Source organism: Falco rusticolus, chromosome 4 (assembly GCF_015220075.1).
Source record: "Falco rusticolus isolate bFalRus1 chromosome 4, bFalRus1.pri, whole genome shotgun sequence".
Lineage (NCBI taxonomy): Eukaryota > Metazoa > Chordata > Aves > Falconiformes > Falconidae > Falco > Falco rusticolus.
This window is the reverse complement of record NC_051190.1, coordinates 67421422-67492237: the sequence shown is the minus strand read 5'-3', so window position 1 is coordinate 67492237 and position 70816 is coordinate 67421422. Positions and strand designations below refer to the sequence as shown.

Below are 70816 nucleotides of genomic sequence, written 5' to 3'. Positions count from 1 at the left end.
TAATCTCTTCTTGGCTCCATTAATCACTCCCAGCTGATTGTGAAAACACCTCATTGTCACATTAAACTAGATAGGTTTCTCACAGAAGAAACCTCTCAAAGGTGTCCACACTCTTCTGTGAACTAGCAAAGTGAATAGCTTTCTCCTCCAACAGACATCAACAGATCACTGAAGACTTCCGTGTGTTGCAGGAGCAACAACAACAGCAAGTATAGGTAAATGTCAATGTCTGCATTTAAGCCTTGATCACTGTGGTCTGCAGAGGGAAATAGGCACTGCCAGAGGTGATCTGTCACCCTTCTGAGATGCCCTCCTAAAGCACAGAGGGAATCTAGCCATAGGAGAGAATCCACCCTGAACCATCAAGCATTGGGACCTAAACTGTCCCCAGAATCAGATCACAGAGGTCTTGCAAAAGCAATGTTATTCCAGGCAGTTTCTGCTCCATGAACAGCAATTGTGCATACACCATTCTTTGCAGGTTCATCCCTAGATGACAGCACCAGAGCTCCAGACAGCAATGAGTGGTGAGATCTCCCACCCTGGTTCCCTTCTCTCCCTGCTTCTCAGCCCCTGGTAGAGGCGCAGCAGCCAGCCAAACACAGATCTTGACCTGTCTGAGAAAACACAAGCGTGCCAGAGGGCAATCTCCCCCCTCTTTTGTCTCAGCAGAGAGCAAGACTATTACCTCAGATGAACTTCAATGATGAAAATCTCTCTGTCTCTCCTATTTTAGTGACTTTTAATGTTGGCACCACAGCCCTACCCAGGGATGCAGGTGCTAGGAAGGAGCCACCCAACCAGACAGCCATGTGACTAGGATGGGTATACAGGCACAAAAAGGTAACAAGTAGACCAAAGCCTTGAAAATGAGAACAAGCAGCATTATTTTGCTCTGTAAAGCAAACATGAGATCTGCTAGATCCCATCCAAAACACACACGTAATAGGTTCTATGCCCTGAAACATGGCTCTCACATGCTGTGCTTCTTTAAGTTCATAGACCTTTCCCTGAAGCCCAGATTTCTGTGTGCTGTTATGGATGCACATGGTTCCAGGCAAGGCTGCTACTGGGATGTACGCCCACATAGGCAGGCAAACAAGGACCTTCACAATCAAAGAAAAGCATTCACAGTTTGACCGTCTTTATTTTACTGTTTATAAATACCCAGTTAGGAATCAGGGGAAAACCACCGTGTGGTTTAAGTAGCCAGTCTTCTACCACAAAAGATGAATAGTGAATAGCTGAGATGAATGATTCCCTGAAAACTCATAGTCTGAAAATGGTTTGTCTGTGTTATTCAGCAAACGCTTATGAATAATGAACAAGCAAACAGAAGTCAGAACATGACCAGAGGATTCATTAAACTGATCAGAGCATTTATTCACAATTAAATATTTATAATGCACTAAAAATATATATCTGTATATTGTAGAGAGTATTTACATACCTCACACTCTTGTGCAAGCATAAACAAGCCAGAGCACTGACAGCAGCAGATCGTCTAGCAGATGCTAATGGGAGTGCAGGAAATGGCTGTCTGTGGGTGCCATAGTGCAGCATCCCTACGTCAACTACATTTTACCTTGTCTTTTCATCTATCCCATAAGCTACAAGCGTGTTATGCACATGATCTGTACTCATATTGAAAACTTGACAGCTATGCATCAGCAAGGCACCCGGTTGTGAAAAAAGGGCAAGACCTGGCAAACTTCTTCACAGTGTTCCTTTATGATACTGATGATATAGGGATGATATTGAGCCTGACGTGAGAGCTGAGACAGATAGTCATTTTGTGAGCACTGCCACTGAAATTTCCTAGCCAAGAGACTGTAAGACATGTTACCTACAAGGAATTCTGCTCTCATGTCACAGAAGTTCTCCTCTTGCTACTGTGATTTATCAGCCCTCAAAAGTAATCTGGAAGGGATGGTCACCTGCATAACGATTTCTTCAGAGGTACCACGGGTATGACAAGACCCCTACTTGCAAAACCCTTTGTGACAATCCTGAGAGGAAAGCCATTATAGGGTCAACCACAAATAATCCAAAAATATTTCTTTCACTATTAAGACATGCTTACTAGGTCACCAAACTGTGTTAAACTCTCTAGCAGAACTGGGTGAAAAACAGATTTCTTTTTTCAGCTGCCAACTGGAAAGAAGTATTTGGGGATGATTTGTTTCTTTTCATTTTTAAATATAGCTTGATTTCAAAATGAAAATATCATTTTTAAACAATATGTCAAGATGCTTTCCAGGCCTTCTCCCCACTTTTTGTCAAAATGATTTATCGAACTTGACCCAAATTGATTCAATTGCTCTAAAACTGCTGTGAATTTATATATTAACTAAAAATATTTTCTGCTCAGCTCCATCCAAAACATGTATAACACTTGTAAGAACTGGTGGGGGAAACTGTGACTGGGATACAGAAATATTTAAACATCCAATGCAAATAAAGTGCAAATGTAATGGCCTCACTAGTACAGAAATGTCTTGGCACATTTCCATCTGGAGCCAGCAAGATGATTAACTGGCCACATGCACTAATTATTTGAGGTTGATGTTTACATCAGCACTGTGAAACTGGGTGCTGCTCTGCTCACAAAAAAACCCACTCAACAGAAGCCTGGAAACTGGATCTTCTGTGCCTAGTGAAACTTCAAATAAGGTACAGAAAAATGAGCCTCCGGGATTTCCTAGCAGAGGTTTGGGCAGACCTGAAGAAGCCAATAGCCTGGCCAGAGCAAGCCCTTGCTGTGCTGGCTGCAATAGCCCCCAGGCGGCTTCCCCAGAGCAGAAGCTGCTGGCACAAGGACTTCCACCATTTCTGTCCTGCTGGAAACATCTCTAACAGCCTTCTCCCCTGGGACTTAGACGGGGAAGCATGGACCTCACTGCACATTACCTACAGATATCTTTACATTTAGAGGAGAATCTGCATAGTGGCAATAGATGAGTGCAATGCCAAATCCAGCCAAATTCTCTTTTCTGACTGCGTTCTCTATCGCTCTGCAACTGGGTCTTGCACAAGCAATCTACAATATATGTTTATATACAGTGAGTGGGTGAATTCTCCTCTCAGTTGGCAAGAACTGGAAATAATCCCCCAGAAGTCAACATCAAAGTTGCATGCCAGGAGCTCTGTAAGAATACACATGAAAAAAAGGTAGTTAGTTTCTGTGTAATGATAATAGGCAGCTATAACACAAATGCAAGTGTTTTGCAGGAAAAAACGCTGCACAAAACCAAAAGACAGACTTTTCCCAAACCTCTTTGAATTCCAGAGGCCATATTCTGTCCCAAGTCTGAGTGAATAAGGTACAAGTCTACTAAGGCGAGTAAAGCTTCAGCACCTCCAACACCTGGTGCTGGAACACCTTTGGTTAGAGCTCTGTGCCACAAGGAGTGCTGCTAAGCAAACAAGGACACAGTTCTGTCATATATTTCTTCCCATACATGTCTTCGGACAGCATCTGAATTTCTATCCCTGCTTTGGGTGGGAACAAACAGGTTTGTTCTTCATTTGTGTTTGGAGTAGGCAGAGCAGGATCAGACCTGAGCTTTTGCTGAAAGGTACCTGTCGGCCTGGTTCTCCTACATATACTGACAGCAAAAACTACGTTAAAGCTTAGCTTGAAGGTTGTTTGACTTGAACACAACCTCTAAACCCAGTTTCAGTTAAGAGGAGTGCTCAGGGGCTCTAGGCAGTCTTGCTGTTCACTGCCTCATTTCAAATATTTCTGTCAGTGGTGGCTGAGCCTTATCTGTTGTCTGTTTACTATTTGCATGTTTTGAAACAAGGGAGGGGGAAAAGGCCAAGAAAACCCTGGCACAATTTCTGTGTGTGACAGCCATGCTGTAAATAATACAAAATTAATGTTTTCATTTTTGCCCCCTATATCTGCCTGCAGCCGGCTTGCCCTGTGTATTTCAGGCAGCAAAACTAGATCAGTAGCAGCTTTGTTAAACGTGGTTTTCTCTTACAAGACGTTCCGTTTTTTCCAGAGTCTGTCCAGTCAAGTTCTCACGAAGGGATGAGGATAAACTGGGACCTTCTGGTGCCGTTCAGCAGCCCCGTGCCCGCGGGACGGGCGGGCTGTGTGCTGGCCCCGTGGAGTTAGGAATCCGTGCCCGCGGGACGGGCGGGGACAGGCGCAGAGCCAAGCGAGAGCTTCGGCAGCCGCTGCCGCCGCCGCGCAGCCGGGGGAGCGCGCTCCCCTGCCGCGAGGTGTGGGCCGCGCTGCCCACTAGGTGGTGCTAGAAAACAACGCACCCGCCCGCGGCGGGGTCCGGCCCCCGGCCCCGTGTCCCCCCGCCCGTAGCGGGGCCCGGCCCCCAGCTCCCTGTCCCCCCCGCCCGCACCGGAGCACGGCCCCCAGCCCCCGTGTCCCCCCGCCCGCAGCGGGGCCCGGCCCCCGGCCTCCGGTCCCGCCGCTCGGGGGGGCCGCGTCCGCTGAGGCGGCGGCGCTCGGGTCGCGCCCGGCTCTGCGCTGTGCTGTGCGATTTAAAATCAGGGGACAACGGCACGCTTCCCACCGGCGTGAGCTCCGCCGGTATGCGGGGTGCGCGGTGCGCGCTAGAAGAGCAGGTTTAGCCCGGGCGCAGCCGGTGCCGCGGCTGTTCGCGGGCTGCGCTGCCGGGCGGCGCGCCCCGTGGGGGCCGGCCCGGGGCTGGGGCCGTGCGGGCACCGGCAGCGCAGCAACCGCGCTCGCCGGCCTCAGCAGCCACGGCCGAGGAGACCCGCTGCCGGTCAGCAGCCAGCGAAAGGGAAAATCCCTTCGTTCAACCAGCCACCGCCTGACCGGGCGAGCGCTGCCGGGCCGGGGCGCTGCGCTCAGCCGCCGCAGCCTCTGCCCGGGGGCGCTGGGGCCGACCGCCCCGCTTCGCACGCACGGGCCGGGCACCGTTCTCTCCGCTGTGCGCTCCAAGGGAATTAGTCAGAGGACTCGGGTGTACGAAGAGCATGGTGACATGAGGCTGCCCGGGGCTGCCCGGGGGCCGGGTACCCAGCGCTGAGCCAGGCGGTGGCCGGCAGAGCATCGCATGAGCGAAGAGCAGCCGGTGATGGACCGTGCACCGAAGCCTGGGTGCCCCGGCGCGAGGCAGGGGGCGCCTTCCTCCCAGGCAGGGACACCGCGGGGGTGACGGCGACCAGCGGGGCAAGGGCACCCAGCAAGCTGAGGACATCAAACACCATAATTCTTTCTCTCATAGCTTAATAAAACCATTTCGGTTTCATTTTCACTTTAGCTGTTTGGCCTTTGTGAGGGCATGCGCTTAACACAGCTCTCACGCGGCGTTAACACAGGCCACTGCTTTCTCAGGGGTACACAAGGTGGTACCGCAGGAACTCCCGTTTCTAAATGTTTCTTATTTAATTCCAGCTTGCTTTTGGGTTTTTTTCCTACACTATTTTCAATTAATTGCAGAAATTAATCACTCTTTATAGTGGATATAAGAAGCTGGATCCAGATCTAGGCCGTATCCAGAATTAGTCTTTCTGATGCAAGAGTTTCCCTAATATTACATGTTTGACAGTGAGATCAATTTTTGTCCCTCTTTGCCGGTGTTTTTTACATTGTGCAAAGGGTATTCAAAGCCAGAACACAATGCTCTCCCAGGGCCACAGGGAAATGACAGACGTGGGGTATAACGCAAGTTCTAAGTGAGGAATCTGACCCCTAAAGCTGCGATCTTGTACAGTCTGGAAAAGCTTTCTGGGTAGAAAGCAGGGTCACAGGTCAGACCGATTTCTGCAGCAGTCAGACAAAGGCCAGATGAGGTCAGGTCATGTGCAATAAGCAGATATTTCCATGCCGGAGCCCTGGCTAATGTGGTCCTGGCACATCCCTGTTCCAAACACATGGCAAATATTTGCTATTACAAATCATTTATTAAAGCTTGGCCAATCATAATAGCAAATTTGTACGCATGTGAAGATCTCTATATTTTGCCAAAAGTAGCTCATGTGTGAAAAATATTACATAAACTTTCTGAACATATATCAAAATAAATATTACAAATTACAGGAAATATGCTAAAATGACTCCCATTAAATTTTCGGGATTTGTTTAGGATTACTCTGATGGTTATAAAAGTGTCTCCTCTCATAGCCTTCAGTTGGAGGAACAGCTTCGCCTTGGTCATTTTCTCCCCTTAAAAACATGCCAGATTATTCTCATCTCCAGCAGAACTCCTAAAGGCACAGCACAAAGTCTAGACACCTGCACTTGTCCAGACCAAGTACACTGAGCTGGATCCCCCCCCAGGGTCAGAAAAATCTTCTGTGCCAATTTTCCAGTGCTGATTGATGCTGCCCCTCCACGCTGCGCAGAGCCGAGCCTTCAAGCCACCATCGGCAGCAGTCACCTTGTGCCTCCCAGTCATGCCAGCACTTTAAAGGCAGGTGTCAACACTCTTCTCGGAGCATGATGACAACAGGACTTGAACTTCTACTGCATGTGCCAAAGGAGGATGAAGTCACATATTTGTTTCACTTTATGCCTGTCAACCTGCCCTTGCTACAGTTCTGCCTCTACTCACTTCACAGCACAATAGTGACTTGCAGTACCATGACATGCTCATGGTGCTTATGCTCCTTCTTAAAGCTGCCTCTTGCTCTGCAGCATGCACATGGCAGGGCTTTGCCTCACAAACTAAGACACCTAAATTCAGCTGTGAGCTGAATTGCATCCATAAACCTGACAGAAACTTCTCTGTGTTAGTGGCAGAGCACCCTTTTACTTTAAGGGGTTTGGGAATTTGCCCCAAGACTGATGAAAATACCATTATATTCACAGGTTGAAACCTTGTATAGTACAAATAGTCATAGCTCTCTTAAATTAAAAAGTGTTTGAAAATGTTCAGTAAGTGCTAAGTCTACCCTGACAAGAATAATTTGTTCAGCTCAGGTCCATCTTTCAGAAGAAGTGATGCAGAGATAGTGGGAGCTGAAAGACAGGAAATGAAAATGGTAACAGAGGTAAAAAAAGAGCAATGGGAAGCACTGAAACTTTGTAACTCAATGAGTCTGAAAAGTTACATGTTTAAGGATGACATTAAAATGAATAAAAGGAGTTTTTTTATCACATTATCTCTGACACTCACTGCCTTGTGGTTTTATTGAAGCCAAGCAAGGTTTCCAAGAGGGCTTAGATATGAATAAAAAAGATACATATGAAGACAAATATTGTTAGAATGGGAAAAAGAAAAAAAAAATCCACCTTTTTTTTTTAATGATCAGTTCTCATGAGTCAGTCAAATTACTCGATGGCTGCATGTTACAGGACCTTTTGTACATCCCATAAAGCACCAATTATTTGGCACAGAAATACTTCCATGCTACTCCCGTGGCTGCTTTCTTGGAGAGAAAGAGTGCAGGAGAAGAAAGGACTGAAGAAACCCGCCCCCATGTGATGCAGAACTGATCAAGTAGACTTTGTGGGGGCCATCCCAGTGAGCAACTATAGCCGATAGCCTTGGGGACCCCCAGCTTACCGCATCCCATTACTTTCAGGCTCAAATGGGTGGGAGGCTACTACGGAGAAGTCCACTGTGCCCAGAATAACTCAGCAAGGAACAGCATACAAAGTTTAACTCATTCACCCAAGGACACATATCAAATCAACTGAAAACCTTGGGCTCCAGGAGATCCTGGTCTCCTGGTGAGTTCTTTAGGCAACAGTGCCTGTCTCCTGCCATGCTACTGCAGCTATATAAAACTGAGGGTGGGTCTGTGCGGGGCTCTTTCTCCATAAATGCTATGAGATATGTTAGTTATCTCTCTTGATCCACTTCAGACAGCACATTAAATACTCCTCCATTTGGCCAGCCATGTATTTTTGGTGCCTCTCAACCCTGCCTAGCCCCTGTGCTCACACTTGGAGGAAAACCAGCCGGAGCTGAACCATCCTCATCACCACTGCAGCTCGTTCCTGCGGGAGGGCGAAGGCGGTGGGGCACGGGCAGAGTGTTTCCAGGCAGAGGGTGTGCTGCCGCCCACCACCGGGCTGGGGAGGGGGCTCAGGGGGCACAGCAGGCCCTCCGTGTGCTGAGGCCAGCTGGGCAGAGCTGATGGGCAGCTGCCTCCACAGCTGGTTAGCTGTCACCATGGCTCAGTGCCCTGGTCACTGCAGATGATGGAAAACATCCCCGGAGCAAGGGAACAAAACCCCCCAAGTTCTCTGTAAAACCAGGTTCCTCTTTAACACCACACCTCCCACAACATGAGCAGTCCCCAGGGCTGCTCTGACCACCACAGCACAGCACCGTTGCTGGGGGCTGCATGCTGGCATCTCTCCCAAACTCAACCCGGGGAGACACCCCCCAGCCAAACCTGGGTGTCCGAGGGGAAAGGCTCTTCTGCGCTCCAAAACCATCACCGGGAAAACCGACAGAGAAGGGGAGCGAGATGGTGCTCGGGTGAGAGTGGAGCAATATTCAGAAATCCCCAAGCAGAATGTGAAGGGGATGGCAACCCCGAACATGGGAAAAATATGGTGGCATCCACAAAATGTCAGTGGGAGTGGGGGGGAGCTGGGCATGGAGACACAGGCCTGGCCAGTGCTGAGGTGCTGAAAACCAGGAGCCAGGCGTGCCTCCCTCCAGCACCTGGCACTAGCCTAGGGACTGGAGTCCCTTAATGTAAGTACGGGGATGATGGGGTTATTTTCCAGTCTTGGATAGCTTAAGGCACACAGACTTCACAGCAGCGGACATATCTTGCAGCCATAGCAACTAGACTGTTGTTAATGAAAAGTAAAATTTTCATAAATATTTGCTGACTCTAAGAGTTAGGGAGTGTAAAACCTCAAGCTATTGCAGAATTTGGGGTAATTTGCAAGCTTTAGTGTTGCTACAACATAGAGAAGTACTGTTATTTAAAGAGGAAGGAAAGTTGTATAAAGTGGTTTAGGGAAGGTCTTAAATTTCTTTAAATATAATAACTAATTTCCCTGCCTGAGGACTTTCACTCTATAATAGTTGCACAAGACATACAGTTTTTTGCTGGCATGTATTAGATCAGCAGACACTAGATTTTATTTCTGCTCCAAAATAAATTAATTCAAATAAGAGATTTGTAAGGCTTTTTAATGAAAGCACTAGCAGTATTCAGTTTTGTAAATGCTTGTCTATAGAAGCGAGGCACAAGCATGCTCACAAAACCAGTTTCCAAACCCAGATTGCCCGGATGGTGAGCTCACCTATGCAGATGTCGATACACTGTTTCTGCGAGATCCAGCATGAAAACCCCCGGAGAGCCTTTCATCCTCCCTCTGCCAGCCTATCTTCACCTCAATCTCAAATAAAAATCCTAATGGGAAATGTATGATTTTCACTTGCTCCTAAATAGAAGTAAACCATTCCTGCTCAAATCATAAAAAAAAAACCCTGACCACTTTCCCCCAAGCCCCAGGAAATATCAGTCGGAAAGATTCAGCAAGGTGAAGTTTGTAAAAAGTTACACAGATTTAAGAGCTGCTTCTAGTATCAGTTGCCAATGACAGAGTTCCTTAAGCCAACATAGCTACAAAACATATTAATAGTGAAAGGAAAGCAGAAAAATGCAAGTGACTAAGGACTCCTTCCATTAGAAAGCACTGCAAGCTAAAGCTTTTGCTGAGGTGGTGGTTTGTGTATGACTTCTGTTGGGATACAATTTCCAGGCTCGTCAAAGACAGGACCAGTGGTTTATACTTCCAAGGAAATGACCTTGTATACTGCTGATTATTTTTATAGGTCCTGTTGTTGCTATTGAAACATGAAAGCGCTTATCTTTATGTAGTTTCCTTTATCTCTATCAACTAGTCATAAACTCTATTTGATTTTCCAGATCCTTTTTCAGTCAAATGTTATTTAATAAGGACTGTAGTGTATACAGAGCAGAGCAGCTAAAGGGCGGTTTTTAATCTGCAGGCTGAAGGAAACCGTATTATAGCCAGGCAGGGAGGAACTTCCTGGCCATTTTTTAATAAACTAATGAAGTTTTTTGAGAGATGGCAGCTAATCTTCTCCTTACTGCACAGTTTCTCTTTACCTGGAACAGGAAACCTTTGCCAACAAAAGCAAAGCTAGATGCAGAAAAAAGCTCTGCTCAGTTTTCACAATCCTGCCTGCAGATGAATGGAGGAGATAGCAGGATACGTTGCATATAAATTTAAGTCCTTGCATCATTGTCAAGGAAGTGATATGAGCTTCTGGGAAATCCATAGTTCCTCTTTAATATGTCAATGGGTCAACAGTGTTGTACAGTCTGTATCTGGCTGTGCAAGCAAGGTGATATTGATATGGCTGGATAGTGGTAACGACAGGATGGGATAAGATCTGATTCTTTCTGGGCATATTATCTTTCCATCTGAGCCACAAGCACGGGTATTGATTTAATTTATGCTTGCTGGTAATGTTTCATTACAGAACACCAATTCATTCTGCAAATACCATTTATAGGAGTTTGTACATCTTCATGTCTGCTCAAAACCCACTGTATACTGCTTTTCCTTCATAAAGAATTGTGAATTTGAGAACAAGTGCTCTCTTTAAAACCCTCTCCATACTAAATGTTAGAGAAGTCTTTGAAAACTTGGAAGTTCCAAATGATGCAGCATTTTTCCTCTTGTTCTCTGCCTGCGAAGAACCACTTAACTACAGCAAGGTTTTGGTGGGAGGCCTCCAGGAAGGGTCCTTGGGTGCTGCCCACCCTCCTGGCCCCCACAGGTGGAGCGGGTGGCCCACGCTGCACATCGCAGCTGTGCTGCAGGATGGGTGCAGAGCGGGGACTGTGGTGTGGACCATTAGTGAGAGAGGTCAGACTGACTTATAGTATCTTTTGGCCTTTGCATCCTTTCCAAGGGCATGTGCTCTAAAAAACATTTATAACACATCACAAGAAAGTACTGCAACCCTTTGAGATGCCTGGACAGCTCAGATCTTCTGCAAGCAGGAGGAATAATTGGATTATTTTTTAGTGCTAGGAGGGGAAGAGCCAGGAACAGTCCAGTGGTCTTCTCACCACCAACAACTGAATCAATACTCAAGAAGGACTCAGAAAAATATTTTTTTCTGATCAAAAATTCTCCAGAAGCAGCTAATTGGTAAGGGAAGGGTATTTTTTTCCTATCTTGAGGGGTTTTGACAAATGCTGGAGGAGGGATCCTGAATAATTTTTGGTCTGTAGGGTTTGTTTCTGTGTATTTCAGGATGAATGCACCATGTCCAAGCTTTTGATCTTTTGGGGCAAAACAGCAACAGCCAATATTTGTGTTTTGAGAGATTTCAGAAAGAGATTTCTGTGTTATATGAGTTGTGGGTTTTGGGCGTGAAGCCACCTTCTTACAACTCTGCACTGCTGGCTTGAAATGCACTGGAAATCCCCTGCACCTATTGGGCATTTTTTGGCCATGAACACATTTTCTAAAATACTGCTTTGAAGTGATGACACAAGTTAAGAATAATTCCAAAGACCTTGTTTTAAAATTCTGACCAAGATTAAAACATAAATAAATATAACCAGTTCAGTGAAATATCTTTTTGTAGCTCTCCTTGTTTTCAGAGGTTACTTCCCTCAGCTTATTTGTTTTTCTCCCAGCTTTTAAGTTTTTGTCCCTTGCCTTCTACCATGAGTAACCTCACTGGAAAGTCCAAGAAAGCCTCAACATAAAGTTTGTGAAATCTCCCAAGGCAAGAAAAAAACCCCGTTACTTCCCATTTGGTTAGAAAATGTGGTTCTATAAATGTTCTTTCCAGTGCTGATACTTTTAGGAAAAAGCAACAGCTCCAGCTCTGGCGTAAAGAGCCATTAAAAAGCCGCTGAGCCTCAGCCATTAAACAAAATGTTAATTGCATTTTATATAATCAAATTTTCCCCCATCTGCATTTAACATGCATCACTCATTGCATTGCTTTACCAACTTTATCCCCACTTAGAAAAACATACACTTTTCTTTCAGAAAGTCACTACACAAACCTAGCAAATGTAAAACCTCTTTTCCTCTACACTGGGCTAACAGCTGGCTGGACGCCAGAGCCCAGAAAGCGGTAGGGAATGGAGTTCCATCCAGCTGGCGGCCAGTCACAAGTGGTGTTCCCCAGGGCTCAGCACTGCAGCCAGTCCTGGGTAATATCTTTATTAACAATTTGGATGAGGTGATCAAGCGCATCCTCAGTAACTTTGGAGGTGACACCAAGTTGTGGGGGAGTGTTGATCTGCTGGGGGGCAGGAGGCTCTGCAGAGGGGTCTGGGCAGGCCGGACCGATGGGCTGAGGCCGGTTGTATGAGGTTCAACACGGCTCAGTGCCGGGTCCTGCACTTGGGACACAACAACCCCCGGCAGGGCTACAGGCTGGGGCAGAGCGGCTGGAAAGCTGCCGGGCAGAAAAGGCCCTGGGGGTGCTGGCTGATGGCCGGCTGAACACGAGCCAGCAGTGTGCCCAGGTGGCCAAGGCGGCCAAGAGCATCCTGGCTTGTATGTGAAACAGCGTGGCCAGCAGGACAAGGGCAGCGATCGTCCCCCTGCACTGGGCACTGGTGAGGCCGCACTCCATACTGTGTTCAGTTCTGGGCCCCTCACTGCAGGAGGGACGCAGAGGGGCTGGAGCGTGTCCAGAGACGGGCAGCGGAGCTGGTGAAGGGTCTGGGGCACAAGTCTGATGAGGAGCAGCTGAGGGAACTGGGGTGGTTTAGTCTGGAGAAGAGGATACTCAAGGGGGACCTTATTGCTCTCCACAGCTCCCTGACAGGAGGTTGTAGGCAGGTGGGGTCGGTCTCTTCTCCCAGGTAACAAGCGACAGGACAAGTGGAAATGGCCTTAAGTTGCACCAGGGGTGGTTTAGATCAGATACTAGGAAAAATGTCTTCACTGCAAGGGTGGTCAAGCATTGGAACAGGCTGCCCAGGGAGGTGTTAGAGTCACCATCCCTGGAGTTGTTTAAAAAATGTGTAGTTGTGGTGCTTAGGGACATGGTTTAGGCAGTCCTGGGTTAACAGCTGGATGTGATGATCTCAAAGGTCTTTTCCAACCTAAATGATTCTGTGATTCCTTGGGTGGTTTTACAGACATATAGTGATTAGGTCCATCCCTGTGCACCTCCAGCTAGCGTCACCAGAAACTGTGAGGCAGTCAGGTGTCAGGGAAATAACCTTAGTAAAATCACAAAACCCTTGGGTAATATGAGAAGCCTGCCCAGAGCAAAGTGTATTACAACAAGAGCTGTGGACTGCAGAGAAGAAAGGCAGGCCACCACTGCAGAGGAGAAACTGCTGAAGTCTGGCCATGGTATAAGGTTGGAGGAGGAGGTGGGAACCACCCAAGGTGAGAAGGGCAGGGGAGAGGACAGAGACACAGGGAAACAGGCTGGATGCAGTCTGGAGCACTGGAAAGCGAGCAAAAGCAGGGCAGTCAGCACAGCAGAAAGGCCAGCCTGGACCTCTCCAGACCTATCATCGAGGTGGCCGATGTGAAGCCTGTGCAGTCCTGAGGGACCCCAGGTGCCAGAAACGTGCTGCAGCCAGTCTGATCACAGCCTGCAAGAGCAAATACCTGCTTCCTCCCGTGCTGTGCTTCGCAGAGAAGGAACCAACCGGGACTGAGTCACGCCTGGTGAAATTCTGGGTGGTGTCATTAAAGGGGAAAAGTCATTTGGATGAAAGTGAGACCAAGAACCAAAGGGAGAAGTAGAAATCCTGCCTATCAGCAGAGACAGATAGAAGAAAGTGCTGATGGCATTTCCACAGCAGTATGGTGAATCAATGGCATGGATGTGCCAGTGTGCCTGGAGACCTCTCGGTGCCACCCAGCCACCAGCATGAGCAAGTGCTCACAGTTGCACTTGGGTACCCCATGGGAAAGTAGAAGAAGGAAGAAACTAGAATGAAAGTAAAGTGGAATTAGAAGAAAATGAAATTGTGCTCTAAAATGGAAAGGAAAGGAATGCAAGTCACAGTTGTGAGGGTGTCAGCACGGACTCCAGGGTTGGAGTCAGAGGCTCAGCAGCAGTGCAGCAGAAGGCTCTCCAGTTCTCCATCCCTGCCTGCTCACTCCCAGATTTATTTGATTTATTGTGAGATCGTTTTTAAGTCAGATCTAGTCCCAGGCATGAGTGAGTGGGAGACATATTCTGCATGGGGATGGGAACAAGTCCCGGGGGCAAGGCAAAGGACTCCTTGTTTCAGGTTTGCATCAGGGACATGCTTGCATGGCTCCACCTGTGTGACTGGCACCAGGCAAGGTGGCAACCTGTGCCTGCTGCACAGCTGCGTGGAAGGGCAGAGCCAACGAACAAGCAATGCTGTTGTTTTAACTTTTTTGTGTATATATTTTATTTTTATCTTGTGACTCTGGACCCTCATGCTCCTACTGCACAAATATCTTGGGTCATCTCTTTACAGTTTTCTGTTTAAGAAAATTCAGCTACTGTGGATTAAATTTACATTACCGGTGAGTTGACCGTGCTTGCCATGTTGCTTCTCTGCAACATGTTAATTCCTGTATCTGGTGAGCTTAAAGGTTTGTCCTATATTTTATGGCAGTAAAGCTGGAATGCCCATAAAATGCTTGTAATACCAAATTACCAGGACATTTACATTCCTAGTTTAACCTGTGAAACACAAAAGAGATCACACTCTGCTTGGGGATTTAAACTGAGCATTGCTGCAGTCCTGTCCCTTGACAGGTGAGCACTAGCTGCTGTGACCCTGGGGCAGCTGATGGCTGCCAGCAGACCAAAGAGTGACAAGGTGACAGGCACTGTCTGTGGGGCCCAGGCACTGTACCCACCGGTAGCATAGAACCCCGGTGCCCTCCCAGCCACCTGTGCAGGCTCAGCTGTACTTTGGGCAGATGGAATCCCCGGAGGAAAGCGGGGGACTGGTGCGCTGCAAACCCGACCTGCCAGCCCACCGAGGGGAAAGCGGCTGCAGCAGCCCTGCTTCCAGCTGCTCCTTCTTTTCTCCTCTGTCACCTTCTGGGCTCCAGGGAATGGGACCCGCTGCTCCCAGCCTCGCAGTTCCCGAAGATGTGGCTCCCGCAGGGACATCACTAGATGGCGATAGAAGTTTTCAAACCGAATCGGAGCCTCCTTCGGATTTGCACAAGTAAGGGTTGGGGTTCAAGTTTACCTCCCCAAAACCACTCTCAGCACCCGGAGGAATGAGGCTGACTTCGGTAGCTCTGCTTCTGGAGTCCACTGGATCTGGAAAAACGTCAGACTTTCCAGAGAGAGCAGGAAAGAGTTTAAATATTGTGTTAATACTGCCCTGCACAGTGCCAGAATGACAGTCTAACTTGCCCTGCCTATACATAACCCTAAGGGGCAGAAACTGTAGTTTGGGCTGCGGCTGAGCCTCTTTAGCTCCAACCGTCACTCCATTTCTCTCCTAGAGAGACAATAAAGCACATTATGTTATACTTACCTTTGTTTCAAGGCAAGAATCCAGCATGCTGACCTGGAGATAGCAGAGGCAGTTGGCAGCTGGAGGGCCTCAGCCTGCCAGCAGGGCAATGCAAATAATCACGTCCCATTGCACCCGCTGCAGCTCCTGAGCCTGGCTGAGTAACCTAAGCTTGGTCAACAGACCAGAATAGTAACGCTGAGATGCCCAGAGCAGCATTTGCCACGTCATTCAGGAATAAAAGTGTTTGGGCTCACTCTCAGGCTGCAGCATGCTGCCTTCTCACCCATCAGCCATCCCCACAGCACTGCCCCGGCACATCTCCAGCCTGCGCTCAGGCTTAGGTTTAATTTCATTCTATGCAAAAAAGGGAGGGATAAATTTACAAAAAAGAGTTCAAAAGAGGACAAGACAAGAAAAACTAAATTTAACTTTCTCTTGCCGTTCTGGGTGTTAAGTGACTCCCTGGGGAAGCTGTGGGGATGCATATCTCATTATATGCTGCAAACATGATTAACTTGTTTTTCTGTATAAATGACCCCTATGATTCATTACTGTCAGGCAACCTGCACAGAGTTTCAGTTCCAGCTGAATTTAAAAAAGGAGTTGAGCAAATTGTTGGTGTTTTCTGGCCCATTATGCAAAACTGTAAAGTCACAAAAGGGTTAATTATTAGAACGGCTTTGCAGTATTATTGACATTTCTAAGGCTAAGAATGTCTGTTCCTCAGGTGTTTCTGTTTTCCCTCTGCTCTGCTGCTGCTTGCTGTGCTCTGCTAGGGGAGCAGGGATGGCATCTAAGAAGAGATGGCATCCCTCTGCCTCACAGCAGGGACAGCAGGACCTGCTGCAGCACTGGAACTTGCTCCCTGCTTCTCCAGCCCCCATAGCACATCATCTTCAAGATCATCTTCATGGGCTTGCAGGGACATATTTTGACAGCTTTTGCATGTGTCAATGCCCCAGATTTCCCCAATGACTCAGGGAACAACACACCTTGCTAGGGGCAGGTCATCTCCTCCTGGGAGTCAAGGACAAATGTAGGCATAGGCAGGGTCTGGTGGCATCTCTGCAGCGTGAAAATGAGTCCTCCCAGTGCCGAGGTGAAACCAAGGGCAAAAGGACTTTGCCATGGGCTTCACATTCTTGTATCACTCTCTAAATGCCTTTTCTTTTTTATATACCCTGCAGCCCCATATCACACAGTGAAGGTCTGGATGAAATTGAATCCTGTGAGATGGAGAGAAAGAAGAGACCATGGTCTAGATCACAGTCTTTTGCTTTCGATCTACTACCGCTCAGCCAGAGGGCTGAGGGTCTATCTGCACAGCCTTCCAAGTTTTCATCTGCTTTGTGAGCAGGAAGGTGCAGATGGCCAGTGTCCTGGGAGCTGCAGCAGAGAGGGAGTTGCACCAGGGCTGCACCCTGACCCCAGCTGCTGAACCACCCTTTCAGTCACGGTTGGGTCATTTTCTGGAAAAAGACTCTTTTGGTAGAGCTGAGAGCAGAGAGGATTCATTGCCCCCTGCAAACATGGCTCATCCACTGCAAGGCTCAGCTGTCGGGACACTGCTCTGCAGTACCCTGGGGAAATGCATCAGTGAGCCGTGCATGTGCTGTTATCACCAGGTTGGTATCAGCATGGCTTTGGGTAAGGCTGGTGGTCACAGGTGACAGCCCCAACACTTGCTCTGGTTTTCCCCAGAAGTGGAAACCCAAACCACACAACCCCTCTACCCTCTGCCACTGTTCATAAGCCAGGTGTCTTTCATAAAACACGCTGTCGGATAATTTGAGATAGTTTTATGGGGTTTTCTGTTACCTTTTCTCATTTCTCTTGGCAACCCAAGTGTGTTAGCACCCACCAAGCATCTAATTCCGACATGGTTGAGCTCTGGAAATCCTGGAACATCACAGAAGCACATTTCTGTGTTTCTAAGGTGGTGTTATGGAAAGAGAATGAAACCACATTGTGTCCCTCCCAACACACTGATTAAACTGGTAACAGGAGCCAAAAGGCAGGGCCAGCCCACCAGGGGAGTGGGAAGAGGCACATCTTGGTGGCACAAGGGCTGGGTACGGTACAGAAGCCATCGATGGGGGGAGCATCAAGGAGGGCAAAGATGTGACAGAAAGTCACATCTGGTGTGGCTGCAAGGGCAGAGGGCTACCTCGAAAGGCAGGGGCTGGTGCACCAGAAATTCACCCACTGGCTGGGATGGGCTCCTGCCAGGCCAAGGGTGCTGCTGGGCACTCCCCATGGTTCCAGATGGTTGTCTGAGGGAAAGCCAGGATTGCACCACCTGCTTCTCCTACCAATGGAAACCACTCACAAAGCCCTGCTTACCCTGACAGGGCTTCAGGCTGAGCTAGCAAGCAGTTTTCTGCCAAAACAAGGAGCTTGGGATCAAATGTCCCCCTCTCTGCACTGAGGCAAGGTCCTGATAGGGGGATTTCCCTGGGAATTCCTCCCTGAAGGACATGTGTACCTGGTAAAAAGGGGGAAGGAAATTCTCACAAGCTCCAAAGCTGTGTCTTGGCCATTCATAGTCAGTGTCACAGATTCACATTTAATCCCTGCATCTGGATGGGCAGTCTCCAGCCAGGCTGGAGGCAGTTAACCTGGCCTTTACCCCATGCCCTGCCAGAAATAACTGCAGTTGCACCAGCCTCCTCCCTTCAGGCTCCACTGAAAGCTCAGAGCAATCTGGGAAGTTCTAGCTTTCTTTTTTCTTTTTTTCTTTTCTTTTGGTAGTTCAAAGGAGTAAATGTAATTGTCTTTCTCCTGTCACCACTGTTTTCATGTGTGCTGAAGCTTCTGGTTTCCAGTTACCACCAAAAGCAGAAGTGAAAAACAGTAAGAAAAGCTGTTCTCAGGCTATTTTAGGTTCAAGCAAAGTCAGGAGGTTTTGGAAACAAAACAGGGGCAATATGAGATAATTTGGTTTGTGATTAGCTAAAGGAAAACCAAACTTTGACACTTGCCTATCCCTGTGAATCAGCCACATACTTTCTCCGCCCTGTTAAATACCCACTTGGTATCAGCATCCGCATCTCGGTTCCAGTTTTGCCTAGTAGAAAATCTTTATGAGAAATAGTGTTTTGCTGTTCAGACAGAATTCCTGTCTGAAGGTTTCAAAATAACTACAAAATTTTGATTTTGCCAAAGAGCTGAGGAACAACAGATTCTTTGAACACAAGGCCTTACCTGACTTGCCTAAACTTATGCTGTGTTTCTCGATTAGAGACCAACTATCTTGTTTCCTTAAGTATGTAATATTTCTTCATATTTTCCTTCATCAAGTGGCCGTAGTTTGATATAGGTAGTAACTGTCCCTTTTTTGTAGTCACTCTTTTGTACAGATTTGGTGTTAGTCATCCAGGGAGGCAGTGCAGAGCTGAGAAAGATGCTGGAGTCCCTTAACCTGAGGCACAGCCGTGCTTCTGCCCTTCACACACCTTTCCCAGGTGTCCTCCTGCTATGGACCAAGGATGCATGGGGAGGGCCAGGTCTTGCTACTGCAAGTGCTTCATCCTGGAATAGGTCAGCACAGCTACAGCGGACAATGGAAGATGCTTCAAGTAAAGAAGTTTTAGGTGATGTCTGGTGGAGTTTTCTGGCCACAGAAACAGAGTACAAAGTCTGACTGTACAGTGGAAACAGAGATGTTTCAAGATTCTGTGCTATAAGGACAATCTGGGGGTGTGAGACCTCAGAGACGTTCACAGCATGAAATCTATATAACTGAAAGACTAGCCTTTAGGGGCTGGATCTGGCCCAGCTGATCCTAGCAGATACTTCAAGTTTAAAACAAAAAAAAGAAAAAAGGAAAGAAACCTTTGAAACAGATCTGGGCAGGGCAGTTCCTCTTGCAGCCTATGGTCAGAGCAACTTCCCATTCAGCTCCAAGTTTCAACTGTTAAAAAAGCTTTGTTTGCTGTGCCTAGTCTTACTAGACAGGAAGAGAAAAGTAAGATAGAGTAGAAGATACAAGAAGTCTAGTGGGCAGTAGAATATGCATCAAGGAGAAAGGAAGTAATCATGCTGATAAGGACAGTTAATAAGGAAACATTGCAGTAAATGAGAGAATTTTTCCTGTTTCCGCTAAGAAATATGGTGATGTCAGACAGAAAGACAAAATAAAAAACCTAGGAAATCGAGAGGAACATACATAAATGCCAGCAGCCCAGGCAATTAAATGAAGGGATATCTTAATCTTTCAGTGAAAGGCATGAAATTAGCTTGTACAGAGATAACAGCAGCAGGAATGTCACCCTGTGTTTTAGAGTTGATAGCAAGCAGTAAAGAGAACGGTACTGGGGAGGGGATGGAAAGAGTTCCTCACTTTGGAAATGGGAAAGAAAACAATTCTGATCTGTGTAAAAATCAATCTGTTGAACCAGTCATAAAGAATTGCTAGCAGGGCAGTGTTGGGAACCTGTTATAAGTTCCTTAAGGTCAAATTTGCATTGTGATAGCACTCTCCGGAGAGGAGGGTAACAACGACAGTTCTGGAGACCAGCAGGTTTTTTCCTCGTGGACTTGATGCACGTGGGTGCAGGGCCAGCATGTGGCGTCCCTCCTTGCGGCAGAACCAGACATGTGCCTGCCTCACAGCCATGGCACACTTGCCCACATCTTCCAGGTGTATGGATGGGCAGCTGTCCTGTGCCTAAGAGGTCTCCATTTGGTTGCATGACAGATGCACACAGGTCACATAGGAGACAAAAAACCACAGAGCCCTTGGTAGTCAAAGCAGGAGGAAATGGGCCGTGGGCTGGCAGGGCAATTGCCTGTCCAAGTGTAAGTGTTGACAAGCTTATGGGCTATATGTTATCCAAATCTCCACCAAGCAGAAGATGCAGAAGCTGTTTGGAGAAACACCCTTCAAGAGAAAGAAGAAAGTGTGGAAAGGCTCCATCCCTAATGGGGTGAGCCAGCAGCTGAGTAGGAGTTTCAGGTGTAAGCAGGAGCCTACAGAGGCTGGGAAAAGGGACTGAGCAGCCGAGGTCATGCCTTGAATGTCTCAGAGTGCAAGGGGAAAGCAAAAGCTGTCATGAGGCAAGTTGATTCAGTAAAAGGACATCAAAACAAACAGCAAAGTACGGGTTAAATGAAGTGGAGAAAGAACTCACCGCAGGAACTCTTCCTGTTTTGTGCAAGGTCTGCTGCACCCTGCAGCAGTGCCCGGGGCTGTTACGAAAACCAGCACGATTATATAGACATTTTCCCTGACAGTAGTTTTACTACATCCTCTTAGTTTCTTCTTAGTTCTAGTTTCCCCCCAGTTTCTAGGGAAGTCTAGGCATAAAGAAAAAATAAATAGCGAACCTTTAGACGTGATCAAGGGCTGGCATCAGCTGATCAGGTGCTGGACTTCAGTTCCTATGTCATTTTTAGGACATGGCTCCAGACATCTTCTTCCTTTAAGCTCTCAGGAAATCCCCAAGCCAGAAGGGCTGAAAATAAAACTAGCCTAGGCTTACCAGAGTACAAAAAGGCACCTAAAAATGTAACAGAAAAAGAGCTTTTCTCTGCATTCAGATAAGTCTGAAAGTGTTTTTTAAAGTAAGCTTTTACCAGTGCCAGCTCATTTCTGCACTGTTCTCGTGCATAAGGAAACATCAGGCTGAGACAGACTTTTCCAAGAAAGTTGTCAAGGGAATGCAAATTGGAAGCAGCTCCCCACTGGGGGATCACCTCCCTTTCCTTGCATTCACACGGGCTTGCAGTGCCCAAGGATGGTCAGAGGCTGTGACATGTGGGTCACAGGGAAGGTGGGCAGGGGAATACCAATGCTTCAGTGCCCATGGATGCTCCCAGGGTGACTCACCCAGAAGCAAGTACATGTAGCACCCTCTGCCTTCAGAGAGGGCACCAAAAACCATTGGGCACCAAGTGGCAGTCTGGGCAAGGAAGGGGGCAAAGTCTGGGGCTCGTTGGTCTGTGCAGGAGAAGGATGAGAGCAAAGTAGTCTGGGATCGCAAAGATGTGAAGACACTGGATGAGGCAGTTGAAGGCATAGGCAAGGATGTGGCTCCTAGGGTGGCTACCATCATGCTGGGGGCACAGGATGGACCAGAGCCAGTAGCCAGCTTGTGTCCTTCTGACATAGCACTTCCCACTGCCACCAGCAGAGACAGGAGAGGACCATCTGCTGCAGGTGTCCCAGCCCAGGGGTGCTCACAGTGCTCACGCTGCCCGGCCCTGCTCAGCGGTCCTGCTGCGCTCCTCTGCTCACACCAGAAATCCACGTAGCTCATGTCTGTGAGGCCAGTTTTCACAGCTGGTATCACTCAGCCATGGCATTTGGGTCTTCTCATATTCCTAAAGTACTTCATCTACCACTCTCCACCCCTTCCGCTCCAGGGAGCAAGGCAGGGCAGAGGAGCTGGAGGAGTTTCTGCGAAGAGTCTTTTAGCTGGTGTTATGCAAAAAGTTAGACAAGATTATAATAATCCCTTTCAGTTTTAAGGTTTATGAGCCATTTCCTCTCTCTGTCTCATGTGTCTGCTCTGTTCATCTTGCCCCAAACTAGAGCTTTCTCCTCTGCTCGAGCTGGTCTGCATCAAGGTCTGATCTCCAGGGCATCTCCACCAGCCCTGCTGGGACTCCACAAAACCTCGCTGTGGAAAACACCTCAAAGGCTGGGGAACCACGGCGGAGAAAGGCACAAGACAGAGAGCATGCCATTGTCGAAATGCCCAGCCCAAACTGGGGGAGCTGCATTCCCTCCTGCAGTCCCGGGGGCCATGGCTTTCCTCTGTGTGAGTGAGGCAGGCTGTGAGCTCTGCCTCGCATGGGGCATAGGGACACACTGCTCTCCGGACATAAGCCTTTCCTTCCCACACCCTGTGAAAGGTGAGACAAGCTTCAGGTACAAAGAAATAAACGTTATATCATGCTTGGATCTCAACAGCAAGGAAATACACTGAGGGATCCAGCACACATGGCTGAGAAACCATTTACCAACCAGGACAAATGCAGGAAGATAGTCTGTCCCTGGCAGCGTGCCCGTACAGTCACTGGCGTGACACCGGGAGTCAGCTACGCACCAGGACTGAGTCCGTGGGAGTTGTGGAGGTTGTGAATAACCCTGCATGCACCACCCTGGGATGGAAAGCTATGCGAAGCTCATCACTAGCAGCAACATAGCTCCTTAAATATATGTGACTGCCTGTTGTCCTGGCAGATGCGGGACAGATGTGCTCCATATGGGGTTTCTACAGTGCATGTCTGGGACTACACTACTGGCTGCTTAGGAGGAGGTGGAGATAATTATAAGGACCCTGCCATAAATGAGTATTTCCGAGCTCAAGTGTCTGAGTGACAGGAGGCAACTCAGCTGCTGGGGCAGGAGCAGGCTCACTGTATGCAGGCAACTTTCCTGTTTTGCTGGCTAGATAGCTCCATATAGACTGTGTGAGTCTTGGGCAGACACCAGGCAAGGGGCACGAAAGCATCAGCCTAGCAAAGCTGCAAGTGTCTTAGGGTACCTGAGGGCAGGGTGACACAAATCAGACTGTTCAGAGGAGAGGAGAGATTTAAATTTGGAAACACAGCCTGCTCAGCAAGGTGTGGAGAGAGCACTTTTAGCTAGTGTCCTGCAAAACAGGGAGGCACGTATTAGATAAAAGTCTGGAAAAGACTTATTTCAGAGAACAGAGAAACGTGTGTGCTTGTTATGCATAAATGCACTAGGCAAATTAAATATGGTCAGACTACACCCCATGTCTCTGGTCAGCTTCTGCATCCCCAGTGCCCTTCTGGTGCATGCATCATTCTATGGCCTTGAGTCATGAGCTGGCAGTGGAATGGCTTTGGGTTTACTGTCTCGTGCCCTGAGAGGAGACGAGGTGGAGGCACTGACATCGCTCGGAAAGTAGAAATAATCTTTAAGCTTTCCACTCCGTATTATAGCAATACACTGGTGCTCCCACAGGAGACATGCTGGATGCCATGCTCAGCACCAGCTGGTGGGTGGCACAGGACCCGTTCCCATAGCCGTCAGATTCCCAAAGTAGCTGACATCTAAGCCGGCCCAGGACTGCTAGCATGCTGGCTCAGACACACAGAGTACAGGCCACCTCTGCTCTTCAGCACATTTTGGTGACAGTACAGCTATGCCAAGTATTGTCCTCTGCTGAAGGGTTGAACCCTTCCAGGCTTTCTGCCTGGCTCCTCTCCCAGTAAAACCTTCCCTTGCAGAGGCTGGCAGAAGAGAGGAAAGCAACCCTCATATCACAGTGCTAGTGCTTAGGTGGACTTTTCTGCTCAGAAAGGCCCTGAGGTCCTGGTAGTCCCTCTCCCAGCAACCTTAGAGGAGAGGGGACAGAACTCTGAGAACTAGACTGAGACAGGCAGGGGGAAGCATGAGGGGACAGTGCCCCGCAGCACAATAAAAGTTGTCTGGATGGGTGAAACAAGGCTTCCTTCTGTAGTTTCTCCCAAGCACAAGGAATAACCTGGGAGAGCTGCAGGGACAGGGAGTAAAAGACACTGTGTCATAAGGAGGTGGACATTATAAAAGTTATTCCCAAGAGCTTGCAAGACTGGGAAGGGGAGAGCAGTAAGCAAGCAGGGCAAAAAGAAGGGTGCTATTGCTCTGGGACTTTCTCCTGCTGCTGCTGCCCCTCAAGGTTCAGGTCCACGTAGAGCAGGAGGTGTCTCTAGTCCAACACCTGCTCCACACAGGGCAGACTGCAAAGTCACGCTCGGTTATTTGGGCTGTCCCATTCAAGCTCTGAAACTATGTCTCTCTCTCTCTGTAAAAAATACCAATTTACAAACTTAAGGCAATTGAACTTATAAATTAGACTTGAAATCGTGCATGCAGTCTTACGCACCCAGCTGATTGTTTGTATTCTCAAAACTATGGTCTGAAACTGTTCTATCACTGCAAGTGCGTGACTTCAGCTGAATAATCACAGCTTCACGGGACTTGGAGGAGCACCCAGCAGGGAGTGTTACAAAGATGAGTCATCCTCAACAGGCCGATATTTAATAGCTGGACATGTTTCCCTGGTGTCTAACCTCTGCCTTGTTTCATAATCTTTCAGGGGCAGAGGTGATGTTGCCTGAGACTACATTTGCAAATACAACACTGACAATACCATTTTGGAGAAGGTGATCTGTCTTCATGGCTTCTGGTACTAATTGCTCCTGTAAGAAGCTTGACGCTATCACGATGACTTTTCACATAGTAGCACTATCCAGTTCACTAAAAACACTTCATAGATAAGACCTTTTCTGACTAAAAAGGCACAGTGAAGTACTGTAATCGTCACTATTGCAAAATCTAGAATAGTATCTACCGAAATATGAAGGCTGGGCATGCAAAACATTAAAGTCTAAGAGAAGGCAAATTCCAGCTTACAACAGCTGGAGTTAGCTGAAATTTCCAAGGAGCTGAAGTCTGCAATTTCCTAACACCGCATTTCCTAGCCTAAATCCATAATTTTCCTCTTTTCCTCATTGCTTTCCTACCATGCTGGTTTCATCTCCCATGTGTCCTAACAAGTGGTCTGGAGGCATGCATAAAAAAGTGGCTCTTGCCCAAGACCTGCTTATTCAGGGGTTTGCTGGGTGGTACCTCCTGTCCTCTGGCATGCCAGGACATGAGGTGTGCAGGGATGCTCGCTGACAGACACATGCACTAATTCTGGCTTCGGGTGTCTGAATATGCAACAGTGCCCGAGCATCCACCTGATAAATTAGTGTTGGAAGTCACCCCCCCCTTCATCATGGAAGAAGGAATGCTTCTGGCCCCATTTACAAATTTCATGGGGTGCAGGAGGAAATACCACACCTCTTTTTAATATACGCACGCTCGGAGACACACCTTGAGGCCTCCTTCCAGGTAATTTCTGACTTCTTTATCAAATCTGCACTTGTTCATGTGCACTACAGGGAAGACTAAGAGAAGATGTCACAGTCAATACTGTGGTCTTGCTGCAAGGCTGGAAAATACAACCTTGCTGGGGTAGTAGTTGCATAAAACAGTGCAGAAAGGGAGCCAGACCTTCCAGAACATTTTTAACATTATTTGGGTCATTTCCCTTCCCTGAAATGTTGCCCTTTTGGCAAGATAACTTATTGACATGTTGCAGTCAAAGATGTTTCCCTATTTCTGGGGAAGAGCCAACTTAAATTCAAAGAGTACTCCTTGCTTGCTTGAAAAGATCTTTCCTTACACAGAAAATGGTTCCATTTCCCTTGAAATAACCAAGTGCGTACATGAAAACGGTGTTTGAATAACTCTGCCTGAGACAGCAAAACCTAGTTTTCTGTTCTTCCAAAACCACCTACACACAAACTCACATGGATGAAGCATACATGACCCTCTACAGCAGGTCTGTAGGGTCAGCAGGAAGCCAGTTAGATCAGACATCATTACATGGGGGTTTTGGACCAGTTTTCAAAGACATCCCTGAGTGGGAGCCTTTGCCAGCATCCCTGGTGGCCTGGTGTTGCCATGTCTGTATGCCAGAAAGTGCAGCCATGGTCCTCGCAGTGGCTGGCTCCAGTGTCCCAGCAGGGGCTCACCTGGTGGATGCTCCCAGGGGTCCAGGTTGTCCCTGGGCCAGGAGTACCTGGAGAATGGGATCACAGTGCCTCTGGGCTGCTGCCATCCCCAGGGCATGGCCATGCTCCTGGTCCTGCCCAGGGCAGCAGCTGAAACCCACCACTTCCAGGTGCTGTAGCAGGAGCTCAGCAGGCAAAGGAGTCAGGGGTCCCCAAACAACTCCACCTGTGCCACTAGCGACAGTCAAGTCACCTCTAAGAAGCTGGTGACCCAGCACAGAGGCAGAGACGTGGTGCCAGCCTCCCCCAGCATCCCTCTGTGCCTGTGCCAGAAGGCCACCAGGCTGCTTGCCACCGCAGGATGTGCTGTGCACATGGTGACTCACAGGGACTAGTGGTGGTGTTGCAGAGGGAGGGCAAATGCTGTGGGATGGGAGGGAAGCTGGCACAGGTGATGGGGACACCAAGTTTGTCTTGGAAAATAGTATAATTTCAGTTTGTTGTGCACAAAACCAAGGCACAACAGCTCAGTGGGTGGAAGAGATCATACCACTGGTGGGTAAAGGCTCCTGAAGCAGCATCTGCACTGATGGCGTGATACAGGCATAGGCTCTGCTCCGGTCAGCTCCATCATGAGTTTATATGTACTGGGATCAAAAGCAGCAGCTCCTGCTCATCTTCAGTTTAGGCAGGTGAGAGTGGAGCTGACAAAGTGAAAAGACCTGCACTGGGAATTCACACACCAGTTTTGAAGACTTGCTTTTTGAGCAAATTATGGTTTTAATTTCTTTTGGTGGGGGGCAGGGGTGTGTGCGCAGAGGAAGAAGGATAGTTGACTTTGGCTTACTGTAAGTGAGAGTTACAGGGGAAGGCAACCCTTTGCACTGCCAGCAGCTTCAACAAGCCCCCAGGCTGCTCCCTGCTCCCCGGCACTTTGACTCCAGAGGTTTGATGGACACCTTCCTACCGCCCCCTCCTCTCTGGCTCACATATGCCCTGCCAAGTCCTTCCCTGCCCGTCTCTCATTTCCACCCCTCACCTTTCTCTAGTTGTGTGGTGCTTCAGCATATGACTTGCTATCAGCACGAGTAGGGACTTAAAACTTCTAAAACATTACCATTTAATTTGACTTTTTCACATTGGCAAAGCTATGCCAAGTGTCATAGCCTGCAAGTGGGCATTGTCCCTCTCTGCATGGACACTATAGTAGCATCCTTCCTCTGAAACTGGCTCCTGCTGAAATAAGGTTCACACTTGAGACCAGATTTATGTATGAGCATGATGCTGCTATTGCATATAGCTTTGATGAGAATCTGCTATGCACAGCTCTTTCCTCTCGCACACCTCACTCTGGAGCGTCCCTGGCTCCCCTCCCTCTGACAGCCTCTCTCTGGACAAACCCACCTTCTCCTGGACACACTCAGACTGACCCCATGGCCATGACACCCCACTGCTCAGGTGACATGAGGTGTGCGCGCAGGTGAGCAAAGGCTGTTGTGGCAGCTCACTCCTCCCTGGTGAGTCACTGTGCCCCAGTATCAGTCGCCAGGGCTATTTCTGGTGTCCAGCCTGAAGCAGCACGAGTGCATCCATGGGACTATAATGAGCCACTCCCAAGGTCCAGCTGTATGTTTTTGGGCGTTGCTCAGTTTGGCCAGCACACACCATTTATAAAGGACTTGTTTTCCCTTTGTCCAAATGATTGGCTTTGGATGGTGACAGTTTTAGAAATGGACCTTGCTGGCCCTTTCCTGTAAGGAAAAGAAAAGGATGCTTGGGCTCCAGATAGTGCTTTGGTACTCGTTTACTGGGAATTTGCAAAGTCCTTTCTCCCTGGGCACAGGATGCAAAGCAAAGTGTAGGAATCAAAGTTCTCGCCCATGGTGCCTGAGCCTGCCCTGGAGGCAACTAGTACAGTCCCAAGCCATACAAACCTTCCCAGTTTTGGCCACAGGGCACCCCGCAGCTCCCTATGCCCCAGCCCTTCCCAGCCGAGCCATTTGGTATTCCCAGCTGCTGCGGTGACACCTCCAGTGCCCCTTCCCCAGCTGCTTCTTTGCTTCTGCCATCTAGCCAGAAAAGCACCATACCATTTTCCCCAGGGTCCCAACAAAGGGACTAGTGCTTGGCCAAGGGCCTCTCACCCCATCCCCACCAGCATCACTCACTGGGAGGGCTTGGCAGAAGCTCCGTAATTCTACTGCAACTTCTCTCAAACTTCCATTTGGGTTAACAGGGAAGTTAATTTAACCTGCAGGCAAGAAACCCCTTATTTCTACTTCTTCCAGTTGCTCCTCCCAGTCTCTTCTGTCCACTGACACAGGATTAGAAAAACAAGGGCCTGAATTTAGGACTAGTTAAGAAACCTCCAGAAACCAGGGAGCGAGTGAAACCCTCTTGCTTGCAGAACACATGGGAGACAGGACAGGGGGCAGTGGATGCAAAGAAGCAGCAGCTACAAGAAAATGGGAAAAAAGGGACTTAGACTTCTTTCCTTCCCCCCATGCTGTTTCAAAGGCATGACCTAAACTCAAACCTTGTTCATGAACAGAGTGGGGAGCTCAGCATGTCTTCAAATGATCTCCATAACCACTGTATGCTGCTCATACCAGGAAGCCCTGCAGAGGTGCATGGTAGTGGGCTCAGTCTCAGGGTCACAGACTGATCTGAGGATGAAAAACCTGCTAAGCCCAGGGGTGGAGAAGGCACCTCTGGCTCCTTCATTTCATCAGTTACTGCAAGCGGTGGGTTTCTCCACACACTTGTATTTTCCTCTGCAGTTAGCATGAGTCTCAGTATTTCCCCCAAGAGAGAATGAAACTACGCACCAGAAGTCAACACAGAGGCAAACCATTTGCAAAATCCCACAGCTCAGTGTAGACCAGCCATCTCCTTGAGGCTTGGGCTGGCAGGGTTTTCCCACCACCCCTTTTTGTTCCCTCCCCCTCATATCCACCCTTGATTACTCCGAGACCACAGCTACTCAGGCAACCAGATGAGAGGAACTTTCTTCCCCCTCCCAGGTTATTTCTAATCCAGTTCATTTGCACAACCTTGTCCCCCAGGCAGTGGCACAAACAGGTGAAACTACACGACTCAGGGCTGAACCACTGTGGGATACATTTGAGAGATGTGATATGCTTGGGATATTGTTTATTGCTCCAGAGGGAAATCCCTGGTTAGCTGCAGCCTGAGGCTCACCTGAAAAACAGTCCTCAGCAATTAGAAAGCTCACAGAGCTAGCAGCAGAGCTTGGTGTTCACTATACCTTCAGTATACTTGTTGATTGTGTACCAGTCCTCTGAAGTGATGTTTATCATGAAGACTCATACTGTTTAGACTTGTGGATGTGCCTATAAAGAGCTATTGGTTCACTCAGCCAAACCTTACCACCTACATCCAGCAATACATAAACCATAACTACTTTGGATAACCTGGTCACTTATTACTTGTGTACTGTAAAGATATACAACAGCCATATCCTAGGAACGAGTATTTAATAGTGAGCTGTTCCCATATGCAGATTGCCATGCTAAATCATTTAACTGCATGGGGAAGAGGAGGATGGCATTAAAGAAAAAAAAAATAGAAGAAAAATCAGTGTAACGTTTTTCAGGCAATAGTAAAAGCCCGTAATTCTGACATGGATCTCATTGTTGAAGGATCTAGGCACTTGATAAGCATCTGCATAACACCTAGCCACTATCTGGTGAGGATAAACGCCTTAAATTTATAGAAAGGAAACTGGGGAAGGGATTTTAAACCCACCTCCATTACCTGAAAAGCCGCTTCCTACTAATTCTATGAATCTCATTAAAGATCTAAAGCCACCAGCACAAGATCAGAAAATTGAACCCAGGTCTCTGAAGGCAAAGATGAGCATCCAAACCATTAAGTCATGTTTTCTTTCAGTCAGCTACACTGAAAGTCTGATCCCTAAATACCCTGATCACTACAGCCACTATAAATATGAAGGCAGCTCCCCCGTACAGCTCTCCTCATAAATTTTGCACAAAGTACTGGAGCAGGTGGGTTATTCCCAACAGGATTTTTGGCAACAATTAACATCAGGACTGAAGAGCTGCATGTTGTACACAAACCACTGTGCAACATGCAGGCAGTCCAGAAGGAGTGCTGGGGTCTGAGAATGAGATTTTGTCAGAAACCCTCATCATCTGTTACCAAAGCCCAAAATCCATCAACAACGACCTTCACTCACCTCCCCAACAAGTGGAACAATACGTGTAGCGCACCGAGGCCACGGCAGGGGATGTTAGCCCAAATACAGTCACAGCCTCATGGTGTTTTCAAAAGGGAAAGAACAGAGTGACCACGTCTCAAGGCACTGAGCTGGATTTATTTGACCATATCAGTATCAAACTAGAAATCATCTGTTTAAGACCATGTGTTAGACAAGAGCAGCATTAAATATCAGATGTATGAAAAAGAGACTGTGCTTCAGGAAAGATTCAGTGTACAACATACATAGTATGCCATTTTAACGCAAATGCTTATAAAGAGTCATTCTAAGCATCAAAGAAAGTTTTATAAAAGTTTACGTTCTCATCCCATGGGATGTACAGAACTATGCAGTTTACATAGTTTTACTATCATCCAAAACATCATGTTTCAAATGTACGAGGCACAGCAAGAACAATAATACAATTCCATTTCCATAGGAACATAAACACAGCTTGTCACTTCTGACATGCTTTCCAAACCACAGCACTCACGACAATTACACGTGTACAATTTTTGAAGTATTAAGAAGCATGAGTCTGGAGCCTGCCCACTGTTACCGATTGGGAATAACATTTGATCGACCCTTGAAAACTACTCAAGATACCCTTGCAGTAGCTGTAACACAGGAAGCCACTGCCATGCTTTCTCAGGGCCAGCTTGCTGTGCTATTCCCGAAGATAACCAACACTGCCAGTGAAGGATTACCTCCACCCACAAAGGGGGACAGTGCCCTGATTAGCTCCGACAGCCCAGGGAAGATGCAAAGTTAAAACACATCTTTAATCAAGTGATGCTTTGGCTCCAGAGATAGCTGATAGAAATTAGCTCTGCTTAAGAGAGGCCCTGATTTCCATTAAGCATGACCAGAGACTGGTCAAGCCTCAAAGACAAAACAAGACTGAACCACTCTAACTGGTTAAATCAAGAACTTTTTTTTTTTTTTTAAGGTTTCCTCTAAGGACAGCTTAGAGAGACTGAATCTTACAGCCCACATGCTCAATTACTATTATTCTTTTTCATGGAAGTACTTGCAAGCAATATATATATTATAAGTTTTATAAAAGTGCAAGGCCCAGCACAGGAAGATATCCTGGATTAAGGCATCCCAGCAGTGTTCTTTTTGCCATCTTCTTGTTGGTCAACCAACAAATGCACAAAGGTCATTGCTTGGGATCAGCTTATCAGAGCCCCTAAGGGTTTAGCTTAACCGTCTGTGCAATTAAACACTATTCACATTTGACAGCCTACAATGGCAATATTTTTATGTACAAATTTGAAAATCAAGTCTTAAAATCCATTTTTAAGAGGTAGAGGTCCATTTCTGACCTGCCAACATAAAATGTTACTGCGTCAGTTGTATTCTAAGGCTGGTGGTCCCCTAACAATATTGAAGTAACCAGCTAGAGCTCCAAGGTCTATGTAGAGTGATCTTTGCCTCTTTAGCAGGTCCGACTCTTCCATACTCCCAGTACACAACGAGGAATCTAAAAAGAAAAGAGAAAAAGCATGTCATTGTTGCACAAATAGCCACACTAGTTCTGTTTCATGGTTGTAGACACTACAACCAATATTTGCTTTTATCTATCTGTGGTTTAGAAAGCTTCATTTTTAAGGACAACATAACATAAAGCTCATGTAAAATAAAATAAAATAAAAGACAACAAATCAATCCACAACACTAGTGCAAAGAAAATTAAGCAGTTTGCTACTGAAAACTCCAAGTGTGTTCAACTATTTAAAAAAAAACCTCCCTCAGCTGGGACAGCTAGGCAGAGCTTCCTCATCCATCGAGCTATAGTGCTAAGGGAGAGTTTGATGCAAGAAAAAACCCCAACTGCTAACTTTCTGCCAGCTGAGAATTCCCCTTCATTATAAAGCAATTTTAATCTAAACAGATAATATCCTCTTTAAGTCACTGGGTGTGACAATACTGAATAAATATGGGACCATCAGTCTCAAGATGATTTTTTTTCCTTTTAAATCAAGGTCTGAAGAAACCAGACCTAGTTTGCAACAGCAGAACTCCCCTGAATACTTGTATAATGACTGTCCTGGAATCTCAAACATCTAAAGTTTCAGTTTAATGCTCAAGTATTTTTTCATCTTCAAAAGAATTGATCCAGATGGCCTGAGCCAGTCAAAGGGTTATGCACCCACAAAGCAAAATCCAGAAGGAGCAATGCCATTCTAGATGCAAAGGCTGTGATCAATTTAAATTTAAATGCTAAGTGGATTTGTTGCAACAACTATGCATTACAGCACACAAAACTTTGCATAGGTATCTTTTCGAATACTTACCACAATCAAATAAACCACTTGTCTGGGGTCAGTTTTTAAATGCCCTTTGTTATGCCTCTCCTAACAGAAATGTTAGACAGAACAAAAGCATTTTGAAGTCTGTTAATAGGCTGCTGGCACTAAATCTCCCTTGGGCTTGGTATTATCTGAGGACACACTGAGTTTCCTAACTGGTTCATGTATTATCCTTCATAAAGCACTTATTAATGCACAAGAACTATGTTCTATTCTACAGTCATTTTTGGTTTTAAAACGAAAGGCTTGTACTGCTGACACTCAACAATACTACAGTTATGGTTTTGTGTGTATCTTTTTCTTTGAGAAGGCAAAAAGCTTTGGATTTGGTGGTCGTGGTGGTTGTTGGACTTTTTATTTTGTTGTTGTTAACAAATCACTAGTGTCAATAAAACACCGCTACTACTGTGGCAAATTAAGGCAATTTAGGACAGCAACCTACACTTTGCAAAGTGCCCTGAACGACTGCCAGGGCTTTTTCATGAGCCAGCCTTTCTGGAGCTGCAGAATTCAGGCTGTTCTTCCCCTGCTGAAGTCAATGGGCGTTTTACGTAACACTTAATGAGCTCTGGGTCTGATCTCATCTGACTGGGATTTTTACTGGTCTCTTTCCAGCAGCTTTTTGAGTTTCGTTTGTTTCTAAACACTCACTCAAATCAAGTTTTGACACAAAGTAAAATCTACAAGGTGCAAGGTAAGTAAACCGGGTACCGTTACCTGTAATGTTTTCTGGCAACTGCAGCTCCTTCCTCGCGAGTAGTCTTTTCCTTTCAAACAGTGCTGAGTCCAGGCTCTGGCACCGCGGCTGCTCTTCTGGGGGTGGGTGTAAGGCTCCGTGTTTCAGTAAGTCTGCTGCAGACAGCCTATGATTAGGATTCCTTTCTAGAGCTGCTTCTAGCAACTCTCTCATGGAAGTGCTGCAGTCTTCAGCTATGTCCTCTAAGGGGGGCGCTTGCTTGTGTATCTGTTGGAATAAAAAGAACGTTGAAACAGTTATTCCATAAAACAATGGAAGGGGAAGTCACAGATAACCACGAGTGGTCTGGGAATTCCCCACTTACAACTCATCACCTCCCTAAGCTGGGCTGGTCAGTTACAACAGAACATGTAACTGCACAAAAATCCACCTTTTCAAATTCAAATTTTACCATAAATTTAAAAACTCAAATCAACGCCAGGCAAGCCTAAAATCTGGTGCAATGTAAATTTACCAGATTTCTGTACACACTGGAAGAATCAGAGAATTAAATTTGTGAGACTCCAGTTTTTATCTGCAACTCCTAGGCAAAACAAACAAGTAGGGCTTGTTTCAATCAAGTTTCACACTGTTCTAACACCGTCCTTGCAGTACACCGAAGGCCTGTAAATGGTAACACAAACCACAGAGATGACACCAGCTCAGCCTCTGTCTTCCCCTAAACACTCAAACCCCCACTTCTTCCCTCCTTCCCCTGAAGCAAAAAGTATGATATCACCTCTCTGACAAAGATTTTGATAGTTTTTATATGACTGGAGCTTTCCAAACAAGGCTACTTTAAACCCTTCAACTGAAACTGAGCTATGGCTTTGCTAAGGACACTTACAATATAGAGGTAGGATGGATATGCAGAACGAGGATATCTGTTCACCCAGGGCGGGATGCCAGTTTGCATATGAATAATAGTAGCTCCCATACTGTAGATATCTGCTTTTGTTGTGTGGCCTCTGCAGAGGATAACTTCAGGGCTCATGTAAATCTGGGAAGAACAGTCAAAAAAAGATTAATCAATAGAGGGAAACAACAGGCAAAGACAAATTGTGACATTTTGTGATCCAGGAAACCCCCCTCTAAAGGGATGCACCCTACTAGCACCACTAGCACCTGCAGCCTAAAGACCAAGCACCACCTAGAAAATATGATTTTTTTCTGCTCTGCACATTACCACAATCACAGAGATTTTCTGGTCTGGCACCTGGACAAACTCATATTCCAGGTTTGCTCTCTCCAGACAGGCCACAGCTCAGTGGCTATGGGACTTCGCTCAGCTGTGAGAGGCTGAGGTTCAGGCCATAACTCTGCTTCGTTCAGTTGGGTAGCAGGAACCTCATCCTTCCACAGCAAAAGAAGCAAGGTGCCTGAATTGCCAGTTTATTTTGTGGGGCACTGCTGGGACCGCTCCATTCTGCCTGAACAACACAGGCGCGTGCTAGGCTAAAGAGAGAGGGTTGACCCCCACTGCTAGCCACCTCGCTGGGGGTAGGAGTCCATTCTCTCACATCCCTTGCATTGGATACTACACAACTCTTCTGAGAAGAACTGACAGATGCACACTTTCCTGCCTTACTTACTCTTCTCCTCTCAACCCTTTATCCAATAACCTGCATGTTGGGGCATCATCCTAAGAAATGGGATAGTGAGGAACAAGCCAGGTTTAAGGCAATGCATAAATTAAAAGTCAGGTCTCTTATGTCCTGCTGCATGCCCTTTCCACCTGGTTACCCCCAGAGCAGCTATTTTGAGGCAAGCATCCCTCTTCCACCCTGCGGGGTTTTTTTAACCAAAAATTCTAATCTCATCTAAACCAAAATACAGTCTCCACCCAAACATTTCACTGAAACATTTGGATTTGTAAAGACCCTGAAGAAGGATCTGGTGGGAAGCTCCTACCAGCTACAGGCAGCTGGGAACCAGACAGGCAGGATGGCGGTGGCACACCCCGCGGCTGGCAGGAGCTGCCAGCACAGCTCTGCCTCCGCCACTGGCCCAGCGAGCAGGTTTCAACACAGCGTGGGCACAGCCCAACACACCAGGTTAGCAAGCCACCCTATTTGCTGCTGGTTTCTACTTTTCCCTCACCCAATTTCCCTCTAAAGGAGCCAAACAGAACTTTAATTAGTTCAAGTCATCCTGCCACAAAGAATCACATTAAAAGCTATTAACTGACACAAGAGCAGGAAGTTAAGTCATCATCACATGGGTTTACTGCTTATTACCATAGATTGAGCACAGCTGTAGGGCTCAGGCAAATTCTGAGGAGTATTTCCCAGTAAATCACGTATGATACCTGCAAACAGAGCTTCCAACTGGAAGCATGTGCAAAGGTTCAGCAGGCATCTACAGGTGCTACTTACTCCTATCACTGCTTTCCTCAGGGCTAAGATAGAACAAGTACATCTGCACCTGCCACCTTTAAAGTCTCTTAAGGAGCAAAGAACAGAATTTCTACGTTTGTTAAAAAAAAAAAAAACCCAACCAAAAAAACCCACAAAAAAAAAAAAGGCATTAGCAAATACAGGCAACTTGAGTGAAAGTTGCATAAACAAAAAGCAGCTGCCTTGCTGAGGAAGAAAGAATGCTGGAACAAGAACCTGTCTGCAGTTATAGTCAAAGTGTAAAAATCGTCAAGATGCACCTCCACTGCACAAGGACAAAAAGCAAAAGTTAGATGTGCACCAATGCTATGATTTCAGACTGATTTAGACTAGCCTAAAACTACCAAAACAGGCAGCACAAGCTCTGAATACTTTCCCATTCTCACTCCTTCCTACTGCTGGGCTGGCACTTGTCTGCCATTCAGACCAGAGACATAACCCAGCTAAAAACCAGTCCTTTTCTTCATGCTATGCTACTTTTAGTTTAGCGTTCCTGCAAATTAATTACACCTTCCACATTTAATAAAACTTAACAGACAACTTTTTTCTCCCCTCAGATAGTTTTAACTGAAGCTTACATATTTTAACAGTGACAGAAACATAACAAAGCATAGCAAATACCTAGCAAATATATTTCCTGCAGAGCAGTTTCATCACAACCCTAGTATACTGTGTCGCATGCCTTGTGCATACACTGTTCAGAAAAGCCAGGTTTGTCATGCTACACCAACTAAATAGAATTTAACTCTCTTTCAATCATTCTGCCCAGAATTGCAACTATTCATTTTCATAAACACAAAGAAGATTCACTACATTCAGATCACCTGTGCTATAGACACAAATAGAAATCCTAACCCCCCAAACAAGAACATGCACAGGAGAAAGGTAACTCCAACTGCCACTTCCTTTGTGGACACGAGTCCCTGCCAATACCAGATGTAAGAGAAATCAGTCAGTCCACAGGCACGACGCTGCATGGTGGTGATGATAGAGCCCTAACAAGGGGTTGCACAACCCACATGCAGAAACAACACTCCTGGACAGCTGTACCACTTCTTAAGGCTGCTTTATAGAGGGTGAAAAACTCAGGAGGGCTTTGGAGAATCAAAATCTTACTTTGAAAAAAATCAAGAAAGCCAGCACAATAAAGACTGTAAAGCACATTTGTGGGTGACTGGATTCGGCACCCCACAAGGCTGAACAAAGGCACTGTGGACAGGAAGATGCCTAGGAGGAAGACTGAGCAGAAAAACCTATACGCTAGCATTCATGATGCTCCTGTAAGTCTGTCACTGGTATTCGAAAATCTCCTTTCCCAGTGCCCTCTCTGCAACCTTACTTCTGGCCTGTGATGCTGCGACAGAGCAGCAGGACTGCTGGTTCCAAGGACTGGCTACCTGTCCCCTGAGACAGCAAACACCAAGCACTGCCACGTTTCATGGTTGTGGGGATTATCCGCTTTCTGAAGACATAACTGCAGATGCTCAACAGTGTGGAATAATTTTCTCCTTACTAAATCAAGAACTAAGTGTTTTTCACAGTAGGTCAGTCCTCCAACTAGACGTGGATCATCACCAGTCCACTCCACAAACCTGGAAATTTCCTGTTTACACACATCTCCATCCTTGTGAAATACCTTACCACAGCCTTCAATTCATTCCCACCATTTTTCTTATTCTCATTAACATCACACAAAAGCCCCTTAAACAAACAAACAAAAAACTTCAAACTAAACCAAAACAACCCCCCCCCACAAAGCATGTACATTAAATGCCAGAAAGCATGTTGCTTCCAGTACAGTAAGCATTTTAAGCTTTTAATTCCCCTGACTAGAAAGACAGTGAAAAAAAATGTTCAAGTATTTTCCCAAATATCTTGGAAAAAAATAAACAAACAAGCCTAATGTTCTGTGAAATCTTGGTTTATCCTACCCTTCCAAGGAGTTAAATACTTTTTGTCAGTTATACAAGTATCTCCTCTAAACACATGCCTATGCTGTGGAAGACTATCAAAATTGTAAGCACCAACGTTTCAGCTGAAGCGTTTCCTGTAAACAACTTCCTCCAGCAACACAGAGCACACAAACCCACATTTGCAGCAACTATCCAAGCTACTTGCTGCTGCCTGGTTGTTTGCTAAAGCACCAGCCCTGGGAACACCTTGGCATGATTGTAGCCCAAATGGTGTGCAGGACCTCAGTGCACGTTCAGAGTCAAAGTTATAGAGAACGTTTAAAAGGCCCCCACCTCCATCACTGTAACGTCTAAGCAAGTTTAATAGATAAATCAACTGTGCCATACGTAACCCCCAAAGGACAAGTGCATTACATGTAGATGGGGAAAAGGGCTTAGAAATGCTAAGGGACTAAACCCAGAGGTCTGTAATTTCTGCAGTTTCAAAGGAGGAATCAAACTACTGTGTTGGGCAGGCCACCCCAGTCCATAACTGGTATCTCAGAAGAAATCTTTGCTAGAGCAAAGAACAAATTCCTGTCTGAAGTGTCTCTAACCAGCAGCTGATCCACTGCAAACAACCTTCTTTTGACTTCAGTGAACCCTGATTTCTCTTTGACTTCATATTTAATAATCTAACAAACAGGACTGCAGAGAAAGTGACATGGCTTTCAAAGTGTAACACCTGATCCTCTATTCTGCAAGTTGAAATTAAAAATATAATTGAAATTATATTGATGTTTGTTTGTAACTTTTTGAGAAGTTATTACAAAACTCTTTTGCCCAAACTTCTACCCTCAAACTCCACATTTGAGCCTAAGCATCACAACCATGGCAGTAACACAGCATAAGGGCTTTTGTCCCTTCAGCTTCTTACCTCTGTTCCTCTAAGGTCTTTGGGGTAGTAAATGTCTCCAGTCATTTGAACACTTAGGCCAAAATCCACCAAAACAGCCTTAGTTGACATAAAGACAATGTTGCTTGCTAAAAGAAAAGCAAAAATAACAGCATGTAAGTTTCTAGCATGTTTGGCATTTATTCTACAGCATGCCTGTTTCATTTGGATGTTAGCCCGAAAAGGGAGATTAGCACAACCAGCCTCTATAGCTGACAGTCCCTCTCCTACCCAAAACGGGACTGCTAGTGATTGGGTCCAATTTTAAAATCACACCTTAAAAATCAAACTGGAATGGCTTATGTAAAAGAAGAATCAACATTTGGTCATTTTCCAGAGAGAGAGAGAGAGAGAGAGTGAGAGGCTGAGGGTAAGGGATGAAGGTGGAAGACTGGTAGGCACCTCAGCACAGTGAGGCTTGCCCTGAAGATGTTTTATGGTCTCCAAGGTGAAGAGCATGCTGTGCAGGTCTGGCTATAAACAACATAACTGTTGGTCACCAAGAAGTTTCTCTACATTAATGATTTAAATGAAGACAGAAGCAGAAAGTAACTGAGGCCCCTCCACAGCAGCCACACCAGCCTCCTGCATGGGTCAGCAAGAGCAGCTCAGTGTGACAACAGAGCACAGACTATGGCTGCAAAAGTAATAAAAGACACAGTGTTCCAAAATCCCACTGAATCGCAGCAGTATCCAGGAGCTTTCCTTTCACTTTCCTTCGTAACACTCGGCCTAAGGCACAACTTTGTACTCAAGAGGCTTTCTTTGCAGTTGTATTTCCAATCAAATATTTATGAAGGTAGTGCTCCGTGTAAGCCCTGAGAAATTCCTGTTTGCCGTTTCAGAAGACGTGGATGAATGAAGTCTCCAAGTTACACAACAGAAATGCATTTTTGCCCAGAGGAAACCATGTGTCATTTTCTGTCCTGACAGTGCCCATCCTGACCCGCCAGTGGGAAGACGCAGGTCTGATTTCAGCAGCACTGACTCCTGAAGCAATACTTCACGCAGCTGCCTCCTTACCACTGCTATGAAACTACGTACATGAATCTGTAATTTTAGGGGTACCTTTGAAGATATGGATTTTAAACACCACATAAAGGACGGTGCAGAGGGCCAGACTACCACAGCGCAGCAGGCTCTGCTGCCTGTTCGGGACCACACCATCCCCAGCTTCGGCTGGTTTTGGACTGAAGTTCCACCCCCTACCAAATAGCCTCATGATTTAACCGCTTTCCAGCCAAGGGCTAAAATGAGTAGCAGCGCCAAAATGCTCCAGAGAGCCAACAGAAAGTCCTCCTCCCTTCCTGGCTCAGAGCAGTCTTTCTGTCAACGAAATCCTCTCCTGGGCCAGCAGGACAGACTCAATGGCAGCCCATGCAGCAAGGAAGAAATCGGGGATGGTCAGGAACGGCCCTTTCTATTGAATTCCGCCTGGTGAGGGAAGACACACACCTCGACTCTGCTAGAGTGGAGGGCACAGCTGCCATTAAGGGCCTGCCCCCCCTCACACAAAGCGCAGGCTGCAGGCGGGTGCGTGGCCTGGCAGCCATCGGCCAGCTCCACCCCAGCTCCTGCCCTCCATCCCACAGGGCTGAAAAAGGCTGGGAGAAGCAAAACGCACTCACATCCACCACATTCACAACAGGCTGGTTCTCCTATCCACTATCAAAGATGTAGTGGGATGGGTTTTGGTTGATTTGGTTTTTAAACCATTTAATCAATGTCACTGTTACTGCCAATTACGATAAACCCATCGGAAAGGCTCTTACCACAAGTGAGAAAGAACAACTAAGGGGAAAATAAAGCAGTTTTATAGTTGTCAGAATCTCAAAGGTTTACATCTAAAGTACTGACCTGTATCAACTACAAAAAATATGCAAAACAGATTTAAAAAAAATAGCAATTCCTGATAATCATCTTCTGTCAAACTATTTATTTTAACTCTTTGCTTTGAATAATTCTAGTTTAAACTCTCAAGTTTAGCAAAAATGAACTCACAGAAGAGATACATCTTCATTAGAAGTACTGTTACTAGAAAGGCAGAATTTATCTGTGGGGGAAGGTAATGCTGGGAGAAAGGGGGAAGGTAATGCTGGGAGAAATGGTATTTTAAATTAAATTTTAAAGCCATTTTATATTAATGTATTTAATTTAGGTTTAATATCAACATATTTTGATTATTTATAAATGTTAATACCCAGAGCTTTTGAAAAGCAAATATATACTAAAATTTGGAGTAATTGTTTAAATTAAAAAAAAACGCACCAGTACAAATTACGTATTTAGTTCTCAAGTGTCTCAAACTGAGTAACGGCCACGCAGAAACATAAAAACTAAAAGAAGGTGCAAGTGGAAGGTGGGCATGGAAGCACTCAAGATGAATTTACACAGAAAGAGGGAAGCTTCTAGCTTAACATAGACTGATAATTTCTCTCATTCTGTTCAGGTTTTTATTTCAAATTGAGTTGCTCAAGAAAGGCAAAGGAACTATGACTTTCAAATCATCCTCTCCACTGAGTGTATTAATGAAAAGCGTAAAGATCAATTATTTACGCTATTAATGAATAGCGTAAATAACAGGACCTGACCTTGTCCTTTTTTAAGATTATCCATCCCTCCCTCCTCGAGATGCAAGGCTACATGCCCCAGTGGAGTCCTAGGATCTCCACTGGAGTCCCAGTCCAGCCTGGACTAGAAAGCATCCCAAGGAATCACACATACGTACGTTTGATATCATGGTGGATAATCCGCTTGGAGTGGAGAAAGTCAAGTCCTTTCAGAATATGCTTTGTCACCCAAATGATTTCAAATTCTCTCATAGGACCACAACTCTCCAGCTTTTCCATGACAGATCCTCCCTCTCCAGCTTCCATGAAGAGATGGATCGTCTCATCCCACAAAATGGCACCATATAATTCAGCAATGTTTTCGTGACGGAAACATGCCTGTATTTCAACATCCGATGGTTTGAACTGTTCCACTGGAACCTAGAACATTGAAACAAAACCACAAAAAAGCAGCTCAAAAACCAAGTTATCCACACTAACACTAGCTGTCCTATAGATTAAAATGGAAGGAGGAAGCAAAGCACTCCTATGCACTTGTTAAAATACAGAGCTTTATTTTGATGCTGTGACTTGTTCTTCCTTTCTGGTTGAGATACATCCTGTTTAAAGCTGAGAGAGTTTCTGGAATCATGCCCAAATAAAAAGTGCAAACTTCCAGAAAAAGCAATGTAGCAAGAGTTATTCCTGTCAGAACCCAGTGGTTACGCAAAAGCTCTATGCAAACTTCCTGGTGAGGGAGATAAAAATCCACCGCTTTTTCCATTAGCTTTGCACAGTCTCATCTGCTCTACAAGAACTATACACCCACCTGACACATGGATCAGTGCTCAGCACAGTCTACAGACTAGCCATGCTCAGGGCCACCACTGACCTCAACTCAATCCTTATCAGCACTGTTTTACAGCTTACAAGAGATGAAACCTCTCTCAAAGCGAGCACCTGGCAAGCACTATATTTCTTGAAAAAAGTACTGACGGCAGATTGCTAAGCCAATAAAAGCAGTGTTTGCTTACACATGGAAAGGCTACTACCACTGCTTTTATTCTCCTCCCCTCAGACTTGTGGCTGTAAACCAAATAAGAGGCTAATATTTTCATTGCAATGAGAAATACTATTTATATTTTCAGAAGCATCAGGATGTTTTAATTCTGCAGCAGGTTATGCAATCTGTCCCCACGTGGATACGTTGGCTGCAAGGGAAGGACATACAACTGTCTTTCCAACTTTTTCACACACAGAAGTAATACAGGTACTTATTCACGAGCTGGTATACATAGAGCAGTGTCCCAGCTGAGCTTTTACTGGCCCTAAATATTTACCGCTCAATTCAGAATAGTATGTGGAAAAGTAAAGTTGAAAGAAAATGTTGGCTTGCATGAAAATAGGGAGGGTGCTTAACAGTTTTCTTGAAACATCTCACAGCCTTAAACTCAGTCAGTGCCCAAAACACAATGAGAGTTGCACATAAGCTGAGCCCTCTGGGACATTAATGGCATTGGGAGTGAAGAAAACTTAAGTCTCAGGATCACAGTTAAAGGATGAGATCCTAAAACCACCTGCAGCAATGGGGTTTTGCTATCATGTTCAGCAGGGATGTGATCTCACGCTGGTTATTTTACCACCATGAGTACAGCAGAAAGCTGTCTACCTCAGCACCACAGCTCATGTGGCAGTTACACAGGCTTCCAGATACTTTCAAAATGCAGAAACTTTTGCAGTCTCAGAGCCAAAAAATTAAAAGAAACTAACAATTAAAACCATGCATTTTTCCTACCTTGTGTAGCCCAGCAAAACCAAGATGATCATCAGCCTAACAGTAGAATTTGATGCAGATATATTTGAAAATATACTTTATGTACTGTGTCATAAAATATTTGCTCAGAGAGAAAAATAGTCAACTAACATACCAGTTTGCATGCCATTCTTTTCTTGGTTTCTCTGTCTTGGGCTAAGTACACCTTCCCAAAAGCTCCCCGAGGAATAAAATCAGAGCCAATGTTCCTGTAAGTCAGCTTCCACGGAAACAGAAGAACATCCGAGTCAATTTGATAGCGCCCATTCTTGGGTGTGATCTGTGGAGTTGAAAAAACCACAATCAAACAAAAAGAACTCACAATGAAGTTAAAACTACTCCAAGCCTAATTAATTCTATACATGTAGTGAGAAAGAAAAAATTTCATATATACGTGCACGATGCATGCAATCTATTCAGCAGTCTTTATTTAGAAACACCAAATGGGAACAGCATGTGAGGTGTGGCATTCAATCACAGCCCAGGCATCCACGTTTCTCTCTAGTGACTAACTTACCAAGTGTAAGTTGCAATTAATTGTCTTGAAACAACAACAACAGCAGCTGGGTTAATGAAATTACCCACCTCTTCTTATTAGATTTACCTGCACATGTTTGTCCTTCCTGTAATCTGCTAACTTGTTATGCCACATACCTGTTACTCACAAGCTATCTTACATGATGTGAGCAAGAGTTTCAGCATTTCCTAATATCACATGTACTGCTAGGGGAATATATTTTGATTTTCCATCTTGTTTCTGCTGCTTAGTAAAAGATCAAAGAAGTCTGCCACGATTTTACCAGCTACCTTCTAGTTTTATACTATAGTTAAAAAAAAAAAAAGAATAGGAAGCACACTGTCCATTTTTGGTAGGTAATGTTGGGAGCTTTGGTCCTCTATATCATCAACAAGGCAAGGAGGGCTCCTCCAGGAAGCAATTGAGAGCATCTAAGTCAGTATCTTGTTCTAAATCTTCCCTCTGCAAATGTCAGAGAGAGACCAAACTCCTGACTACAGCCATGTGAGTACTGCTTGAGGTTTGATGTTATTTCTTCAGCCTCTTAATATTCTTGCAGCTAAAGAATGAATCTTTCCTGTGAATATGCTTTTAAGTAATTCGTGTATATACAGTACTGTCAGTATCTGGAGTATGATTAACCTACTTAGAGCTACTTTATTGAGATTCTTGAATATATGTAAAAGCATATCAAGGATATTTATCACTTCACATCTGTCACATGGCCTCACATACCGAGCTCTTCAGCTACATTTTTTAAGATAACAGCATATTAGGAAGATTATTTGGTTTAGTTTTCTTTTTAAGATGTAACACAATCTTTTTGTGCTTTAACCACCTTCATGTTTTTCAATTGGGAAAGTAACTTCTTGGCTGCTAAAGCTGTCATCTGTGACTAGTATGTACATGAAATAAGTTCATTCTTCAAAGTTCTTAATTTTGGGGATGATAAGTTCTTAACTATTGAGGGGCAGTATCTTTTATTAAAGGTATTTTGCTTAGGAGATGCAGAATGAGCCTTCCCTCTACTTATCAGAACCAAGCTAAAGCCTAGTAATCCATACATTTTGCCTGCTCGCTTCTGCATTTCAAGGGGTTGAGACTAGCTAATCCATAGGGGTTACACCTATCCTGGAAAGAAACACTGACTGAGTGGAGCAGACTTGCTGAGGGAGAGCGCAACAATCACCACACAGGAGGTTTTCAGGACTAGTTCCTAGCCTGCTCATGGAGTGAATGCTCATTTGTGGCTGTAACGCATCCTCCAGCTTCAGTTTCAAATGAAAGAAATCCAGTTTGTGTGCTCCAAGACCCTTTGTGATGCAAGCCACAGTGTGGGTCACCAGGCAATCAGCAACACTCCTGATCCTAACTAAAATGCTGTAGATATTTACAATGTAGATGCACTTGCTGAAATGCACATACAGGTAATGTCCTGCCTCCAGTCCTCAGCTGCTTAATGGGATCACATGCACCTAATAGTACTTGGTTCACAGCAATTGTATGTATCTGTAGAAACAACATGCAAGCAAAACAACCACGAGTATGCAGAACAGTGTCTGTCCTAAGTATAGGAAACATTTAATACTCCTAGGTGTCATTTCAACATTAGAGTTTAAAACTGACTCTTTTGCAATACTGCAATGCTCCCTCCAAATCAGAATAAGGCGATACTTTGTACTGTTTCAAACCCCAGTAACCAGTAGGACTCAAGCAACAAATGTTCACATATAAAACATATTACATGCAAGATATTTAAGTTGATAGAAGCAGAACACTTTAAGAAAATAGAGCAGCAGCACAAATACATTTGAATAAACTTCCCTTTCATAATTGCTTCCAGAGCAACTGATTTTCAATAGAAGTCCAACGACCCTAATATCTACAGGTGCTTATAGAACACAATTTTAGGGAAAAAATGAACATATCTCTAAGCAATGAATCTATACTTGAATTCAGCAGTGTGTGATATCATATAATATTGTAGCTCTGAAAGTCACAGTTCATACTATATGCTTTTTCTCCTTATCTTGCTTTTTTACACTTTGTGAAGATAAAGTGAATTCAGTAACTACACCAAAATAGATCCTAGACTTTTATTTGGGAGTTTTTCATAATGAACTCTTTACTGCACGAAGTAAAGGCACTGGGAAACCCTTAGCATCTCCTGAACCTCTAAGCCATCATAGTTGTGGCTTTTGCTTTTTTACTATGCGTCTTAAGTTTGTATTGGGAAATTTTTTGTAATTTCAAGGGATACCAAGAGCCTGTTAACCTATAGTCAGCCTTTCTAAACAACAGTCCTTTCTCCATAGCTGCCTGAGCCTGCATGGGCTAGACTTGATGACTTCAGAGATCCCCTCCATTCCCCAGTTTGCACAAAGAACAACAGCCTGTTACTCCTGGGACTGGGGGTGATCTTCGTTTAGGTTCAGTAAAACCTTCTAACTCCTAAGGTTTACTAATTTTCAAGTGAAAAGAAGAGAGACATACCATATTCAGGAGGATTCCAGATTCTTGCTGTCTGCATCCTTTAAATTGTTTTGCAGTGTTAGATACCTGATTTGCAAAAGCAAGCAGGTCTTCCACAGTCCCGTATTTGACAGAGGACATCAAAGAAACCTCCCTTTCACAAAACAGTAAAGATTCTGTACGTTCTTCATTTTGATTTGACTCTTCACACATTGTAAGTAAGCTGTCTTTATAGACTGCAAGGTCTCCACCTGGATAAAGGTTTTCCATGATGTCTATCACCTCAGACATATTTAAATTAGTTAGCAACAAGTCAATCTCCTCTTTGCTATCACTCCCCGTGCTCATATACTCCATTACTGTCCACTTTGCAAAACCACTCCTGCAAAAAAACAAACAAACAAACCTGAAAACACTTTTCATCTAAATTTTTTTTAGCAAATGAATGTTTTAGAAAGAAAAGAAGTAAGTGTGGTGATAGACAGCTCATCATTACACAGTTAAGATTTAAAATTATTAATTTGGATTATGAAGAAAATAATAATTAGTAGACTGGATGAAGAGGAAATGGAGAAAAAGTCTTTGCTAATGAAATTCTATTTAGAAGTTATTAGTGAACTTCCTCTGTCACTCATTCTTGGAATTTACTTTGATAAAGCTTTTTATTAAAGGAACTGGCACAGTAAGGTAGCACGAACTAGTTATATTTTGCTGGATATGCAAAAATAAGGAGCAACCTCAATAAAAATGAAGAAATTCATTACTTGGAAATGAACGACAGAAATAGATATCAACATACTCAATTAGTTTATCCCTAAGTTTTTATGAGCAATTTATGCGATGTGTCCAGGAAAAGGAGAAGGTCATGGAGCAAGATCATTCCACTAGTAATAAGCACCTATTAGTATCGTTGCATAAAGCACAAGTAAGTCACCACCTGAGATACACGAACCATCATTTCTGCAAATACTTGATCAGAACTAGACTTGAACCGAAATTTTCACCAGTTTCAGAAGACAATCAGAAATTGAGTTATCACAAAAGCTTTGAAGCAGTTTCCAGCAGTCTGTTCTGCCCTCACTAGTCCTAACAAAAATTTTTGAAGATAAATCTTGACCATTTTGCTGAAGTGGACTTTCACTACAAAACTGGGTTCAACTTCTCATAAAGTCCCTTCCTATCTCAGGTTCCTACTTCAAGTCAGAGTTACTCTATTCATGTTAGAAACATATGCATGGTCGGTCATTAAAATACTTATACAAATAGTTTTCAATATGCGAATGTCTAGAACACTTACCTTGTATTTATCCAGGTTACATCACACAAAACCATCAATAATGTCTCAATATAATCCCTAAAGTCATCATGTTTCTTGAACCTGTATTTACCACCGATGATAATTTCACAGCGTTCTGTAGTAGTCTATTAAAAAAAGCAAAACAAATAAAGCCATGGCATACCAGCTCAGGCAGAAGGACTGGTTTATACTCATATGACCATTTGCTTCACAGACTTCACGGAAAGGAAAACTAGTAATCACAAGGCTGAGATAACAGGGGATTTTCTGCAGAAAAAGATGACAGCTCAAATAAAGAATCAAGCTACTGCATGATCATTCAGATTTCCAAGTAGTAGTGAAAAATAGTTTTTCCATGGTTAGATCCTGAGTTTTATTCTCCCTGCCTCACACTTACCAATAGCAGAGAAGGATCTCCTTTTTCTCTAGCAAAACCCAGTAGAGCATGCCCTATTTAGAGAGCTCTCATTTCCCTTTTTTATAATCCACTGCAATCATCTACTCTGAGCAAAAGATAACATCCAAACAAAAAGATACTTCCAAAAAAACCACAACCAAACCCCAAAAAAAGAGGAAAAGAAAAAGGAAAAAGAAAAGCAGCAAGCTCACAACCCATTTATCTCAAGGTCCAGCAGCAGACTGTCCCCTGAGGACACGAAGCAATGCCATTTACCCAGGTACAGTTTCTGGTTATGATCATTATCTTTCTTACCCTCCCCACAAGGATGTGGAAGCTTTGCGGCACATATTTCTCATGGGTTAGAGTATTTACGTCAGCAATAACGTTGAAGAAAACCGAGTAAAATGATGCGGCTGACTTGGCAAAGAAACTCTGACCACGTGCAGCGAGTTTGAAAGGCAGGACAGGACAGCTCAGCAGATGCTGCATAGGAGGAAAAGGCAAGGGGAGTGCCTGCGGTGCAACGCGCTCCTTTTCAAAACCCCAGGGTGACAGTGGCAGAGCACCACTGTGCCCCCCGAAGACAGACACAACGACTTTCACCAGCACTCTACACCAGTTCACCCAGCCTCCAGTCAGCCTGATGGCACCCGTAGCATCAGGGCAGCCAGGTAGGAAACCTTGCAGTCACTAGCACTACTTGAGTGGGGAGCACCCAGGCTTTGTATTCCGGGTGCTGAGCGAGGTCAGGGTTTTCCAGCCTACACAAGAAATAAAAGATGCTAGGGGTGTTTCCTAACACCTAGCATGTCATTTTCCTGCTCTATGCCCAAGCTGAAGGCTGTTAACAAAGCCCGAAGATGTTCATTATAAATGAGATTTCTGTTTTCCCCCACAGCAGGACTTCTACTCGTTGCCTTTTTTTTAGTGCTGAATTAGTGGTGGTAGAGAGAAGAAGCAGTCCAGTCATAAAAGGAACCAAGAAACTGCATGCACCAAGTGAGGTAAAGTTAGAAACTAGTCCTGAGGGACTTTCTGAAGAAAAACATGAGCCTCTAGATGCTCTAGTCTTTTGTGGATAAAGGCAAGTACATACCACGATTAAATTAATTCACTCTCTGATAATGTTTTCATGCATAAGGCTTCTGCACAGTTAGGACAAAATGCAGCTTTCTGTAAGTACCAGCTCTGCTCTGTTCCTCAAAATGTTCCCAAACTACAGTGCAATACTAATAATACTCTTGACAGTTTCACTACTACCCAAAAAAGTAACTAAGTATTAAATGTTTACATAAAGAGAACAGTGTCTAGTCCACCTAAAGCTGATTTTTTAAATGATGCAGCAATATATATATTTCCACCACTGGCAAAAATGGTGTACATTTGCCAACAGGGAATTCATTCTTCCTCTTTATTCCTAAATCCTGCACTAGTATCTGTGGTGGACACTCAAGTAATGTTCTAAATCATTCCATACAAACCAGGTACACAGAGAAATTACATCACTAAGTATGCTTTGCTTAAGTTCTCAGTTAAAAAAGTGGTTTTACATGCAGTGGAAAAATAAAACTAAATATAAGCACTTAAGTCAGCTGCTAAAGCACAAGACTCTTTCTCCAGTTCTGCCATTATTTCAACATCATCACATGAGTAATTTCCAAGCCAAAGGTTTATTTCTCTATTTATCATGAATGGCTTTTCCTTAAACCCCTTCTCCTGAGAAGCGTGCTGCTTCAGAGCATCCTTCTATCCACCATGTTAAACTAAGAGTAACCAGATACCGGACTTCTGAGCCTCTGTGGGATTTTTCTGTGTCAAAAATCAACAAATCAAGAAAACAAAGAAAACTTACAATAATGAAAAAAAAAAAAGACACCTAACCGAAAACTGCACAGACTGGCTTAACAAAATCATATACATATAATAAAGGTTTCTTGTGCTGCTTTTAGGGAATAATTTTCTGGTCTAAATAGCAAGTAATTGTCCACCAGTGATGAAAAAAACCCTCCTTATTTGTTTTTAAGCAAAGTTATCAACAAACCTTGAAAAACACAATCCCCTTGGGAGAAAAAAAAAAAGTTCTGCTGTTGAGGGACAAAGAATATCAACAACTTCAACTCCACCTCATTTCAGATTTTCACTTGAGAAAAAGAAACCCCCCCGAACCTCCCGGCGCTGACAGTGGCAAAGAGCCCCCCCCCGCGCTGCGCCCCCCCTCCGGCAGCCCCGGGGCCAGCGCAGGTGCTACGGAGCGACGGACCCCGCGGCAGCTGAGCGCAGCCGGGCACCGCTACAGCCCCCGCACCCCATCCGCTGCCGCCAGCCGCCTCCGCCGCGGCGCAGCCCCGTGCCGTGCCACCGGGGCTCTCCGGCCCCTCTCCCCAGCGCTGCCCGCCGCCCGCGCCCCCCGTCCCCGCTTACCCGCGGAGCGCCGGGAGAGGCCGCGCGCCCGCCCGCAGCCAGCGCCGGGGCCACTCGGCCGGGTCCCGCGGGAAACTCCCGGGGGCGGGGAAGGGCGCAGGTAGCGCCGCCCGCCCTGCCGAGGGCGGGGCACCGGGGCGGCCCCGGCCGAGGTTTCCATTTCGTTTCCTGGAAGGCGGGAGCGAGCGCCGCCCTGCCCCGGGCGCACGGAGCGCGGCCCCGGCGGCAGCTGCCTGTGGCTGGAGGCCCCGGGATCCGCTCCCGCTGCCCCCGCCTTCCCCCGCGCACCGAGCGGGCGCCCCACCAGCCTCCCGTGCACGCCTGGTTTCAGCGTTATCTGAATAACGCTTCCGCTGAAGCTCCGGTGGAATTTAGGACAACAACGCGAAGGATTTGTCAGTGGCAGTAGGATTAAAATACTCTGGGCAACAGTGGCGTGAACTTGGTCATTGCTAAAATTGGGCAGGACTACATTTTATTTCTCGTCCAAAAGGCAGTGACTCTGGTGGGACTGCTGCCCCACTGCTCCTCTTCAGTGAATCGGTTTTCAACCACAGAAGTGGCACCTCTCAATCACCAAAACAAGCTGCCGCAACACTGGGACCTGATGAGCTGGACCTGTCTCAAGGTCTCGTGAGACACCAACTTTATTCTCTGTTTTATTATCTGCACAAATGACTATTTGCTTACTGAAGTTAAAACTTTCATTATAAAGATTCAGGACACTCACTCACCTTAGGCTTCAGTGTTTATTACCAGTAATACAACTCCTTTTCCTGGTTATGTTACCAGATGGACTGACTCCCTTCTTTGAAGGTTTTCTGTTTGCTACCTCTCCTATGTTGTTCAGAATTGTCCAAAGTATGGCACAAATAATATTCTGAAATGTGCAGGCATTCAGACAGACTCACTACCTGATTTTGTTCTCCTTAGCCTTGTAACTTAGTATGTGGAACACTGCTAGCAGAGTTAACGTCAGTTCATACGTGGTTTCTTTTCCAAAATACACAGCAGACAAATATATTGGTAAACCTCCATAAAGAAAGATGTGTCGTCATCTCTGTTGAGGTTGACCTTGTTCACGTGCATTACTCTGTGCGTTTGCTAAGAAATGTCTGTGAAAAAAATGCAAGAAAGCTGAAGATGATTAAAGGGAAAAAAAAAACAAACAGTAAGGAAATTAAGGGGATTGGGGAAGAAGGTAGGTTACAGAGAGGTAAAAAGGAGAGAGGCCAGGCCAAGGAGAGGGTGGAATTGGCAGCACCTTGAGAGTGGGAGGGTAAGCGTGAGTAATGCATCCTTAACATGTAGCAGCTCTCACGCTAGTTCTCTTTCAGGAACTTGCATGGGTTATTATTTTTTTCTAAACCCACAATTAATTTTAATGAAACCATTTTCTTTTTTTAGATCAGCCTCAAAGGGGAAAAGAGGAGGAGTTTCTCTTCCCTCCACATCAATGAATTTAAGAAGGACAAGTCATAGGATTCCAGAGGAAACTCGCCATGGAGAGATGGAGGAAACACAAGTTTCTGCTCCATGACATGCATACGTAGGATATAAATTGCAGTATTTTAAAAGCAGTCTACTCTGTCTTCAGGATTATCCTGGGATACAAACCCAAGATAATTAGGTCACTGCAATTACTTACACACCCTGACTTACCAGGAGGCTACCAAGAGTAAAGCTCTGCAGTGAAGACCTGCTAATGCACGAAGTAGCCACGTGGCCCCTGACGTACACTACAGGTGCTCCCACAGTTCTTACCTAAGTGACTGTTTTTAAATACTAAGGAAAACAACATCTTCTTCAGTCTGTACCTGGGGAACCATGCTGTAGGCTGAACCATGCTCTAGGCCTGCGCCTGCTTCCCGGGCTCCCTGCAGCTGAGCCCTAACCGCTGCACTCCTGGTCCCGCAGGACGTGCACGCTGACTCCTCTACAGCCACTCGGCATTCGCACCCCTGGCACGGGACCAGGCAATCGTTCCATTTCCCCTCCTCAAATAGCCAGCCTGCCAAAAGCGAGATTCCAGCCTCCATATCCCGGCCGCCGGCCCCTTGGGGCTCATGTCTCTGCCCACCTTCGCCCTGCGGTCCCCGGCTGGCGGGGTGGACGCGAGCAGTGCCCGCGGGCACTGGCAGCTGGGCTCGCAGGGGGCCGGGGCCGCCGTGCGCCTCCTCGCTCGGGGCAGGCAGCTGCCCGCACCCACCGCCTCGGCCGGGTCGGATCCCCACGCCAGCTCGCACACGCCTCGGCGGCGGCAGCCGCCCTTCCCGGCCCGGCAAACGTCGCGGGCGTCACCCCAGGGCGGCCCAGCGCGCCGGGCGGAGGAAGGCTGAGCCTTGCCAGCTGCCGTCCAACGCCCCGGCCGGCGCCTGCGCAGAGGCCGCTGCCGGCGGCGCTGCCTGGTAATGGCGCACCGCGCGGGCGGGCGGGCGCTCTGCCTGCTGCGCGGCCGCCTGCGCCTCCCCGGGCCGGCCCGCCTCGGCTCCTCCGGCGCCGCGGTGCAGAGGGCGCCGCAGGCAGCCGGCGCCGAGGAGGCGGGAGAAGGTAGGGGTCTGCGGGCCGCGCCGCCTTCCCCTCAGCGCCTCGCTGCCGTGAGGGGCCGCGGCGGCCCGATGGTTCTCCCGGGGGGCGGTGCGGTCAGGCGGGGGCGGGGGGAGTGGAGTGGCCCGCCTGTGGTGTTTCGGGCGGCCGGCTCAGCTCCGGGAGAGGCGCCTGAGCATTGCCGGCGTTCCGGCGTGACAGCCCGGGGAGCCCCGGCCGGGGCCGCCCCCACGGCAGCGAGGCCGGCCTGTGCGTTCCCGGCCGCACCGTCAGGGTGCAGGCCAGACCCCGCTGTCGTTTCCTAGGCCTGAGTTATTAAACGCAGATATCAGCTAGGGGTAAGCGAAGTGATAATGGTTATCCTGAGAGACCCCCTTAACAGGACACGGGAAGCTTTTGGTTGGTGCTGTGTCTTTAGTACAAGCCAAGAACTGGTGAGGGCTGTCTGTAATTGATGGACTTGGGTGTAGCGTGTAACTTAATGCATTTGTGAGCCTCAGGCCTGGACTTACGTCCATGTTTTGGAGCTTGAAAAATGTTAGGTAGAAAGCTTTTCTTAAAGAGAGGAGAAGATCAGGCTGTATTATCACAGTTTCATAAAACTAACAGTCTTTAGCTCTTCATGTCCTTGTACTAACAAATATGCAGCAATTGGATTAAGGACCAATTCCAAATTCCAGTTACTCTTGTTTTGGTGTATACCTTTGATCATTAGTCTCGCCTGGTTTGCTACATGACTAGGTGAATGCTTGCATTTGCATCAGCATGCAGAGGGCAGCATTAGAATGTGCGTGAGCACCATGCAGGGATGAGGCTTGTTCTTCCAGCAGCAGTATTGGTGTATATCTGTTCGAAATAATTGTGAAATTCTGCCATTAGCTGGAAGTGTTGTATGGAACAGGGGAAGAAAGTGAACTGCCTTTCATGCATTTAAAATGTTTAGAGCCACCGTTTGGATGTGGTCGTCTGTGCCATCCTCAGACTGCAAATGACAGCAGAGCCAGGAGGAGATGTCAGGGCACATCTGCTATAGTAAATAAGCATGCACAGGTACAGGAGTGAGAAGATCTGGGTTCATCTCCTGATTGTGTCACTCATCCATGGGACTTGACTTGTCCTTTCTGCATCGCATTCATTTCACACTTCTCTGCCCCTACAGAAAGTAGGATATTTATTGTCTTCATAAAGTGTTTCTTTGGTCTTCTAATGAAGAAAGCTATATAATATAAACTAAGGTATTGAAACAACTGCTTTGGTAATTTTTTACAAGCCTGTGTGAGAACTCAATAGACTTGTAAAACAAAAGATTTTTAAATAATAATAATAAATACGAGTGTCATTAGATGAGAGTTAAGATTTTTTTGACGCCAAAATATGGTGTGGGTTCCTCAAAATCAAAAGCATAGAATAAAGAGCTCTCTGCTGAATCTTTCTGTAGCAGATAGTGGTTGCAGGGAAATAACTGAATGTTCTCTAGGTCCCCAATCTGAATTACAGGTGGAAATATTAACAGGTAGCAGCTTCACAGGCTCTAGTAATGTGGTAGTCAGTTGGATGTGATATTGGATTAGTTTCAGAGTTATGCAGGGAAATGATTATGATTTCTAATTTGGGACATTGCCCCTTTGCATGTATGCAATCAAGAAAAAGGTTTCTGTGTTTCTGGATGTTCCAGCATGTCTCATTTCCATGTTAATTCTGTAGGCTGTCAGCAACAATGTAAATTTCCAGTAGTGTGGCAAGATATGAGTGATCTGTGGGTTTATTGTAGTAGAGTAAATGAAAGTATAGTATTAATCAAAAACTTTGAGTAGGAGTTTACTGTAAAAGAAGGTGGTGAGTTGTAAAAATAAGTGTGTTGAATTGTTCCAAAGGTGAAAGTGCTGGTTTTGTGGTAGCTGAGAGAGATTATCCCTTCAATGCAGCTTGACAATGGTCTGGCTCTGCCTCATACCCTAGCTGATATCTCCAGGCTTGTGTGTAGAGTCTGACTCTGTGTGCTGAGTTTTATGGTGAACAGCAAATCAAAGAACAAAGATTCCTTGTATCATCAAGCTTCCTGTGGCATCAAGGGAAGTCAGTATTGTTTTCTTCCTACATTTCCTATGCCTTGTTCTTATAAATGTATGCATTTGTGAGGGAAATAGACTTAGGTTTGTGTCTTTCATTCATTCTTGTTTGTTTTCTCTTTTGCTATAAACCTCTTAAAGAGCCAGGACAAGCATTTGTTCAGTTGTTCAGTCCAGAGGAAGAGATTAAGTGTACTAAAATCAGTGTTAAATCTTTCTGTTCATATAGAAAATTTGCTACGGAAGATTCATCAAGAATGAATGGTATTCATTTCTTCTCACAGATGCTGGAATCAGTGCCAGAAAGAGGACATTCACAGAGGTCCAAACAGAACGATTGGAGCAAGCAGAACAGACGGTTTTAATTAAGTGCCCGCCAAAAATTAATGAAAAAAAATTATTGCAATATTTATCCAGTCATGGAAACATTAAGAGTCATTTCTTTTTTGAAAATCATGTAAGTAATTAGCAATGTAAACTAAGATCGAGACATAGACAAAAAGAAATAACAGGATTTGGTCAAGGCCTCATACATACAAGTTAAGCAAATTCTGTATAATTAGTATATTAAATTATTTTTTAACTTTGGTAATGTGTATAAGTTGCTTTGCAAGAGATTTTTATTCATAAGTCAGCTAAGCAACATCTTTAAGGGATAGCTAGCAACCTGTTTTGCACTAAATCTTTGAAACTTTTACATAGCACTGTTCATTGTTCTAACAGTAGAGCTAACAGTATTTCTTGAGCATTACAGTTCTAAAGATAAATAGATTTTACAACTTTTATGTTTAGTGCTTACTGCCAAGAATACCGTATTTTAAATATTTTTTACTTCTTTTGAAAAAGTGTCTAAAAAGTGTTGAGGTGCAGAACCTAGCATCCAGCTTCAGGACTGTCATATTAAACTGTTTCAATACTCCCAGGAACATCTGAATAATATCAGTACAATCGTATTCAAGGCTTATATGCATTTATCTAACTTTGTCTGTTTCCATTCTTAATGTTTTAGGGTATCCATGCTTTAGTAGAATTTTCGGAAAAGAACAGTATAGCCTCACTGCAGGATGCTATTGGAATCCCAAGTACTGCAGAGCATTATGTTGTCCCATTTAAATCTAGACTTTTTACTTTCAAGTTGAAAAACCCAGTGAGTCAAGCTGCTGAAGAGACACCTGTTCATCTCTCTCCTCAGTCTCACATTCCAGTGAACGAGCTTATTCAAAAGCTTTGTTGTGCAGACAGTGTAAGTAGAGGTTTCTGGATCTCTCTCAATTAAAAATGAACCACATCCATTTCAGGTTTACAAGTGGTCATGTGCAACTTATAAAGCAATTTATTAATTTATTTTTTTTTAAAAAAAGGAACTCTTGGTAGAATTTTGTGTGAGTGGTTCTATATTGAAATAAATAGATGAAATTAGTAATTTTAATTGACAAAATCATTTTTTCTGCATGAAATAAACCTGTTTGAGATTTTTAAACAAATCTTCTAATTGTAATGATACTAAATAGATTAATATACATGTTAATAGATAGAAAATGGGTCATTGTATTTTTACAGCATTTATTGTCTTTACTAGATAAGCACTCAGATGTACATTCTACTGAATGAGTATCAGCTTACAGAAGAAAATATCAAGCTCCGATTTCTGGCCTGTTCTCTGGTTCGGGATTTTGCACGTGCGTTTTTTCCAGACAGCACAGTAAAGCCATTTGGCTCTTCAGTCAACACCTTTGGCAAATTGGGATGTGATGTGGACATGTTTCTGGACTTCCATGATATACAAAAGCACGCTACAATGATGGTAAGATTATGCTATGCATCTTCAGTCCGTTGGATTTCTTCAACAGAGCAGTTCATTTGCTGTTTCACAGATGGGAATCAGTTTGTTTATACTTAGGTTTTACATGAGTTCATACTAGAGATTGTGAACAAGTTTGTTTGGATTTGAAGACTTCCAAAAACTGGATGTGACATGAAAGAGGTCTTCCTTGCAATAGGAAGAAAATGATTTGGTGTTTTCATAGACTTTGCACTGTTAGGATTATTTTCATGGTGAAAAAACCCCCTCATACTCTGAAATTGATTCACCAGTGTCAGACCTTCCCATCCTACTGATGTGTTTTATTCTGTGGAGCTGCTGGGCTTCATCCATGCTGGTTTAAAGCTTAGCTTTGATTTTTCGGTTCCTCTGTGTTCTAAAGTATAATAATTGTGTGTGTGTGTGTGTGTGCGTGCACGTGTGTTTTGGGAGTGTTGTCAGGTTCTTAGTTGGAAGAGTTGACTTCATACTATAGAAAAGTTACTGAACTATGTACTGAAGTGGATATATGTAAGAATACATATATATACACACACACAAGAGCGTGTGGAGGTGTGAAAATTTAAGACCTGTGATAGTGTTGGTGAATAGTTGCAGGTGGCACACATGCTCATATTTGTGTTGTCTGTCCAGAGAAAATTACCATGTTAACAGCACTTGATTTGCATTGCGAAGGGAATTAGTTGGCTTACCCCTGATGGGAACCTGAGGATAAGCTGATATGTGTGAGCTACAGATGTTTTGGGACCAGGACCCAGGAGCAAAACAGGATCAACAGTGCAGATACTTGCAGTTGTCAGACTTCCTGTAAGATACTTCATAATTATTTGAATGCCTTATTGATAATGCAACAGTAAGCACCAGGACAAGTGGTGATTACTAAGGAAGTGTAGAGGCTCAAAACTGAAATACACTTACTTGAATTTGCTAACCAAAGTACAGAATTTACATCACTACCTTGAGAAGCTGGAGGGTTACAAGACTGCCAGCAAACAATATTCAGTCAACAGGTATTGAATTTTTCAATGCATATACTAAATTTCATCTTGATCATGCCTTTATCCATATTACTATTTGGAAATCTGCACTATGTAACCAAGTTCACATGTTCACTGTTGGTATTTGGGCAGCTTCAAATCAAAAGGTTTATGTAGAGTAGGTTGTGTCTCAGTCCTTGTGTGTGTATGCATAAACAATGGGAAAGGGCTAGACAAGGCATTTTTGGAAGGATCTTGTCTCTTGGTGCGGCTTTTTGACTGTGGACAGTGTAAATATCCTTTTGTCTTGGAGATCGAGATATGAGAGAGATGAGAATCAGGATAGGAAGAAGGAGAGTTGGATCAGAAATACCCTGTAGAGAAGTTGGGATTCTTCATGGATTCTGTATGGGCAATTAAGTGATTCTGGTGTTTTGAAAACTTTTCTTTTTATTTGTATAGCAACAAATAGTTCAGGAAAAATTAGCTTTGTTTTCCTTAAAAAAAAAAAAGCAACACCAAAAAATAACCACAAGGAGCTTAAGCTTTTGAAGATTGAAAATTAACTCAGCTTTTCTTTACAGTTTGTATATTGCCATGTACATTACTTTTAAAGAGATAGCCCTTCAAACATACAGAGTTTTTAGTATTACTGCAGTGATCAAACAAAATGACAGCAAGTGCATCAGCTGAAGAGTAGGATCAGTGTGTTTGTGTGTGTGTTTGTGTGTGTGAAGTGTTAAACTAGGAACCCTTTGTATGTCAACAGTAAAGTTGCCTCTTAAATTTTGAGGGGAAAAAATCTTTCAAGTAGAAAATGTCTATTTTGAAAGCATGTTTTGCAACAAGCTCTTTTCTTTAGCATTCATCCTCTTTAGAAATAGAAGTTCTATTGTGAACTTCGAGGTATTCAATGATGGATGAGGGTTACTAGCAGTTGTGATTACTTGTGGGTGGTTGACAGACTTATTACTATGGGGATGCTGCAGCAGAAGCCAGCAGGGAAACTATCTGTGTATCTTCAGGTTATATGGTAGGTTAATAGGCTGCGTGGCACACTTACACTCTGTGTATTCAGTGAGGCTTTTGTCTTGTGTGCAAGCAGTCTTTATACGCTAAAGATGATGATCTTGTTAATTTTATTTAAATATTGGAGCATTAAAACATGGGCACATCTGCTGCATCGATGTGAAAGTATGTACAAAAATAAGGTATGTTAGAGCATTGTCCTGTAAAGAAGTGTAAAAATCATTATCGCAACTCTTGTGTCTTGCTTGATTCAAGCATAGTCAAAGTGGGAGACGAAGGCTCTAGCACCTAGAGAGCTTTGTGCTTTGTAGGTGTGGTGGGTTAACCTTGGCTGGCCTCCAGCTGCCTAGCCAGTTGGTCTGTCACTACCCCCCTCCTCAAGAACACAAGGAGAGAAAATAAGATGAAAAAAGCTCATGGGTTGAGGTTAAAACAGGGAGATCACTTACCGATTAACATCACAGGCAAAACAGACTCAACTTGGGGAGGAGTAATTTAATTTATTGCCAGTTAACAACAGAGTAGCATAGTGAGAAATAAATTAAAAAACCAAAATTAAAACCACCTTCTCATCACACACCCTTCTTCACAAGCTCAACTTCACTCCCAACACTTTTTTCTCCTTCCCCCAAGTTGCACAGGAGGATGGGGAATGGAGGTTGCAGTCAGCTCATAATGCTTCATCTCTGCTGCTCTTTCTTCCTCATGCTGTTCCCTTGCTCCAGTGTGGGGTCCCTCCCAGGAGCTGCAGCTCTTCAAGAACTGCTCCAGCATGGGTCCTACCCACGGGGTACAGTCCTTCAGGAACAGACTGCTCCAGCATGGATTCTTCATGAGGTAACAGGTCCTGCCAGAAAACCTGCGCCATAGAGACTATGGCCTGCACCTCCTGCCACGAGCCTGATCCGTGTGGGCTTTCCACAGGCTGCAGCTTCCTTCAGGGCATATCCACCTGCTCTGGCATGGGGTCCTCCATGGGCTGCAGGGTGCGTGTCTGTTCCACTGTGGTCCTCCATGGGCTGCAGGAGGGCAGCCTGCATCACCGTTGTCTTTTAGGGAATATTTGCTCTGGTACCTGGAGCACCTCCTCCTCCTCCTTCTTCACTGACCTTGGTGTCTGCGGTGTTGTTTCTCTCGCTCTCCCAGCTGCTGTGCAGCACTTTTTATCCTTTCTTACAGAGGTGTCGGCATTGCTGATGGACTCAGCTTTGGCCAGCGGCTGGTCCATCATGGAACTGGCTGGAACTGTCTCTGTCCAACATTAGGAGCAGCTTCTAGTGTCTACTTAAAGAAGCCACCCCTGTAGCTCCCCCACTACCAAAGCCTTGCCACATAAACCCAATATGGTAGGAAAATAAGATGTTGTGTATATCTCCTGTGATGGGGAACAGATAAAACACTTCAGAGGAAGGCAAAAGTCTCATATAGTTGGCAGTGTGATTTATAGGGATAATGTTATCCTTCTTGGCAAATTGTGTTACTAATATGCGTAAGATGACTGTCTTAGAACAAGTGACAACAAGGGAAGGTAGCTTTAGTTATAACATGATATAGCAGCAGTAGAGAGAGTATCTTCTGATTTCTGTGCTATTGCAGCCTTTCAGGAGGTACCAGATATGGAGGAGGACCAGGCATTTTAGCACCTATTTACATTAAATAACGTTTTTTGAGTCTTAGGGCAAACTGATTACTAATTGTGAATTAAAAAAGCAGTGAAATGGGAGCAATCTTTAGCAAGAGTGGATTATCAATACCATATTTGACCACAGATCAAGGTGTTTTTAACATGCGGGCAGTTTGGAAGATTAGTTAATGACTTAAAACTGAGTTTTGTGATATTTTTAGAGTCGTAGTTTTTGAGTTAAAACAGGTATGCTTCTTGCTTAGGGCACTCTATCAGTTTATCCCGAAGCAGTAGTTTATCGACATTTGCTGTTTTGAGTGACATGGCAAGAATAGCGGGAGAACCACAGGGTTGGGACAAGTGTTTTAGTGCTTCATTCCCCACAGCTGGCACCAAAGCTATATATGAAGGTCCTATCAATTATTAATTGTGGCTGTTTTGTCATTACAAAAAAAGTCTTCATTCAGCTTTTGAGAGCTATTAAGCTGCTGTCTGGGAAGTCACAATGATGAAAAGTCATTGTGATTTTTGTCACGAATATAAAGGTCCGAATACAAGCACACCTACATGTCAGCCAGTCCCTGTCTTTTTCTCTCCTGTTACCTACCTCAGTGTTGATATTTATGGGCTCCTTTCACTTTGAGCCAGCCCTGCTGTAGCATGCAGCTACACAGCTAAATGGGATTAGGGATCTCTGTCCTGGTATGTTCAAACACGCATGCTGTCTGGAGAACTGTTGGCAAGAGGAGAGCAGCAACAGTCGCCTCAACGATTGCCAGAGTGACTCAGAAAATCAGGACCTAAAGTGAGTTTATGGGAAAGGTTGCAAGGTCCATAACTTCTGTTTTGCCTGTCTGTGACAGCATGTTTTCTTTACACTAACCGAAAGTAATCACCTCTGTGTCTCAGAGGACCAGTTAGGTCACTGTGTAATGCTGTTTGTATAGTATACATTCACACATGACATGTTTCAAGGGGGAGGATAAGTCAGTGTTAAGTATTGGATTAGCAAGCAAAATTAGCTGAGGCTTAAAACCAGAGACTATAAAGAGAACAGAGGTTTCATAGGTGTAAGTTATTTTATTGGGGTATAAATTACAAATATGACAACTCAAAATACAAAGTCCTACAGGAAAATTAATTTCTGATGTTGTCAGAATACATCTTCACAAGTTTTCTATTTGTCAGAAAAACTGTATGTGATGTGAAGTTAAGTCTTACAGAAGCTTATCTTAATTTTGAAGGATTAAGTCATTTGCATACTAACATTTTTTTTTTTTTTTAAATGAAAAAGGCGTTTTCCTTTACACTGCTACTTGATTCACTAGTAGCACATTGTTCTTTGAGGATTTGAAATGGAATTAATGGTGGTTTGAAATTAACGGTGGTTTGGTTGTATTTTGCCTCTCTTTAATTTAATTGTGTGCTCCTCTTTTCCATCAGAGCATACAGACTCTCTTGGGAATTCCATAATTACTTGTTTTGGGCAATAGTGAGATGTAGCAGTATTATACCGTCATCTGAATGAGTAACTTTACAGTAAGTTGATCACTATTAACCTGGAAAAATTGAATCACTGAAAAATAACATAAACCAGAAAGCAATATGTTTTTACCTTTTTTAAGTTCTGCGGGCTGCTTTAAATAGTTCATGTCTTTCAATCTCTTAATTGTTCAAACTCCTTTGCAAATTATTGCAGCCTTTCAGAAGTGTTCTTAAATGTCTCTTTGGTTCCAGAGTTAACAGTTTACTTTGAAATTTCTGTGTTAGAAAAAAGGTCCCTTTGAAATGGAGTATCAGATGAAAAGATTACCATCTGAAAGATTAGCAACTCAGAAAATTCTTTCTGTGATTGGTGATTGCCTTGATAATTTTGGTCCTGGGTGTTCGAGTGTACAGAAGATACTGCATGCTCGCTGCCCGCTGGTGAAATTTTCCCATCAACCAACAGGATTCCAGTGTGATCTGTCAGTGAGCAACAGGTGAGACTTGGTTTTAAAAAGTTTAAGAAGAATACTAATGTACTTATGTTCTGAAAAGCTGTAATGGAATGTTCAGTTTACTCTTTTCTGTGTTCTTAACAAATGTGAGTGTTGGCTCTGAAAGTAAAAAGGATATTTATGACTTCTAGAGCTTAAAGTTTTGATATGCTTAAGGTGTCTTTCTCCAGCATAGGAAACACTTGCTAGTTGAAAATGAAGACTTGAAAACCACTGTATACAATAAGATTGGCTTATAAGGAATTGAAAGAAGGCAGTGTTAGTTTGTTACTACTTCCTTTCGTGTGTATGTACATATGCACATCCTTCTTTTGATTGCTCTTCCGATTAAGCAGCTCTGTTGTGTCGATTTTCAGTGATTTGTCATCTAGTTATTTTGGAGTCCTTTTTTCCTTCTTAAGAGCCTGCATAGACCTATTTGCTGACAAGTTATCTTGAATGCTGAATTAATTAACTGCATCAGAAGACAGTTTGAAACTTTACTGTCATGCAGGACCTTTTGCAGCAGTGCCCAATAGAGGGAGCAGGCTTCTTACAAATACCTCTTTGCTATTTTTCCTCTTTCAGCTTGCTCTCATTTGGTTGATAGTAAAGCATATAATTTGTTTTGCTGTCGCTCATTTTATGAAGAAATACCCACCTTAATCCAGAATACATCCATAACCCTGGCATAAGGATACATAATAAAAAATTACTTACTTACCCTTTTCACTGTTGTTAGGGAACAGTATAATATAAATCATTATCTTCAAAAATGCTTTTGATATAACTTTTAGTGGCGATTGTCTACATCAGATGCAATCAGATCCTAGACTGAATCTTCTAAATTACTGAAAGTCCTGTCTCAGAACATGCAGGAGTTGTCGAGGCAGTGCTGAACAAATGTCTTAGAATAAAATTACTTTTGTGTATGTAGCCACAGTGAAAGTCAGCATGCAGTTCTGTGCAAACTTCCTTGTAATTTTGTGCTCACGGTTTGACTGGTTGGGACTGTGTGCGTTGTCTTCATCATTTGGAGTAATAACAAACCTCTGTGGATACAAGGAAGCACTTCACAGTTGAAATTTTAGATGTCCAGGTGTTACAACAAAACTTTGATGTGGTAAAATTCCCCAGAATGCCATGGTGGATTTTTAGAAGAATTCAGTGCAAGATTGGGAGTAAAAACTCCTGTAACTGTAGTTCAACAAGCACTTTAGACTAAAACTGAATCCAGAGTAAGGTTTGCTCTCATACTGTGCTTTCTTTTCCGCCCCCCCCCCCCCTCCTTTTTCTTGCCTTCCCATTTGTACACTGCATGAATGTTTGTACAACCGTGTGATGAAACAGATCAAAACCTGATCCATCTGAAAACCTTTATCCTTCCAGATTAGGTTTTTTTTTTCAGCAGGACCAAACATTAGTCATTTGGCAATTACCAGATAGGCTTGTTTTGCAGAATTCATCGTGTCTCTGTGCTTCATGTATTTTTCAGTGTGTTATTTTATTCCTTTTTAAAGTTGTAAGAGAATTTCTAGTTATATTTTATTATATATTAGGATAGAGATATTATCTAATGTACCTCAAAGGCAGTTGTGGTTAAATTACATTTTCTGCCTTGATTTTGCATAGTTTCACTCCTGAGTACTTGCTGGTGATTTTTTTGGTTTTGTTTTGGGTTTTTTTTCTCCCACTGTGGTACCAAACAGGAGATAGTGCTAATGCGGTGTTATTATTTACCCATAACTGTATACTTTGTACTGTGGAAAACTACCAGGTATTTCATCCTGGACAATTTCAGGCATTCTCTTCTATTTCTTTAAAATGCATAAAAGTAAAATTTTTTTATGGATACCCTTATAACTGATGCTGTAGGGCTGAACAACAAACGCTGCATCTGGTACTTTACAATTCTCTCATTATTTACCTGTCTTTTACTTCTCATTTCTTCTTCAGCATTGCTATAAGAAGTTCAGAACTCTTGTATATCTATGGCTGTCTGGATTCCCGTGTGAGAGCACTGGTGTTCAGCGTACGATGTTGGGCCCGTGTTCATGGACTGACAAATAGTGTTCCTGGTACCTGGATTACAAACTTCTCTCTGACCATGATGGTCATGTTTTTTCTGCAAAAGAGATCTCCACCTATCATTCCAACACTAAACCAACTTAAAGAATTGGCAGGTAAGGACAGCTGTTTATGTGTTCATTGATGTGACTTTCACATTTGTTTTCTGTGATGAATAAACCCAAGTAATTTCTTTATGTTCTCAAATGCTAATGCATATTATGTCTACCTTAATTTTAAGGGACTCTACAAGTTTTACTTTTTTTTTTTGGTGTGTGAAAATAATGTCTTTTTAAAGGCAAAATAAATCCATTTTCAATACAATACTAATTTCTATTTGGAGGGGTTAGGCCTGTTGTATGCCTCAGCTAATTAAAAGTCATTTATTTGCTCAGTTCTTCCATACTGGCTGTTTTTTGGTTATTTCGTATTTTGTGGTTTTAGAAGATTCGTAGGGTTTCCAACGTCTCTGTAGTTGCTAAGGTTTTTGTGCAGATTGATAAGTGTATTGTTTTCTAGATGCCAAGTGTTTAAAAGTAAGGCTATGGTTTTTAGTCGCAATTTTTATTTTATCCTTGAGACTATTCAGGCAACCTGCAAATAATTCTTATCTCTTCACAAACAAGGTGTTCAGGCTGCTTCATATGTAGCTTTCAAGGTGTATTACCTTCAGTAATCTTATGAAAGTGTAGAGAATGACAGGTTCTTGATTCCTCACTTATGCCTTCTGCTTATTGATATGCTTCCTTGAAAACACTGAGTGATTTGAGTGGAGAAAAAGATCTGTGTTCAGTTGGTTTAAAATCAGTTTAAACTATTTGAACTATTATTTCTATCAGAATTCTGTAGGATTTTTATACATAAACCAAAAACACCTGGCCCAAAATTTTACAAGAATATTCCTAATCCTCTTTAAGGTTTTCAGGAAAAGATGGTGGACACTTTGAGTCTTTGGTTTTTTTAACCCTCATATAGGTATTGATCTCAGAGATTTGTGCTGTTTAGTGTGTGATAAGGCTCTGCATGTAGAGGTATTAGGTTTGTTCCTTAAAAGAAGTAACCAGACGTCCTGGGATGTCCTACACCTTATTCCTGTAAACTTTTGAAAATAAGCCATTTACTCATGCGTCTTTTCCTTTGCCAGTCCATAGAATTTTTTTCTTTTTAAATCTTACACCGTTTAAGCTGAATCTTAACCTGAAACCTCACTTGTGAATTACTGATTTGATTTACTCTAATACGATAGCATTCATTGAATTCATTAACGTCTGTTAATCTGAATTATATTAAATACAATGGCATTTTATTGTTTATCACTTCAAAATATGCCCCCCATTTTTATTTCAGGTGAAAAAGACAAGCATGTAATTGGAGGATATGATTGCTCATTTGTTAGTGATTTAAGCAAGATTAAACCTACAAAAAATACAGAAACACTTGGTAAGTAAATCTTCATCAACTTTTTTTTTATTATTTTGACAAGCATATTGAAAATAAAGTTTTCCTTGGTATTACTGATGGCTGCTGTTTTTCTTTCCCTTAGATGTATTATTGGGTGACTTTTTTGAGTATTTTGGAAACTTTGATTTTAGAAAGAATTCCATAAATCTTCGAAAGGTAAATGAATTTTAATCTCTCATCCTTATTAACTGAATTTCTTTGCTGTTTGACAAACTATGTATGTTAAGCAACAATTTGTGTCATTTTTAATTGTATGTACAAAGTACATTTAAATTGGCTGTATCCGGAAACTGAGTCCTTTCTGTGAAAGAGTAGAGTTTTCCTCTCAGAGCCTAATCATTTACAGCATCATTAAGAACATTTACAGTGTCATTACCTGAATATGCTGGAAAGCACAAACTCAGATGCTAAGCCTGTATGATTTTTCTTGAAAACCGTGTAATAAAAGTGGCAGTTTAAAAAAGTAGAAGCTGTTTTGCCTCTGTGAGAGGAAAACTTTTAAAATGTTATGATGTATGTCATAACAGAAGTCTATGGCAAACCCTGTATGCCACTTTGTATTTGAAGTTGGAAGTCCAGACCCAAACAGTGTCTGCATTAAAATTTACAACTGAGTTGTGAAACTTGGTTTTGGCACTCGAGTTTTCTACTGCAGTTTATATCAGCCTACAGTAAGTGTAGTTACAATTCAGTAAGTGTGACAGTTAACATGATCCTTCTGTGCTGTCACTTTAGTTCAATTTATAGGTTTAAGTCATGCTATTTATTGATACATGTGTGTATGCAATTATAATAGAAATATATACAAATGTTACTACCTTAACTTGCACCTGTTCCTGCTGGACTGCTGCCAGGATGGGAGGTTTCAGTGCCCTGTTGCTGTGTGGACACCTGTTTGTTTTCTGTTTCCTGCTTGTATACTTCTGGATTACTGGCCTAAGAGCCCTTTTTGCCACTGCCGGTTGATCCTAGAAACTGATTCATTAAGCTGGAGAAACTTTTGTTTGCCACTGAGCCTTAAAAAAACCCAAGGGAAAACACACAGGTATTGGAGCCTGAGGTAATCAGGAGAAATGTCTGTGCTGATGATATTTTTCTGTTTAACTAAGTCCTCTTGGCCCTGGGGCAAGAGTGTGTAGCATGTACACGGACACTTCCAGGAATAGCAGTAGGTGGTAGGTTCCTGCTAGAGCTTCTGCTGGAAGGCTTGAAGAGTTTCTGTAATACAGCGCAGATCAGCTAAGTATCAGTGATAAGCACCGAGATGGAAGTGTGTTTAAATAGCAAACTACATAGTTGTCGACAACTTGCATTGTGCTATACCAAGTGCCCGAAAGTGGACCATGACCTAAATAGCTCTGTATGTAAAAGACAGAGTGAACTGTGAGGAATTTCAGCCAAGGCAGTAGTCTTGTTTTGTTACACTAGCTCTTAATGAGCACTGAGAGAGGAATGGTTTGAGCAGTTCAAGTGCTTGTACTAGTATTATCAAACTGGGCTATGCAGGTTAATAGACACACTCTTGCTGCCATGCACAAAGGGAGGTAGGGGTAGGAGGTTGCAGTGAGTGAAGTCTGAGGTTTGTGGAAAAGCAGATGGGAGAACAGCCAAAAAGACAGGCTAAGCTGTAGTTGTGTGTTCTTTGCCTTGAAGGAAATCCAAACTGAACGTGGCAAGGAAAACCACCACTAAGAGGATTCAGAGAACAGGAGTCATACAGTCAGGCTGACAGGAAAATGAACTTGATTAATAATGACAGGGTTTTTTGCAAAAAGTTCTCTACTAGGTCAAAATACTTTTACTCTTAATACTAATGTAATAACTCAAGTGATTTGTTATTTGCTCAGCCTATAATGTACATATGCAACTTTTGCTTTTTCTTTACACTGTCTGCAGGGAAAGGAAGTAAATAAACCTGAGTCGTCTCCTCTTTATATCTGGAATCCCTTTGAACAAGACCTTAATATCAGCAAGAATGTTAATCAGCCGCAGCTGGAGAAATTTGTAGCTATGGCCAGAGAAAGTGCCTGGATTTTACAGAAGGAAGATAAAACTCAGCGAAAGATCAATAAAGAGCCTTGGGGACTGGCAGCCATACTGATACCATTTGGAAAAAGTAATCCCAGCAAGATGAAAAATAGGATGAAAGGAATAGGAAGTGAAACAATCAGAAGCCTCTTGGACTCTTTAAAGTTAAATACTGCAAGCACTGTACAGAAAGCAGCAGGAAAGTGACTTTCAGCAAAGAAACACGGTAGCTGATACTCTGTTTTAGGAATTGAATGTGACAGTCTGAAGAACATTACTTCTGGTATTTCTGTTGTGGCGAAACAAGAGTCAAATGACCTCTGTTTTCCATCGTTATGCTTTTTGTACAGGTCTGCTTTCTTTCTGTACATTTTTTTCCTCCTTACTCTTCACTTTTTTCCATCTGTTGTATGAATGAAGAGCATTCAAATTCAAGTTTTACAATACATTTTGGAAGTACCCTTCAGTTGGGCATGTTTTTAAAAAAGAAGTCTTGACAGGAGAGGCATGGGAAAAAATTGCCTTTGGGAATTCTGTTGGCTAACACACAAATGATATGCTAGGCAAAAGTTCAAGAAGCAACCACCTTTCAGTGAAACCACAGTTTGAAAGAAGATGAATGTATTAAAACTATTGCTTCCAATCCAGTTGTGTTCTGGAAGTCAGTAAAACCAAAGCACATGTATATTTTTTTGCAGTTGTTTTCCATACACATAGATAGTGCCGAGACAAAATAAAGATAATGGAATTAGATAGTGGGGTTTGCAGTTTCGTAATGAATTGCTCTCAGAGGGTAGTGCAACTGTGCTCTGTTGGAGAAGTGATTTTGCTGTCGTGTTTACCACCTGATCTCAGATTTCTTCAGTCAGCTCTCTTTGTTTTCTGTAGCCACAGGACTGGTTCCCACCCACACTTGTATATACACTCATGTTTCTCATTTTATCTTTGACTTCATTTTAAACCTGTATTTCAGGTTCAGGCAGGGGCTTTTGCATGCCCTTCTTGCCTCATCACTCTCCTCAAAGCTGCTGCCTACCAGGTGACACCAGAACCTTCCTCCTACCGACCTTTGCAGAGGGATCTGTTCCTTGCAGAGATCCACAGAGAATCATATCCTGAGGTCCTGTTTCCAGTCTTGCCTTGTTTTTTAGCTATTCAGCAGAACAGTGACTGTCCCCCTTCCAGATCAGTTGGGCCAGTGAGAGTCAGTGCTTCTCACTGACTTAAAGCATTGAGTTCTTTACCCATCTGCCACAAAAGAGTGTTTTCAGAGGAAGGGGAAGAGGGGAGGGAAGTCAGAAGGGGAGATGGAGAGCAGGCAAATGTCAGACAGATTTTCCAGGTACGTTTGTGAGTATTCTACCTGTCCAGTTTGAGAACCACGTGTGCATTAAAACTAAGTGGCAACAGTGATAACTACAGACTGTTGTCTTTATTCTTAACAGAAATTCTGTACAAGAAATTACTGTAACACAGATTATCATACAGATGCAACATTGATGTTTACTGGTTTTGTTTTCAGTATTTTTAGATTCTTTAATGTTGCAGTGGTATATGATTTTGTGTAGGCTTTCTTTCTAATGTTTTCTGAACAGTTTAAAAGTGTGTTTTCTCTTTTCCCTGAGCTATTGTTTGTTGGAAGTACTGTGAGCAGTAATGCATACTTCCCAAATACTTGTAAAAACAAGGCAAGGAAAAGTACTGTCCAGCAGTTCGCAGACTAAAGGGTTAGACCTTGAGATCAATTCCATATTAGTTTATTCAGAGTTTAAAATAATACTCATATGTGTCCATTTCTGATTCATAATTGTTTTCTCAAATAATGACTCACATAGTCAGTATCTTGGTCACAGGTATTAATTCTTGTATTAACTTCTTCAGGATTGAGCCTTGAATTTCAAACTTAGTTTTCTACCTAAATCCTGGTGCTAGTGTGTGAACTTCTTTTTAGAGGTTGATACGAAGTTTATTGTAGCTTGTTACTGGTGCTAAGCCAAAGGCTTTGATAGCAAGCTTGGCCCAGATGCTGTAAGGAGCCTATTGCTACCTTAATCTTTACAGAACCTAGAGATGTATTTTATGCTGCTTCTCCAGCAATAGACTTTGAAGCTTTTTGAGGATTAGGGCAGTACTCGAGTACTTGTGAGTTTTCTTTTTTCCAGCTAAACAAAATGGGTAGTACTGCGGTGCAGTGAGTTATCAGGGACAGAAGCATATAGCAGAATGGTGGCAGTGTGTATGTACTTGCATTATGTTCCCAGTGACATAGATAGGAAACATAAGAATTTTGACACAGATGCAGGATGCTTGTAGTCAAATAGCAATAAACTTTGTAGTTTGGTTGTACAGTTGAGCCACACTGAACCACATGATTCATTTGTAAATGGGTACAGGCGTTCAAGCTGCTCAGTGTTCCTTAAAAGGCAGGGCAGAACATGGTTGCTGTACATGCAGCGCCTTTCAGCGTCACTTTTCTGTTTAGGCTGCCTGTCCCTTTTGGGAGTAGTTCTGAACCCTTGTTATGGCTGCAGGCCAACTTCTGAAAAGAAAAGAAAGAGTCCAAAAGCAGGGTTGTAGCAATGGAAATGCACAGCTGATTGTTTCAGATGTCTGCCTGTCCACGGAGCTGGAGACCAGCTGCTGAGTGAAGCCTAGAGGATTCAAGGAGCAGCTATCGTTGATGATATCGATAAGCCCAATGGGCAGCTTTCATAGAGGAGGCTGCTAGCTGGGGCTGGAGGGCTGACTGAAAGCTTTCCCGGAGCACGAGCTGAGAGAAGAGCTGCGTGACACTGGTGGAACTGAAGCTACCTGTGGAAGAGAACCAGACAGAGGAGAGGAGGACCAAGATTTGAGGGGGTATAGTTAGCAAATCAAGAGAGATGGTGTGATTATAATTTCCTGAAGGCAGCAGCCTTATCGTATTGAAGATGGTTAGAAGCAATCAATATGGTTCTGTCAGTAAAAACAAGGGTTGGATATTTGTCAAGAAAGGACTATGGTGGTGGTCTGTATTTTAGAGGGAGTTCATAAGGTCCAAAACCATGAAAACAATGTCTCTGAAAGAATGAGGCAGTAAGTTTTAGTTACTCCTCAAACTTGGCACTGGTATGCTATATTGTAGGGTAGAACTACTGGGGAGGCCACGTGTAAGGAACATCAGTGAATTAAAAGCATTTTGGCCTGTCTGCCCCTTCCCCTCACTGGGAATACTTTTTAATACAGTCTCACATTCCCTGGTTCTTAAGTGGTTGGGGAAACTGAAAACATGTAGAACTTCCTTGCCCTGAGAAAAT

General features: G+C 44.2%; 2 protein-coding genes and 1 long non-coding RNA gene across 6 annotated transcripts; 2 read left to right on the top strand and 1 right to left on the bottom strand.

Moving 5' to 3' along the window:
- Window positions 1-30251: 30251 nt before the first annotated feature.
- On the bottom strand, window positions 30252-52213 carry MAP3K8 (mitogen-activated protein kinase kinase kinase 8). 3 transcript variants are annotated; one of them, XM_037382992.1, is made up of 10 exons: window positions 51735-52213; window positions 49918-51032; window positions 47097-47221; window positions 45821-46181; window positions 42926-43090; window positions 41177-41438; window positions 38431-38537; window positions 34053-34205; window positions 33187-33433; window positions 30252-31640 (listed from the first exon to the last, which is right to left on the bottom strand). In XM_037382992.1, the coding sequence occupies exons 3-10, from the start codon at window positions 47129-47131 to the stop codon at window positions 31507-31509; spliced, it is 1464 nt and encodes a 487-aa protein (XP_037238889.1). In that variant the 5' UTR covers window positions 47132-47221; window positions 49918-51032; window positions 51735-52213; the 3' UTR covers window positions 30252-31506. The 3 variants fall into 3 exon arrangements, with proteins under 3 accessions (XP_037238889.1, XP_037238890.1, XP_037238891.1); XM_037382993.1 differs by having other exon boundaries at window positions 51998-52213; XM_037382994.1 differs by lacking the exons at window positions 49918-51032; window positions 51735-52213 and having other exon boundaries at window positions 47097-49348.
- A 100-nt stretch (window positions 52214-52313) lies between these two features.
- On the top strand, window positions 52314-68273 carry LOC119146005 (mitochondrial poly(A) polymerase). 2 transcript variants are annotated; one of them, XM_037382991.1, is made up of 9 exons: window positions 52314-52467; window positions 54818-54990; window positions 55669-55776; window positions 56113-56337; window positions 61756-61967; window positions 63921-64147; window positions 65379-65471; window positions 65575-65648; window positions 67389-68273. In XM_037382991.1, exons 1-9 carry the CDS (start codon window positions 52329-52331, stop codon window positions 67725-67727), a joined length of 1590 nt encoding a protein of 529 aa, XP_037238888.1. In that variant the 5' UTR covers window positions 52314-52328; the 3' UTR covers window positions 67728-68273. The 2 variants fall into 2 exon arrangements, with proteins under 2 accessions (XP_037238888.1, XP_037238886.1); XM_037382989.1 differs by having other exon boundaries at window positions 55543-55776.
- LOC119146007 lies at window positions 56344-60790 on the top strand. The gene is made up of 2 exons (XR_005103597.1): window positions 56344-59432; window positions 59541-60790. It is a non-coding gene; the product is annotated as an uncharacterized LOC119146007 (long non-coding RNA).
- Window positions 68274-70816: the final 2543 nt, after the last annotated feature.

Bases quoted from the DNA above. Each gene is read 5' to 3' on its own strand.
- MAP3K8 (XM_037382992.1), bottom strand. From the start codon at position 47,131: ATGGTTTTGTGTGATGTAACCTGGATAAATACAAG. The intron at 38,538-41,176 runs GTACGTATGTGT...CTTTTCTTTTAG, and splicing joins TATCCACCATGATATCAAAC to CAAGCAACATTGTCTTTATG. The intron at 33,434-34,052 runs GTAAGTGTCCTT...TTATTCCAACAG, and splicing joins ATCCATCCTACCTCTATATT to ATACACAAGCAAGCGCCCCC.
- LOC119146005 (XM_037382989.1), top strand. From the start codon at position 52,329: ATGGCGCACCGCGCGGGCGGGCGGGCGCTCTGCCTGCTGCGCGGCCGC. The intron at 54,991-55,542 runs GTAAGTAATTAG...TTAATGTTTTAG, and splicing joins ATTTCTTTTTTGAAAATCAT to GGTATCCATGCTTTAGTAGA. The intron at 56,338-61,755 runs GTAAGATTATGC...TTTCTGTGTTAG, and splicing joins AAAAGCACGCTACAATGATG to AAAAAAGGTCCCTTTGAAAT.